Raw genomic sequence first — 72,089 nt, forward strand, 5'->3', positions numbered from 1 at the left:
GCGATATCCTCCTCCGTGACAGAAGAAGCCACCCACCGGCCTGGACGGCTGGATCCGGACATGATTGGGGCTGGTGGAGATTGGAACCCGAGGGTTAGAACTCAAGGTGGCAGGGGTTGAGGAAGAAACAAGCGCAAAAGAAAAAGACGAGACTGGGTCCCTATATAAAGACCCCAAATACTGAGTGTCTCCACCTGGCTCTCGAAACTTACCTATCCCCAAAGAGTTGTGCCCAGGGCACGGTTGGGCTACCCACGCCTGCATTAATGAAAATCCCATGAATAAAGGGGACACGATCTCTGCCTTGACGAGACGTGCCAGTAAAACCGCGCCCCGAGACGTGGGCGACGTGCTAGCCAACGGTTGGAAATAGTAACCGGGCAGGCGTGATACGATGTCATAAACAGTTATCAGCAAATTGGACTCGTGGAATATTGTATTCTCTGCAATTATATGCACGGGTCCGGATATACTTACTATCCGAAGACTATTCTGGAGTTCGGAAGGAGGGAACCCGCCTTGCAATGCCGAAGACAAATCTGCGCGCCGGACTCCTCGTCATTGAAGCCAAGTTTAGGGGCTACTGAGGGAGTCCTGGACTAAGGGGTCCTCGGGCGTCCGGCCTGTTATCCTTTGGGCCGGACTGATGGGCTGTGAAGACATGAAGACCGAAGACTGTACCTGTATCCGGATTGGACTCTACTTGGCGTGGAAGGCAAGCTTGGCAACCGACTATGTAGATTCCCTCTGATGTAACCGACTCCATGTAAACCTAGATCTCTCCGGTGTCTATATAAACCGGAGAGCGTAGTCCGGATAGACAGCTACTCATTACCATAGTCATACAGGCTAGACTTCTAGGGTTTAGCCATTACGATCTCGTGGTAGATCAACTCTTATAATACTCATATTCATCAAGATCAATCAAGCAGGAAGTAGGTTATTACGTCCATAGAGAGGGCCCAAACCTGGGTAAACATCATATCCCCCGTCTCTTGTTACCATCGATTCTAGACGCACAATTCGGGACCCCCTACCCGAGATCCGCCGGTTTTAACACCGACAGTTGCGACGGTGGAAAAGTGTTTTTGTCGATGCTTCTGGTGGTTTGGAAATATATGTGAATATATAGGAGGCAGAACTAGGTTAGGGGAGTCTTGAGGGGCCCACAAGGTAGGGCGGTGTCGGTGTCAAAACCAGCGGATCTCGGGTAGGGGGTCCCGAACTGTGCGTCTAAGGTCAATGGTAAGAGGAGACGGGGGACACAATGTTTACCCAGGTTCGGGCCCTCTCTATGGAGGTAATTGAAGGAAATATGCCCTAGAGGCAATAATAAAGTTATTATTTATTTCCTTATATCATGATAAATGTTTATTATTCATGCTAGAACTGTATTAACCGGAAACATGATACATGCGTGAATACATAGACAAATATAGTGTCACTAGTATGCCTCTACTTGACTAGCTCGTTAATCGAAGATGGTTGAGTTTCCTAGCCATGGACATGAGTTGTCATTTGATTAACGGGATCACATCATTAGGAGAATGATGTGATTGACTTGACCCATTCTGTTAGCTTAGCACTTGATCGTTTACTATGTTGTTATTGCTTTCTTCATGACTTATACATGTTCCTATGACTATGAGATTATGCAACTCCCGTTTACCGGAGGAACACTTTGTGTGCTACCAAACGTCACAATGTAACTGGGTGATTATAAAGGTTCTCTACAGGTGTCTCCGAAGGTACTTGTTGAGTTGGCGTATTTCGAGATTAGGATTTGTCACTCCGATTGTCGGAGAGGTATCTCTGGGCCCTCTCGGTAATGCACATCACTATAAGCCTTGCAAGCAATGTGACTAATGAGTTAGTTGCGGGATGATGCATTACATAACGAGTAAAGAGACTTGCCGGTAATGAGATTGAACTAGGTATTGAGATACCGACGATGACAAAGGAAACAACGTATGTTGTTATGCAGTTTGACCGATAAAGATCTTCGTAGAATATGTGGGAGCCAATATGAGCATCCAGGTTCCGCTATTGGTTATTGACCGGAGACGTGTCTCGGTCATGTCTACATAGTTCTCGAGCCCGTAGGGTCCGCACGCTTAAAGTTTGGTGACGATTGGTATTATGAGTTTTTGTGTTTTGATGTACCGAAGGTAGTTCGGAGTCCTGGATATGATCACGGACATGATGAGGAGTCTCGAAATAGTCGATACATAAAGATCGATATATTGGACCACTATATTCGGACACCGGAAGTGTTCCGAGTGGTTTCGGAGAAAACCGGAGTGCCGGAGGGTTATCGGAACCCCCCGGGAGAAATAATGGGCCTTATGGGCCTTAGTGGAGAGAGAGAGGGCTGGCCTAGGGCAGGCTGCGCGCCCCTCCCTCTCTGGTCCGAATTGGACTAGGAGAGGGGGCGGCGCCCCCCTTTCCTTCTCCCTCTCCCCTTCCTTTCCCCCTCCTAGTAGGAGTATGAAAGAGGGGAGTCCTACTCCTACTAGGAGGACTCCTCCTCCTGGCGCGCCATAGAGGGCCAGCCGGCCTCCCCCTTGCTCCTTTATATACGGGGGCAGGGGGCACCTCTAGACACACAAGTTGATCTATTGATCTATTCCAGCCGTGTGCGGTGCCCCCCTCACCATATTCCACCTCGGTCATATCGTAGCGGTGCTTAGGCAAAGCCCTGCGTCGGTAGCAACATCATCACTGTCATCACGCCGTCGTGCTGACGGAACTCTCCCGTGAAGCTATGCTGGATCGGAGTTTGCGGGACGTCATCGAGCTGAACGTGTGCTGAACTCGGAGGTGCCGTATGTTCGGTACTTGGATCGGTTGGATCGTGAAGACGTACGACTACATCAACCGCGTTGTGCTAACGCTTCCGCTTTTGGTCTACGAAGGTACATGGACAACACTCTCCCCTCTCGTTGCTATGCATCACCATGATCCTGTGTGTACGTAGGAATTTTTTTGAAATTACTACGTTCCCCAATAGTGGTATCAGAGCCAGGTTTTATGCGGAGATGTTATATGCACGAGTAGAACACAAGTGAGTTGTGGGCGATACAATTCATACTGCTTACCAGCATGTCATACTTTGGTTCGGCGGTATTGTTGGATGAAGCGGCCCGGACCGACATTACGCGTACGCTTACGCGAGACTGGTTCTACCGACGTGCTTTGCACACAGGTGGCTGGCGGGTGTCAGTTTCTCCAACTTTAGTTGAACCGAGTGTGGCTACGCCCGGTCCTTCAGAAGGTTAAAACAACACTAACTTGACGAACTATCGTTGTGGTTTTGATGCGTAGGTAAGAACGGTTCTTGCTCAGCCCGTAGCAGCCACGTAAAACTTGCAACAACAAAGTAGAGGACGTCTAACTTGTTTTTGCAGGGCATGTTGTGATGTGATATGGTCAAGGCATGATGGTATATTTTATTGTATGAGATGATCATCTTTTGTAACTGAGTTATCGGCAACTGGCAGGAGCCGTATGGTTGTCGCTTTATTGTATGCAATGCAATCGCCCTGTAATTGCTTTACTTTATCACTAAGCGGTAGCGATAGTCGTAGAAGCAATAGTTGGCGAGATGACAACGATGCTACGATGGAGATCAAGGTGTCGCGCCGGTGACGATGGTGATCATGACGGTGCTTCGGAGATGGAGATCACAAGCACAAGATGATGATGGCCATATCATATCACTTATATTGATTGCATGTGATGTTTATCTTTTATGCATCTTATTTTGCTTTGATTGACGATAGCATTATAAGATGATCTCTCACTAAATTTCAAGATAAAAGTGTTCTCCCTGAGTATGCACCGTTGCCAAAGTTCGTCGTGCCGAGACACCACGTGATGATCGGGTGTGATAAGCTCTACGTTCATCTACAACGGGTGCAAGCCAGTTTTGCACACGCAGAATACTCGGGTTAAACTTGACGAGCCTAGCATATGCAGATATGGCCTCGAAACACTGAGACCGAAAGGTCGAGCGTGAATCATATAGTAGATATGATCAACATAGTGATGTTCACCATTGAAAACTACTCTATCTCACGTCATGATCGGACATGCTTTAGTTGATTTGGATCACGTGATCACTTAGATGATTAGAGGGATGTCTATCTAAGTGGGAATTCTTAAGTAATATGCTTAATTGAACTTAAATTTATCATGAACTTAGTACCAGATAGTATTTTCCTTGTCTATGTTGATTGTAGATAGATGGCCCGTGCTGTTGTTCCGTTAAATTTTAATGCGTTCCTTGAGAAAGCAAAGTTGAAAGATGATGGTAGCAATTACACGGACTGGGTCCGTAACTTGAGGATTATCCTCATTGTTGCACAGAAGAATTACGTCCTGGAAGCACCGCTGGGTGTCAGGCTTGCTGCAGATGCAACTGACGACGTTAAGAATGTCTCGCAGAGCAAAGTTGATGACTACTCGATAGTTCAGTGTGCCATGCTTTACGGCTTAGAATCGGGACTTCAACGACGTTATGAAATTCATGGAGCTTATGAGATGTTCCAGGAGTTGAAGTTAATATTTCAAGCAAATGCCCGGATTGAGAGATATGAAGTCTCCAATAAGTTCTACAACTGTAAGATGGAGGAGAATAGTTCTGTCAGTGAACATATACTCAAAATGTCTGGGTATAACAATCACATGATTCAACTGGGAGTTAATCTTCCGGATGATAGCGTCATTGACAGAATTCTTCAATCACTGCCACCAAGCTACAAGAGCTTCGTGATGAACTATAATATGCAAGGGATGGATAAGACAATTCCCGAGCTCTTCGCAATGCTAAAGGCTGCAGAGGTAGAAATCAAGAAGGAGCATCAAGTGTTGATGGTCAACAAGACCACCAGTTTCAAGAAAAAGGGCAAAGGGAAGAAGAAGGGGAACTTCAAGAAGAACGGCAAACAAGTTGCTGCAAATGAGAAGAAACCCAAATTTGGACCTAAGCCTGAGACTGAGTGCTTCTACTTCAAGCAGACTGTTCACTAGAAGCGGAACTGCCCCAAGTATTCGGCGGATAAGAAGGATGGCAAGGTGAACAAAGGTATATGTGATATACATGTTATTGATGTGTACCTTACTAGAGCTCGCAGTAGCACCTGGGTATTTGATACTGGTTCTGTTGCTAATATTTGCAACTCATAACAGGGACTACGGATTAAGCAAAGACTGGCAAGGACGAGGTGACGGTGCGCGTGGGAAATGGTTCCAAAGTCGATGTGATCGCCGTCGGCACGCTACCTCTACATCTACCTTCGGGATTAGTTTTAGACCTAAATAATCGTTATTTGGTGCCAGCGTTAAGCATGAACATTATATCTGGATCTTGTTTGATGCGAGACGGTTATTCATTTAAATCTGAGAATAATGGTTGTTCTATTTATATGAGTAATATCTTTTATGGTCATGCACCCTTGAAGAGTGGTCTATTTTTGTTAAATCTCGATAGTAGTGATACACATATTCATAATGTTGAAGCCAAAAGATGCAGAGTTGATAATGATAGTGCAACTTATTTGTGGCACTGCCGTTTGGGTCATATTGGTGTAAAGCGCATGAAGAAACTCCATAATGATGGACTTTTGGAATCACTTGATTATGAATCACTTGGTACCTGCGAACCATGCCTGATGGGTAAGATGACTAAAACGTCATTCTCCGGAATAATGGAGCGAGCACCAGATTTGTTGGAAATCATACATACTGATGTATGTGGTCCAATGAATATTGAGGCTCGCGGCGGGTATCGTTATTTTCTCACCTTCACAGATGATTTGAGCAGATATGGGTATATCTACTTAGTGAAACATAAGTCTGAAACATTTGAAAAGTTCAAAGAATTTCAGAGTGAAGTGGAAAATCATCGTAACAAGAAAATTAAGTTTCTACGATCTGATCGTGGAGGAGAATATTTGAGTTACGAGTTTGGTCTACATTTGAAACAATGCGAAATAGTTTCACAACTCACGCCACCCGGAACACCACAACGTAATGGTGTGTCCGAACGTCGTAATCGTACTTTACTAGATATGGTGCGATCTATGATGTCTCTTACTGATTTACCGCTATCGTTTTGGGGTTATGCTTTAGAGACGGCTGCATTCACGTTAAATAGGGCACCATCGAAATAAGTGAGTGGGAGGAAAGTAGAACTAGATGAGGTAACTGTACCTGCTCCCTTATTGGAAAGTAGTCCATCACAGAAACCGATTCCTGTGACACCTACACCAATTAGTGAGGAAGCTAATGATATTGATCATGAAACTTCAGATCAAGTTACTACTGAACCTCGTAGGTCAAGCAGAGTAAGATCGGCACCAGAGTGGTACGGTAATCCTATTCTGGAGGTCATGTTACTTGACCAAGGCGAACCTACAAACTATTAAGAAGCGATGGTGAGCCCAGATTCCGCAAAATGGCTTGAGGCCATGAAATCTGAGATGGGATCCATGTATGAGAACAAAGTGTGGACTTTGGTTGACTTGCCCGATCATCGGCAAGCCATTGAGAATAAATGGATCTTCAACAAGAAGACTGACGCTGATGGTAATGTTACTATCTATAAAGCTTGACTTGTTGCGAAAGGTTTTCGACAAGTTCAAGGGATTGACTACGATGAGACTTTCTCACCCGTAGCGATGCTTAAGTCTCATCTTAGCAATTGCCGCATTTTATGATTATGAAATTTGGCAAATGGATGTCAAAACTGCATTCCTGAATGGATTTCTGGAAGAAGAATTGTATATGATGCAACCAGAAGGTTTTGTCGATCCAAAGGGAGCTAACAAAGTGTGCAAGCTCCAGCGATCCATTTATGGACTGGTGCAAGCCTCTCGGAGTTGGAATAAACGTTTTGATAGTGTGATCAAAGCATATGGTTTTATACAGACATTTGGAGAGACATGTATTTACAAGAAAGTGAGTGGGAGCTCTGTAGCATTTCTAATATTATATGTGGATGACATATTACTGATTGGAAATGATATAGAATTTCTGGATAGCATAAAAGGATACTTGAATAAGAGTTTTTCAATGAAGGACCTCGGTGAAGCTGCTTACATATTGGGCATCAAGATCTATAGAGATAGATCAAGACGCTTGATTGGACTTTCACAAAGCACATACCTTGACAAAGTTTTGAAGAAGTTCAAAATGGATCAGGCAAAGAAAGGGTTATTGCCTGTGTTACAAGGTGTGAAGTTGAGTAAGACTCAATGCCCGACCACTGCAAAAGATAGAGAGAAAATGAAAGATGTTCCCTATGCTTCAGCCATAGGCTCTATCATGTATGCAATGCTGTGTACCAGACCTGATGTGTGCCTTGCTATTAGCTTAGCAGGGAGGTACCAAAGTAATCCAAGAGTGGATCACTGGACAGCGGTCAAGAACATCCTGAAATACCTGAAAAGGACTAAGGATATGTTTCTTGTTTATGGAGGTGACAAAGAGCTAGTCGTAAATGGTTACGTCGATGCAAGCTTTGACACTGATGCGGACGATTCAAATCGCAAACCGGATACGTGTTTACATTGAACGGTGGACCTGTCAGTTGGTGCAGTTCTAAACAAAGCGTCATGGTGGGATCTACGTGTGAAGCGGAGTACATAGCTGCTTCGGAAGCAGCAAGTGAAGGAGTCTGGATGAAGGAGTTCATATCTGATCTAGGTGTCATACCTAGTGCATCGGGTCCAATGAAAATCTTTTGTGACAATACTGGTGCAATTTCCTTGGCAAAGGAATCCAGATTTCACAAGAGGACCAAGCACATCAAGAGACGCTTCAATTCCATCCAGGACCAAGTCCAGGTGGGAGACATAGAGATTTGCAAGATACATACGGATCTGAATGTTGCAGACCCGTTGACTAAGCCTCTTCCACGAGCAAAACATGATCAGCACCAAGGCTCCATGGGTGTTAGAATCATTACTGTGTAATCTAGATTATTGACTCTAGTGCAAGTGGGAGACTGAAGGAAATATGCCCTAGAGGCAATAATAAAGTTATTATTTATTTCCTTATATCATGATAAATGTTTATTATTCATGCTAGAACTGTATTAACCGGAAACATGATACATGTGTGAATACATAGACAAACATAGTGTCACTAGTATGCCTCTACTTGACTAGCTCGTTAATCGAAGATGGTTGAGTTTCCTAGCCATGGACATTAGTTGTCATTTGATTAACGGGGTCACAACATTATGAGAATGATGTGATTGACTTGACCCATTCCATTAGCTTAGCACTTGAACGTTTAGTATGCTGCTATTGCTTTCTTCATGACTTATACATGTTTCTATGACTATGAGATTATGCAACTCCCGTTTACCGGAGGAACACTTTGTGTGCTACCAAATGTCACAACGTAACTGGGTGATTATAAAGGTGCTTTACAGGTGTCTCCGAAGGTACTTGTTGAGTTGGCGTATTTCAAGATTAGGATTTGTCACTCCGATTGTCGCAGAGGTATCTCTGGGCCCTCTCGGTAATGCACATCACTAAAAGCCTTGCAAGCAATGTGACTAATGAGTTAGTTGCGGGATGATTCATTACATAACGAGTAAAGAGACTTGCCAGTAACGAGATTGAACTAGGTATTGAGATACCGACGATCGAATCTCGGGCAAGTAACATACCGATGACAAAGGAAACAACGTATGTTGTTATGCAGTTTGACCGATAAAGATCTTCGTAGAATATGTGGGAGCCAATATGAGAATCCAGGTTCCGCTATTGGTTATTGACCGGAGACGTGTCTCGGTCATGTCTACATAGTTCTCGAGCCCGTAGGGTCCGCACGCTTAAAGTTTGGTGACGATCGGTATTATGAGTTTTTGTGTTTTGATGTACCGAAGGTAGTTCGGAGTCCTGGATATGATCACGGACATGACGAGGAGTCTCGAAATAGTCGATAGATAAAGATCGATATATTGGACGACTATATTCGGACACCGGAAGTGTTCCGAGTGGCGTCGAAGAAAACCGGAGTGCCGGAGGGTTATCGGAACCCCCCCGGGAGAAATAATGGGCCTTATGGGCCTTAGTGGAGAGAGAGAGGGCCGGCCCAGGGCAGGCTGCGCGCCCCTCCCCCTCTGGTCCGAATTGGACTAGGAGAGGGGGGGCGGCGCCCCCCTTTCCTTCTCCCTCTCCCCTTCCTTTCCCCCTCCTAGTAGGAGTAGGAAAGAGGGGAGTCCTACTCCTACTAGGAGGAGGACTCCTCCTCCTGGCGCGCCATAGAGAGCTGGCCGGCCTCCCCCTTGCTCCTTTATATACGGGGGAAGGGGGCACCTCTAGACACACAAGTTGATCTGTTGATCTATTCCAGCCGTGTGCGGTGCCCCCCTCCACATATTCCACCTCGGTCATATCGTAGCGGTGCTTAGGCGAAGCCTTGCGTCGGTAGCAACATCATAACCGTCATCACGCCGTCGTGCTGACGGAACTCTCCCTGTGGCATGCATTGGCATTTCGTCGAGCAGCTAGCGTGCGTGCTCTGGGCGCGCCCAGAGCGCATGTTTTGCACGCGCGCGCACCGAGGCGCCGCGTCGCACTGCCGCCCTCCCCGCGCCCGTTCTGGCCCTTGGCCACCCGCAGCCACACGGCTGCCCCTTCCCTCGCCACAGAGCCGCCCCTGGAGCCCCACAGAGCCGCCGTCAGGTCGGCCACGGCGGCTAGCGGCCGGCCACAGCAGGCTCTGCCATGGACGGCGCCGCCCAAGCCACCCGCGCGCGCCAGCTGCCCCCTGGAACAGCCCGAGCCTATCCTCAAGCCTGTCTGCTAGTGCTCGTCACCGTCACGTCGCCCTGGCCACTACGGAACGGCGACTTGCCGTTGTTCTTATCCACCACCGCGGAACCAGCCTCGTTGCGCTATAAAAGGAGGCTCCCGAACTCCTCCGAGCACTCAGGCGACCCCAGGCCACCCCCATAGCACCCCCTCAGCCAGCAATCGGCGGATGGTAGCCGTCTTCCTCGACTCCGGTCGGTTCGGCCGCCGCCACCTTCCGGTGCCGTTCATCGCAACCAGACCCTCCCCCGTTCATCCAACACCACCACCCGTTTCCCCTCGACCTCACGGAGCCGCCCAGCCTCTCAAACGCGACCAAGAACCACCAGAGCCCAAACCCCCAATCACTCCCGAAACGCCGTCCGCCGCGAAGCTCATCGCCGGTGGCTCCCTCCGTCCCCACCTGCCCAGCGACCACCGGGAGGACCGCCCTGGAACCACGGATCCATCCCCACCCTCGGATGCCATCGAGGAGCACCGTTCACCGGCGAGGATCGCCGGAGCTCCCGCCTCTGCTCGGGCAGGGGAAGAGGAGGGAGAAGCGACTAGTCAAACCTGACCAGTGGGCCCGCTGGACCCACTTTCAGTGACCCAACCCCGCCACCACGCGTTTAAGTGGACGCGTAAACTCCTGAAGTACGTCTCCTCTGCTTCGAAAACGTACTTTCCCCGAAACGTTTTCTTTTTCTGATTTTATTAAAAACAGAACTTTGACTGGCTATATCTTTTGAAATAAAACTCCAAATGAGTTGATTCTTTTTCCTACCTCTCTAAAATTTCATCTAGTTTATTTTAAGATATATTTTAAAAATATTTAGGGCAACTTTTTGTACTGTTTTTGAAATATACGTTATGTGAATTTTTTTTCAAAATAGGAAATGGAGAGAGAAGAAAACTTTCAAAAAGTTTTGGAATGCACACTTCCTCTCCACAACCTGAAGGCAAGCATTCTGAACTCTGGCAAAAATATTTTTGGGTGTTGTGATACGGTTACAACACCACCTTGACTTGGAGCCTACGTTATTTTTTGTGACGATAAAATCATACGCATGAGTGCACCATGGAGATTCTTTGCTATTAGAAATGGATATGCTGGCGATAGTGATCATCCTCGTGAGCTCTTCATGCATACCGGAAGGAAGCCGGGAAAGTCGTGATCTTGGGTAGACACGAGCTTGTCCCCAGCTCCTCGTCGAGACGAGTGTGACCGGTATGGCATGATGAGGTATGATGAGCGGTGATTCTGTGTGTTAGTTGAAATATAATGGTTATGCTAATCATTCAGGGAATACTTGAACCTCCTGAGTCGGCCATAGATCGAGTCTTGTTCCAGTAAACCCCCATACTTGTTTCGTACTACCACTTGTCCCTGCCGCAGGTAGGGCACGGTTCAGTATGTTGTCAACCCCTTCCTAGCACACACCGTACAGAGAGGCCATGGTGGAAGATACCGGATGCATCCGGTAGGCATGCCACCTGGTCCGGGGGCATGGGTGTTTCCGGTTGGGACCGAGAGGGGGGCACCCCTTAGAGCGCGCGATATAAATTTGATCCCATGCTAAGTCGAGGTTGTAGCCTCCCCACTTAGAGTTTTGCTTGACAGGTGTCGTGGGTGATTCCAGACACCGGTAAGTTAAGCCGGTGTGTGCGGGTCAGGTGTGTTTTCAATTAAAAGACCGTAGGCGGAATTAGTCCCGATGGACTAAATAAATCCGTTACTCGTGGGTAAAGAGTACACCCTCTGCAGAGGTTAATTCTATTTGGATAGCCATGTCCATGGGTAAGGACTACAGTCTGAGATGGGTCTAGTGACGGTCTTCGGGGGAGAAACGGCTAAACTAGAACATTGATTTTGACCTGTGACATATGAGGATTATGATTATTATTGTGGACTAACCATTTACATTAATTGAATTATTGAGTATCCCTGGGACGGTTCTACCTCCTGGATACCCACTGCGGTTATTCTCTTATAAGCCCTTTATGAGGTGTCACATAGACGCCCGACTGTGGCATGCTTGCTATTTTCTTTATATTATAAGCCCTTTACGTGGTGTCGCTCAGACGCCCGACTGTGGCATGCTTGTTATTTTTATTATTTATAAGCCCTTTATGTGGTGTCGCATAGACGCCCGACTGAGGCATGATTTATCTTTTATCCTTCCGAGGCGTCGCTTCAGACACTCGATCGGTGCATTCTATTTCTACTCCCGTATTGCATATTCATATTTTACCCGCTTGCGTGCATCATGGATTTCGTATATTTCGTGACAGACGTTATGATCATAGAATATTTCGGAGCATGATTATCCCTTGTTATATTATACCCGTGTTCATAATGTTTGCGAGTACATTCAAACGTACTCACTGGCTTGTCCCTGGCTATTGTCTTGGCCAGATTTCTCGTATGGAGAGAGCATTGCGATGACAGCCCCGGAACCTACGCAATGATGATAGCAGCCTCGCGAAGATAGGAGTTATCCTGGTCAGCTGTTCCTGTGGGAAATGTAGTCCCATAGACGCAGATGAACCACAAACCGCTTCCGCCATCAGCCACTAGAAACCAATTGTTGTACTCATAGGCCACAATGGTCTTGTACTACATATTTTGTGCTTTGCTTGGAATTTCTGGATCAAGTTGCTGCCTCATCAGTTAACAGTAATCCTGGGGCTGGTGAGCACAAGGGCCATTTTCTGGAAAATTAATATCCCGAAAACCCGGTCCTGACAAACTTGGTATCAGAGCCAGGCTGACTATTGGCTAATCCTATCTTAGCCAGGTCAATAAACCTAGGTTAACCAACCCACCAGACCTTAACCCAACCCCGGCCAAGCTTCTCGTGTAAGATAGGCACACAGTGACCCCGACGCTTTTGGCAGTCGGTGCCCAACCTATCAGCCTAGCCTGTCGATCACGCGCCAGTGACCGACACCTAACATGTCTCTTTCGCAAGCGTGCGAAGGAAGACTGCGTCCCCTTTTTCTATAAAAAGGGCACGCTAGCCTCAACACAGCACAACCTCTTTCCCAAACCAAGCCACGATGCCTGGCCCCATTGTTCACAATGAGACCACAGCCACCAACCTTGGAGGTTTTGTGACCGTGCTCGCAAACCTCACCCGCCGTGCCTATGCATTAGAAGAGCCCCCAGAATATGTTGTGTACCAAGGACCCATGAGCGGTGAGAGCCGTCAATTCTGGGCCACTGTACACATCTATGGTAGGGGTCTATCACCAGAACGCCCCTACAGGTTCACCGGAAGGACAACTTCCTTTGAGCCACAAGCCATCCAACTGGCAGCTCGAGAAGCTATAGTTCAACTCCGGCACTTGTCGCCCAGAGTTAACTGTCGCTCATTCTACTACTACCCTAGCCGTGACGGGTATGGTAGGCCGCCCCAGGTTGCCAACGGAGATCACGAGACAGATCCTGCACTATTGCATCTGGTGCGCTATGTAAGTGCACTAGAGGAACTGTTATATCAAATCACCCTTGATCTGATCGCAGCTCGTGGAGAACTGATTCGCCGAGCCCCGGCGAGAGGAGAAGATGAGCCCGACGCCGACAACCCAGTCGTGCTGTTCGGACACCCGATCGAGTCCTTGAGGTCTGCCCCAGCCGTCGACCAAAATACGTTGGTGTCCCCCGAAGTGCTTCGTCGCCTTTTGGGAACACACTCCAACGGTATTGTGGCCAACAACCCCCGCGATGGTCATCATCGCTACCCCGACCCTGCAGCCCCTCAACCTCATCCGGCTAATCCCGACGGTGAAACCCGTGGAGAAGCCTCGACGTCCGCAAGGCAAGCCCGCTTAGATATTAGCGAAGTAGACTAAGTCGCTCGAGTAGTAACGAGCCTTAACATTTCTTCGCCCTGTAATTGTGTGATCCTGTATCACCAAATTAGATGATGTCTGCTTGTGCGCCCCTATTTCTGAATAGTAGCCATGCATAAGTACATCAGTGTACAGTTACATTTTTAAATTCCGGGCGCAGCTACCAAAACCAACCCCGACGACACCCACAGTAATGCGTCACTTTGTGGGATATGTGTATCTGTGGCATTGACCCCAACCCCGTAGAACAGAACCGACAACTAGTTACCCTTCACCACGGTAAATAACCCAGCCCCCAATGCTATATAAAAGGCCACCTTGTGACCTTGCCAAGTACCCCTCACCTTGTGCACAACACGCACAGCCATTTCTTTGCCATGCCGACCCCCTGTTTTTATCTGAGAACTCCAGACGCAACCCCGGGTAGTTTTGTTAGATTATTGTGGGACTTTACCTACAGTACCATGAGTGCTACCCATCCACCTCGAAATATTGGGCAGTGGTGCACATCCCTCCCGCAAACCCAAACCAAGACCCAACGGAAGTCTCCTTTGTGGGGAAATCCATGCCGACTCCGCATATGGCCATTGAAGCTGCTGCGTACGAAGCGCTTGCTCGTCTTCGATTCGCGGTACCCTATGCCAGCGAACGAGGATATTAATATTTTCCGAGTCGTGCAGCACCCGAAGAAGTAGCATCTTTTCCCGGTGGACGGATTGAGAGAGATCCAGTACTGGCCAACCTTGCCCAGTATGTTATCGCTCAGGAGCGTTTGACTCAGCGGATAATGGGTTATCTCCAGAGCCTCGCTGATTTAAATCCTCAGATCGCTATTGGCAGACCACTGAGGCCTGACCAGGAGAGACGCGTTCATCGACTGGTCAACCCGCTTCCCCCGATAGAAGAAGAGTGCGCCCCAGTACCAGAGACGTTTTCTCAGGACCATGTCCTTTTGCCTTTTTTATTGTAGACGTCACCGCTATGTTTATTATCCTAGTATTTATTTATGTGTTGTAACTTGTACGTGGTATCCAAAATTTGTGCGACGGATCAAAAATTTTGGTTTCAATTATGTGAGCAGTTTTACTGCTGTTAATTTTGATTTAACTAATTTTCACTCACGATAAATTTTGTAGTGAGATTTCTTTCCCTGAGTTGCTACAGCATATGCCTCTTCACGACGTAGATTTTTATTCACGCAGCGTCAGACTCACAACCACAACCTCTCGACCTCGTGCGCTAATTACAAATCCTCGTACACATTTTGCACCTAACTGATCACACCCAAGGACACCACAGTCTCAGTAAGAGAGAATTGTGAGTAATCATTCGGGCGCGAGATGCCCCAGCACACCGACAGTAGTTAGCACTCGATGCCGCACCTAATCCTCGTGATCGCCGCCACCGCGAAGGGCTAACACTCGAGCGGCAGCATCACGACGATCATCCAGGATCATCGCGCACAGGAGCACGGAGAACCCCAGCAACGTCGCCAAACCTCCACACACCAGGACCACGTACCAGTCCGGCATCACCTCCACCATTCGAGCCTCGTCTCGAGCTCCTGCAAATAGCAATGGAGGAGAAGGAAGGAGAAGTAGAAGCGAGGCCAGGTGTGAGGAAGAAGAAAGGAGCACCGCGATCATTTTATAGCTTGAGATCGGTGTACGGTGGGCGAGGTCCACCAGCGCCGCTCGTCGCTCGATCGCCGGTGTTCGGAGGCGAATCCGCGAGCAGTGCCGATAGAGCACTGGCCCGCGAGGTGAGTGCACGCTGCACCGGCAGCTAGCACGCCGCGCACTACTGCAGTACGGCCTAGATGCCCTACGCGCTAGGCATCGCCGGTGGAGGAAGCGCGGGAAAGCCCGCGAGAGAGAGCAAGAAGAGAGAGCCCGAGGTAGAAGAAGAGGCCGACAGTGGGCCCCGGGTCCACCTATCAGCCAGAGAGAGCACTGTGCTCTCGAGTACGACCAGCGTATTTTAGTAATTTAGATTTTATTCTAAATTACTGTATCCATGTAGAAATATCTCGTCTTCCCCAACCATGGATTTTTCCACGCAACGCCAGTTTACCACACTGTGGTTTTACACCACTTATTACCCTCTCACTGTAGCCACATTTTATTGCATAGTAGAATGATTTCTTTTGGTAAGAGCGATGTTTGTTCAAAACAGTTTATAACAAATCTCGAGGACGAGATTTTTTCTTAAGGGGGGTAGTGTTGTGACACCCCAAAATTTTGACCTTGTTTTATTAATTAAAATTTTGCCAGGAAATTAAACTTTTCCATCTGTCTGGATTTACCTTTTGATATTGTGGGTTTTTACCTCAAGTGGAAACTTTCCAAAAGTATTATTGGATTTGTATACTCTCTCTATAAAACAATTCTTTATCAGTGGATTTAATTGCATAATTGCTTTTCCTGAGCTTTATTCTTTTAAAATGATTTTTCATGAATTTGGAGTCTCTGTTGCACTGCAACCATTTGATTAATGAATTTAAAATTTTCACCAAAAATTTGGGGATGTCATGTGATGTTTTCACATCACTTTTATGCAGAAACATCTTTTGGCCATTGGAGATTTTGAGCTCTGCACCAAATTTTCAAATCTGGTCCAGTAGGTATTTTTGCACCACAAACAATTTAAATATTCCTTTAAAAACTCTTCCAAGTGTTTGGAGATTTTAGTAGATGCATATAATTCAACTTCATGCAAAAACCCAGTGATGTTCTTTGAAAAATTTGAGTGAATCAACCTCATTTTCATTCTGGTCCAGCTTAGTGATTTGTACTGCAACCCTAAATTAGCTTGCTCTAGTGCCCATGAGCTTTTTCCTGCTTGTAGTCCTCCCTACAAAACCCTTAAGCCCAGGAGAGTGGACCCATTGGAGGATTTTAAGTGCATGCAATAAGGCCTTTTTCTTGCTGCCCAAAACTGAAGTTTTGCAAAGCTGGCACTAGCAAGTTTCTGGTTTTGTCCAAATGATCTTGCCATCATCACCTACATCTAGGGAGACCCTGATCTGGAGTTTTTGGCCACTCCAAGAGTTGCCTAGATGCACTTAGCAATCTGTTGAGCACCTTGTGTGCATGGTCAGTTTTGGCATGATTTTTGCCTTTGCACTGTGACCTTGCACCTCTGGACAAAATAGCATGTCCACTAAGCTCCTAGAAGACTCTAACCTAAACCTGCTACTTGCCAGCCTCACCCAAGCCCTGTGGCATGCATTGGCATTTCGTCGAGCAGCTAGCGTGCGTGCTCTGGGCGCGCCCAGAGCACACGTTTTGCACGCGCGCGCACCGAGCCGCCGCGTCGCACAGCCGCCCTCCCCGCGCCCGTTCTGGCCCTTGGCCACCCGCAGCCACACGGCCGCCCCTTCCCTCGCCACAGAGCCGCCCCTGGAGCCCCACAGAGCCGCCGTCAGGTCGGCCACGGCGGCTAGCGGCCGGCCACAGCAGGCTCTGCCATGGACGGCGCCGCCCAAGCCACCCGCGCGCGCCAGCTGCCCCCTGGAACAGCCCGAGCCTATCCTCAAGCCCGTCTGCTAGTGCTCGTCGCCGCCACGTCGCCCTGGCCACTACGGAATGGCGACTCACCGTCGTTCTTATCCACCACCGCGGAACCAGCCTCGTTGCGCTATAAAAGGAGGCCCCCAAACTCCTTCGAGCACTCAGGCGACCCCAGGCCACCCCCATAGCACCCCCTCAGCCAGCAATCGGCGGATGGTAGCCGTCTTCCTCGACTCCGGTCGGTTCGGCCGCCGCCACCTTCCGGTGCCGTTCATCGCAACCAGACCCTCCCCCGTTCATCCAACACCACCACCCGTTTCCCCTCGACCTCACGGAGCCGCCCAGCCTCTCAAACGCGACCAAGAACCACCAGAGCCCAAACCCCCAATCACTCCCGAAATGCCGTCCGCCGCGAAGCTCATCGCCGGTGGCTCCCTCCGTCCCCACCTGCCCAGCGACCACCGGGAGGACCGCCCTGGAACCACGGATCCATCCCCACCCTCGGATGCCATCGAGGAGCACCGTTCACCGGCGAGGATCGCCGGAGCTCCCGCCTCTGCTCGGGCAGGGGAAGAGGAGGGAGAAGCGACTAGTCAAACCTGACCAGTGGGCCCGCTGGACCCACTTTCAGTGACCCAACCCCGCCACCACGCGTTTAAGTGGACGCGTAAACTCCTGAAGTACGTCTCCTCTGCTTCGAAAACGTACTCCCCGAAACGTTTTCTTTTTCTGATTTTATTAAAAACAGAACTTTGACTGGCTATATCTTTTGAAATAAAACTCCAAATGAGTTGATTCTTTTTCCTACCTCTCCCAAATTTCATCTAGTTTATTTTATGATTTATTTCAAAAATATTTAGGGCAACTTTTTGTACTGTTTTTGAAATATACGTTATGTGAATTTTTTTTCAAAATAGGAAATGGAGAGAGAAGAAAACTTTCAAAAAGTTTTGGAATGCACACTTCCTCTCCACAACCTGAAGGCAAGCATTCTGAACTCTGGCAAAAATATTTTTGGGTGTTGTGATACGGTTACAACACCACCTTGACTAGGAGCCTACGTTATTTTTTGTGACGATAAAATCATACGGATGAGTGCACCATGGAGATTCTTTGCTATTAGAAATGGATATGCTGGCGATTGTGATCATCCTCGTGAGCTGTTCATGCATACCGGAAGGAAGCCGGGAAAGTCGTGATCTTGGGTAGCCACGAGCTTGTCGCTAGCTCCTCGTCGAGACGAGTGTGACCGGTATGGCATGATGAGGTATGATGAGCGGTGATTCTGTGTGTTAGTTGAAATATAATGTTTATGCTAATCATTCAGGGAATACTTGAACCTCCTGAGTCGGCCATAGATCGAGTCTTGTTCCAGTAAACCCCCATACTTGTTTCGTACTACCACTTGTCCCTGCCGCAGGTAGGGCACGGTTCAGTAAGTTGTCAACCCCTTCCTAGCACACACCGTACAGAGAGGCCATGGTGGAAGATACCGGATGCATCCGGTAGGCATGCCACCTGGTCCGGGGGCATGGGTGTTTCCGGTTGGGACCGAGAGGGGGGCACCCCTTAGAGCGCGCGATATAAATTTGATCCCATGCTAAGTCGAGGTTGTAGCCTCCCCACTTAGAGTTTTGCTTGACAGGTGTCGTGGGTGATTCCAGACACCGGTAAGTTAAGCTGGTGTGTGCGGGTTAGGTGTGTTTTCAATTAAAAGACCGTAGGCGGAATTAGTCCCGATGGACTAAATAAATCCGTTACTCGTGGGTAAAGAGTACACCCTTTGCAGAGGTTAATTCTATTCGGATAGCCATGTCCATGGGTAAGGACTACAGTCTGAGATGGGTCTAGTGACGGTCTTCGGGGGAGAAACGGCTAAACCAGAACATTGATTTTGACCTGTGACATATGAGGATTATGATTATTATTGTGGACTAACCATTTACATTAATTGAATTATTGAGTATCCCTGGGACGGTTCTACCTCCTGGATACCCACTGCGGTTATTCTCTTATAAGCCCTTTATGAGGTGTCGCATAGACGCCCGACTGTGGCATGCTTGCTATTTTCTTTATATTATAAGCCCTTTACGTGGTGTCGCTCAGACGCCTGACTGTGGCATGCTTGTTATTTTTATTATTTATAAGCCCTTTATGTGGTGTCGCATAGACGCCCCACTGAGGCATGATTTATCTTTTATCCTTCCTAGGCGTCGCTTTAGACACTCGATCGGTGCATTCTATTTCTACTCCCGTATTGCATATTCATATTTTACCCGCTTGCGTGCATCATGGATTTCGTATATTTCGTGACAGACGTTATGATCATAGAATATTTCGGAGCATGATTATCCCTTGTTATATTATACCCGTGTTCATAATGTTTGCGAGTACATTCAAACGTACTCACTGGCTTGTCCCTGGCTATTGTCTTGGCCAGATTTCTCGTATGGAGAGAGCATTGCGATGACAGCCCCGGAACCTATGCAATGATGATAGCAGCCTCGCGAAGATAGGAGTTATCCTGGTCAGCTGTTCCTGTGGGAAATGGAGTCCCATAGACGCAGATGAACCACAAACCGCTTCCGCCATCAACCACTAGAAACCAATTGTTGTACTCATAGGCCACAATGGTCTTGTACTACATATTTTGTGCTTTGCTTGGAATTTCTGGATCAAGTTGGTGCCTCATCAGTTAACAGTAATCCTGGGGCTGGTGAGCACAAGGGCCATTTTCTGGAAAATTAATATCCCGAAAACCCGGTCCTGACAACAACACTCTCCCCTCTCGTTACTATGCATCACCATGATCCTGCGTGTACGTAGGAATTTTTTTGAAATTACTACGTTCCCCAACAGTAATACCCTACTTCCTGCTTGATTGATCTTGATGAATATGAGTATTACAAGAGTTGATCTACCGCGAGATCAGAATGGCTAGAACCCTAGAGGTCTAACCAGTATGACTATAATTGTATATCTCCTCTACGGACTAAGCCCTCCAGTTTATATAGACACCGGAGGGGACTAGGGTTACACAAAGTCGGTTACAGAGAAGGGAATCTTCATATTTGGTCGCCAAGCTTGCCCTCCACGCCAAGGAGAGTCCCATCCGGACACAGGAGAAAGTCTTCGGTCTTTGTATCTTCACAGCCCATTAGTCCGGCCCATATCCAACAGGCCGGATGCCCGAGGACCCCTCAGTCCAAGACTCCCTCAGTAGCCCCTGAACTAGGCTTCAATGACGAGGTGTCCAGCGCGCAGATTGTCTTCGGCATTGCAAGGCGGGTTCCCTTTCCCGAATACTCCAAGATAGTCTTCGGACGCAATGAACGTGTCCGGATCTGCAACACAAGTACCACACACAACCGCAGAGAGTATAATATTTCACGAGTCCAATCTGCTGACAACTTTTTGTAATCATGACATCACGCTTGTCCGGTCATTATTTCGAACCGTCTCTTGTCCCGCCGTTCCACGTTTCGAGGCGTGGTTTTTATTGGCACGTCTTGTCGAAGCAGAGATCGTGTCCCCTTATTGCGGGATTCTCATCAATACGAGCGTGGGTAACCCAACCGTCCCATTGGGATGATTCCTTAGGAATAGGCAGGTTTTCAGGATTAGGCGGAGGCGTCCGATACCCGTCGCCTTTATAAAGGACCCAAGGGCCGTCTCTTTTTACGCCAAACCTCTCCTCAGCCTTTCCAACCTTGAGTTCTAGCACCCAAGGTTCGACTTCATTGCTTCAAGCTTCCCAATCATGTCCGGACCCAGCCCACAGGGCCGATGAGTGGCTTCCTCTGTTACAGAGGAGGACATTGCGAAGCTCCGGGCAGCCAGATACCTGACAGCGGAGATCCCCCACAGGCTTCCTGCTCAAGGACAGGTTATTCCGACTCCCAGATTCGGCGAGAGGGTCGTATTCATCTCTCACTTCCTTCGAGGGCTAGGATTCGCTCTTCACCCCTTCGTCCGGGGCTCATGTTTTATTAAGGACTAGATTTTCACGATCTAGCCCCAGATTCTTTCCTCCACGTCTCGGCGTTTATCATCACGTGCGAGGCCTTCCTCTGAATCCCCCCACACTTCAGCTTATGGCTCAAGACCTTTAGTGTGAAGCCGAAGGTAGTCGACGGGAAACAGGCGGAGTGCGGCGGTGCTGTAGTAAGCAAGCTTACCAACACTCTCTGGCCAAAAGGCTCTTTCACCGAAACTTCCAACCAATGGCAGCGGGAGTGGTTTTACGTCACATAACCCCGCGGTACCAAGTGGGCAGCTATACCTGCGTTCCGTTCTGGCCCTCCGTTACAGCTTGCATCATGGATTAATAAGGGGCTGGACTGGGGATCAGTTGATGACGTGCAGACTCTACAGAGTCGCATCCGAACCCTCCTTGAGAAGGACATCGATCTTGTCAACGTGATTCAAGTAGTGCTAGTCCGCCGAGCCCTGCAGCGTAGGCCTCTCCGTATGTGGGAGTTTAATCCAGAAGGACCACGGACCCTCCAACACTTCTTCGGCACTACGCACAAAGGAATGTGGAAATTGTTTTTCGGGAAACGCAAATAGTGGCCGGACACCACCGAGGACATCGGCCTCGACTACAACCATCCGGATACCTCGGTAAGCGCTTGACTTCCGAACACTTTGTAGTTAGTATGCCGTAATATGTTACTGAGCAAACTATCTTCTTCCAGGGCTGGATAAAGAAAGCAGAGCGAATTAGGTGTTCGGCCCCCCTTCCCGAAGACTCAGCGGATCCCGTGCTAACAAGGATGCTGGCCCCGGCACCGCACCAGGTGCCTGTGAAGGAGGACAAGGCGGAGAGCGGGAGACCAAAGGTGGCCTCCATCCTGAAGGTATATCGGACATTGTGTCTGAGGGAATCAAGATTCCATCATCCGATGACAAAAGTGAAGGAGGAGTCAACGTCTCTTCTCCCCATGGAAAGAAAAGGGCCGCCTCCGAAGGTTGGGCGGAAAAGGCTCCTAAGCGAGGCAAGATGCCTCTGTTGGGTGTCTCGTGCTTGGAGGACGACGTCATCGCGTAGTCCCACAGAGAGGACAAACCTGTGGGCAAATCGTAAGTGAAAAAGGGTGTTTTAAACGTATCCCGTTCCTTTCCAGCGACCGAGGTAACATCTAGACTATATGTTTTTTTGCAGCTCCGCACACAGTCTTCTTCAACAATCCTCTTCCTCGGGGGATCTTCTCCCAGAGATGATGGAAAGCGAGACACCTCCACCGGTCTCCTCGCCCAATAGGGCGGACGACTTTGAGGTGTCGTCGCGGAGGGTCTCTCCTGATCAACAAGTGGTCTGAGGGACGAGGAAGACACTACCCGAAGGTGATACTTCGGTAGCCCAGGGTCCGGGGGCCAACAATGAAGGCCCCGAACTGTCCGACCTACAGCCGGAGACAACTCCAGGGACGAATAAACGGATCCCTTCAAAGGGAGGCCGTACTCCTATAGCAGCTTCCGGAGATCCAGAAGCGCCGGATATGTTGACGAACATGCTGCGACAGGCGTCCGTCTCAGAGGAACATCGTACCTTGATGGGCATGGTGGTTGAAAAGATCCTGTTCGCGAGAAGCGGATTGAATGAAGCCTTCACGAGCCTGCTAAAAGGCTTCGAGGTTTGTACTGTAGTATTTTCGATTGTGTTTTATTCACAAAATGCGCCCGTGTATAGATAGTATCCTCTGAGACTCTGATTGGCTTTCCGAGGGAGGCGATCAGAGGATCAAAAAGATATGCCCAGGAAATAATCTACTTGATTGGAACACAGGCTGTGTCCTCCCTAGCTACTTCCCGGACTACAAAGGTTGTGGATCTGCAACAGAAGATTGATGAGGCGGATAATGACATCACGCTTATCAACAGGCGGCTTGACGAGGCACAAGGTATGTTTCTGGGGCAGTCATAATATGCACGTGCTTATAATATAAGCATGACGCTAGGAATTGTATGATGAAATATACATGTCTGCAGATGGTGCTGCCTCAGTCGAGATCGTTCGGGCTGAGCTAGCCCGGGCCAAGGAGCAGGCCCGGATTAGTAATGCGGCTGCCGAAAAGGCATCGGCTGAATTAAAGGCCGAACAGGCTACTCAGCGCCAGTATGAGGAGAGAATATCCATGACGGCGCTTGAGCTAAAGGATGCTGCTAGCCGCTGTGAATTTCTCGAGAAGGATAATAAAGCCAAAGCGGCTGATCTTCACAAGGCCTTGCGAGAGGCGAAAGAAGCGCGGTCCGAGTCTAGAGCGGCCCGGGAGGAGATCCGGCAAGCGGGGGGATCGCGGCTGGTAAGCCCTTTTTATTGCAAACTAAGTTTGGCGATCCGAATTATGCCCCGCTGAATCAAGTGTGGAGTTCTCCAGACGCATTGTTGGACTTGTCGAAGAGTGTCTCCACTATGACGCAGGTTTTTCAAGTGCGAGATGGACGTGCAACAGAAAAGCTGTTCTGGTCGCAGTTTAGCATGCCAAAGCGTCCACTGCTGCTGAACGAACAGATGGCTCAGTGGGTAGAGCTCCACAAGATGTCCGGATCTGCGGTTTGGTACAACGACTTGATGATGCGGTGCCGCGTATCGACGCCGTGAAGCGGTCGTCGTGCATTGAAGGTGCACGGATGGCTTTTGCCCGTGTCAAGACATACTGGGCAAAGATGAAGGCCACCGACGTTGCAGCGAAGGGTCCACCCAAGGGCAAGGACCACCACGCACCGGAGCATTATTTCGAGGATGTCTTAGAGGGTGCCCGCTTGATAGAGGGTCAGTTCTCTAAAGACGTGATATTCGAGTGAAAATGTATTGAAATTGTAAAAGACAATATTATGAAATAATAAAGCTATTTTTGATTTTAGAGTTGCTTAAAAGCTTTGATTCCTCCTGTGCGTCCGTTTTTGTATAATCTGAAAGTTTTCCAGTCGTCGGCTTCAGCCCCCTCGTAGAAAGTACGGGGGTGTTCGGAAAAGCAATTGATCACTCTTAACCCAACGTCTTGGTCTATAAAGGAGGTGTCAATGCGGTGAACTAGGCAATCGGACTATAGGGCATTAACACTTTCACTTAGCCATAGGAGTTTTATGGTGGATCTACGATATAGACCCTGTTATGTACGCGGTTATCCAATGCGGTGTGTTACATGTATGACATTAAAGAAGGTCCTTCGTGTAATACGGGGGAATCGCGAATGTCGGTGTACAAAAGTAGGGGCACTCCTTTTTTACCCCTTTACTTGTGCACGGACAGTCGGAGCCGCGCCCACGGCCACACTAAGCAGGGCAGAGGAGGGAAGCCGAAGGCACAAGGCGATCAGAGGCAACGCCAAGACCCAGAGAATACAAAAGAGTAAGAGGGCGAGGTGGACTCCCCCGGCAAGGCCCTTGCCGGGGCAACTTGCCCGATGCCAGCTGAGCAGGCCACCCTTGAGCCCGCGGGTTCCAACACCACCAACCAACTCTATTGGAACCAAGGCTCGGGAGGCGCGCCTGTGGTGGCATGCAGATCTTCGTCAAGATCATAAACACGCAAGATCAGATGAGGATTAGAAGACGACGACCCTCGGCGAGATCCTAGCAGAGGAAATCCACGAGACCCCCGGCAAGACGCTTGCCGGGGAAGACAAAGATGCCACGGCAAGACCCTTGCCGGGGCCCCGACAAGGCCCTTGCCGAAGACACCTACGGGGCCGCGGCCAGGCCCGCATCTGCCAAGGCTCCACCGCCGTCCCCATACAGCTGCCAGCTCAACCAGCTGAGCAGGCACCTGTGTGGCGACGAGCGGCCTCCACGACCGACTCAGCAAGCACCTGCGTGGTGGCATGCAGGTCTTCGTGAAGGCTCCACCACCGTGCCAGCCCAGCAGCCAGCCAACGTGGCGCCATGACACCTCGTCAGCTCGAACGCGTGTCGAAGCCAGGCGAGGCGGCGACAGCTGGGACGTGCTTCCTTGCCGTCCCCGATAAAGCGAGAGGGGCACGTCGGCTGCGCATTAAATGCATTTGTCCGACAAGGCCAGAGGATAGACTCATCGACTGTACACCTTTCCATCTCCTGTGTGCCACTGTGGCAACCCCTTTTGCCTATAAAAGGAGGCACGAGGTGACCAGGAGAGGGATTCTGACCTTTTGGGCAAGTTGCACCCCGTAGCTAGCTCAAGAACACAAGAACACTCAAATACATCCACCAAAGCAGGACTAGGGTATTATGCATCTCCGCGGCCCGAACCTGGGTAAACGATCCTTGTGCTTCTTGTCAGACCCGCTCTTTGCACAACCCCGCGCCCGCCAAACGTAGAAGGAATCCCAGTGATTCCATAGGTGTCGATTTCCCCGACATCTTTGGCGCGCCAGGTAGGGGGCACAGTTATGAAAATCCAGTCTAGCAGTTAGCCTAGCAGTTCTTCATCGTCATGGCTCCCAAGAAGAAGGCGGTCACGGCGATCGGTTCATCGGGAGCCGGACGGCCCCTACCGGTGCGGGCGAGCAGCGGGCCGGTCGCGGACAGAACCCCAGGCGCAACCCGCGAGCACCAACATCGCTCTGGCAGTCAGAGCCTGGCGAGCGGCGTCATTCGTGCGCAAGACAAAGGGCCGCACGCCGCCAGATCCAGAGACGGAGCTGGGCCCCCCGCAGGCGGCGCGGAGCCCTCCGGGGGCATCGCCGTGCCACCCATTGGCGGCGCGGCGACCTCCAAGATGCCTACGCCGGCGCCCACAACGTGCTCTTCCCAGGGTGTGTGCGACGAGCAGCGTCACCACGCCGGTGACCCCGGGCACCGCCGTGAGAAGAGTCTTGTGCATCATTTGCTGGACGAAGGAGGCCAGCATGCCCGCCGAAGTGTTGGCAAAAATGGCATACAGCCGCCGGGCCGTGATAGAGCTCCTTCTAACGTGGTTAGAAGTTGGAGCACGCCACGGTCCACGCAGCTTTCGCCGCCACCCACGCCAGCAGAAGCTTTGGCGTGCGCGTAACTGCTCCTCGACTTCCCTCCTGCTGCGGAAAAGCTCGACGAGTGGAGAGCCACTATCCGGAGCCTCGTCGGCGTCGCCTACAAAGACGAGCTATGGCCAGCGGGGCCCTCAGGCCGGTGCTCCGTCGAACCACCGCACGCCAGCGGTGGAGAGGCCGGAGGTGCTGCGGCCATAGTGCACTCTCCTCCTCCACGCCAGCCATCGCGGGTGTCGATCCGTCGTGATGACGCTTGTGATAACATTTCCATAGCGTCGTCCGACCCACGGACCCACCACGACCAGCGCCAAGTTCTTCGGGAGAGAGCCCATGAAGACGCTCGAACCACCATCGAGCGCCGGCGCGATACACACCACCAGTCGGATAGGCGGGAGGGGCCCGCTATGGACCACCCAGCACGGGGAGGCTCCGGCAGCCTACCTTACGAGGTGGGTTGCCCATCCTTTACCCGTGAGCTGCGGCAGTTCCAGTGGCCGTCCCACCGCACATTCAAGCCCGACGTCGGTGAGAAGTATAACGGCAAGACCCACCCATCGGAGTTCCTCAGCATCTACACCACCGCGATGCAAGCCGCTGGAGCCCGCGACGACAAGGTGCTTGCCAATTACTTCCACTACAAAAAAATACACTTCCGTGATGATACGTGTTTGTCATAGTAGGTCACGTTTTCTGTCATGCATGTACATCCATGACGATTTTATGACAGAATCAAGATAGTCATACCTGTGCTGTCATAGAAGTGTTCCATGACATTACCAAAATTATCATCACGGAAGTGTCCACTTCCATGACGATAAATCGCGCGTCACAGAAGTGCTTTCGTCAAGGGTGACCGACACGTGGCATCCACCGTAACGGAACGCCGTTAAGCTATCAGGTCGGGTTTTGGATCCGATAACCTGTTAACAGCCCCGACCAATGGGGATTTTCCATGTGTAAAATCATCATTGGCTGGAGGAAACACGTGTCGGCTCATCGCTGGGACAGATGTCATCCACTCATTGGACAGAAGGCGCATATGATACGTCGACACGTGGCACGGCCCAACAGAGGCCCATTCCTGTGAAAAGGCCGGCCCGTTTGACTTGGTCAAAAGGTGGCGGGCCGGCCCATGGAAAGCCTGTTAACGGCCTGTTCGCATATAGCCCATTTACAGCCCGCTAACCCAAGGCCCGTTACGCCCTATTCGAATTAGGCCCAGTAGCGTCATTTGGGCCATCCAATATGATTCTAGCCCATTTTCACTTCTGGCCCATGACGTCTTTTGGCCCATATGAGGCCATATGTAACTCTTGGCCTATTAACGGCCCGTGGTGAAACTGGCCCGTAATGAACAGTGTATCACTTTACACCCATTAACGGCCCGTGGTGAAACTGGCCCGTAAAGAACAGTGTATCACTTTATACCCATTAACGGCCCGTTATTCCGTTGGGCCGTTTCCAGCCCATGTTATCTTTCGGCCTTCTCAGAGCCCATTTATTCTTGGGCTATTTTCCAGCATTCGTTTACTTACGGTCCGTTACTGTCATTTTCTTCTTGTGGGCCAAATTCAGCCCGTGGTTACAGTCGGCCCGTTTGTGGTCCGTTAATACGTTGGGCCGTTTTCATAGCGTCATCAAATACGGTCTATTAACGATGGCCCATTATGGTCGGCCCATGAACGGACGATTCCAACTCTAGCCCGTTTACGGCCAGAATGCGGTCTGGTTGGCCCATGTTTGGCCAATCGATCATACGGCCCGTATAAGGCCCATTGATGATACGGCCCGTATAAGGCCCATTGATGATACGGCCCGTAGAAGGCCCATTGTTTCTACGGCCCGTAGAAGGCCCACTGTTTCTACGGCCTGTAGAAGGCCCACTGTTTATATGGCCCGTAGAAGGCCCACTGTTTCTACGGCCCGTAGGAGGCCCAGTGTCACTACAGTAAATATTAGCCCATGGTTATTGTGGCCTAGTTTTAAAAAATAGGTTATTGCAGCCACTAGCAAACCACAGAAAAAGAACTGCACTGACTACAAGCAAACAAATAAACAAGACAACAAGGAAATAAATAAGCAAGCAACTTACACTAGGCTATCACGGCTATTACACATATTACATCCACTGGGCATCAAAGTTCGCCACCAGTGCAAATATAGGGAACACAGCAGCATATAAACGCCGCAGCAAAACAAGTCCAGAACTGAAACCACTTCAGAAGAGCTCAAGAAACAATATCCTGGGTACCCATAATGCTGGCAAGATGCTTAGCAAGCTTATTAACTTTCTCTTGTTTGGCGCTTAAGTCCTCCAACGCTTGCTATTGCACCAGAAAGTATGCATCTGAATTCTGCAGGGACTTCCTCAGTCCTTCGGCTTCCTGTCGCATAACATCTGATCGATGTCTTTCAACTTGAAGTTGAGACTCAAGAAGCCGAACTGATTCAGGCAACGAGTTCGAAGAGCTGGTGCCAGCAGTGGTAGCCAGTAACTCGAACACTACATCAAGACAGGACTTTGGGGTTGTCTCAGTGTCTTCAATATAGTTTTTATCAGCTTTCTTGGAGACCAACAGGGATGTCTCACTATCTTGAACCTTATCTGCATTACTTCCTTTACCATTGCATAATAGGGTACTCTTCTCCAATATTTTATCCACGTTCTAAAAGAGAAACAAACAAACACATCTCAGGTTTACAATGTAGTATATGAAACTCAATTTGGTAAACCAGTTCAGTAGTAAGGTGGACAGGATAACAACATGAAACAAACATATATATATATGTAGTATGGTCACTGTATGGTCTATATCATTCTAGTTTATGTTGCCAAATCAAGATAGATACAGTTCGAATCATATCTATTTAAGACAAAGCAGCATAGACAGAATATAAGTGTGGGAAACTACACAGCAATAACAACACTTGTAATGTGCATGGCATGAGAACATAACTGTTTATTCAATTGTAACTGAAATCAACATAGAGCAAGTTACAACAGCAAACAGCCAAACACGTTGAAGAAACAGGTTTAAAACATACCTGTTGCGCCATTGGAGTTTCAATTGCATCCTTCAAATTTTAAATTAGTTGGTATCAGTAAATACAGTGATGCAAGAGCAAAGTAGTATGAACCATAGCTACGGAACCTGACCTGAGAACGATTCTTCTTCTGCTTTAAGCGTTGACTTCGGGTTCGGAGTGGTGGTCCTCGTGATTTGGGCACTGCAGTTGCCTTACTAACTGCTCGTGTTTGGGTGCTTTGTGGTGGAGACGGTGCTGTGTCAACGGGAACTGGGTGTCTATCTGCTGGGGTTGGGGTTAGAAGGGGTGTAGCTGGTTCTCTGTCCAACTAGGTAGGGGTACAATCTGCATGAGTGTGGGTTGTGTGTGGTGGGGCTGGTTCTTGGGCAAGTACAACCGTGGTTCTATCTGCATCGACAGGTAGCACGATCTTTTCTGAAGACCGTGTTTTTACTCCCACAGATACTGGCATCACTCCCTCCAATCGAAATGGCTGATAAACAAGAAAAGTAATTGAATGTACAGACATTGTAAGATAGACAGGTGCAATGGATAATAGGGAAGAAAACAGGGCATGGAATAATTCACATTTATGTTGTCTAAGCAAACAGAATAGCATGACATAATTTCACATATATGATGGCTAATTAAACAGGATAACATGACACAATTTCACATATATGATGGCTAACTAAACAGGATAGAATGACATACTTCAAAATATGATGACTATGTAAACAGGATGACATGATATAACTATACGATGTGTCTATTAAAGTGGTTGGCATGCCATAAATCACAAACATGCCGTCGATGGAAACATGATGGCATGATATAATTCACGGATAGAATGACATAATTTAAAATATGATGACTATGTAAACAGGATGAGATGATATAACTATATTATGTCTTTAGAAAATGGGTTGGCATGCCATAATTCAGATACATGCTGTCTATGTAAACATCATGGCATGGCATAATTCAAATATATGATTTATATACTAAGGAAGTGAGCAGAGGGCAATCGCATATATGATGTGTCAACTAAGGAGATGGCATTCAATATTGTGTATATGATGTAAAAACTAAGCATTGCAATACGACATATGCATTATGTGAGTAATATAACCCTGCCAAGATTGAGCATACACCTCAGGGGGATAATAGGACTGGTCATCTGCCTCTGAATCCTCCTCTGAAGAGCTATCTGTAACCAGCAAGATATCTGCTTCAGCAGGTAGCATTGTCTGCTCTGAAGACCTTGCTTTCACTCCAGATTTCTCCATCACCAATTCAAATGGCTGATGCACAGGAAGAGCAGTTGAATATACAAACATTGTCGCAAAAGCAATGAGAAAAACAAAAAAAGGACGACATGATATAATTCACATATATGACGCTTGCCTAAATAGCATGGCATTGCATAATTAACATACATAATGCCTTGCAACAACATAACATTGCATAATTCACATATATAATGTCTTGCAACAAGATGGCATTGCATAATTCACATATATGGTAATTAGACACTAAACAGGTGGCATTCACACAAAGCATGTCTAAACGAAGCAAATGACGTAGCAATGCAAGATACCATACGCACGATATGAGCAACATAACCCTGCCAAGTTAGGGCATGCACCTCGGGGGGGGGGGGGAATATGACTGGTCATCTGTCTCTGAATCCTCCTCTGAGGAGCTATCTATAACCAGCAAGACATGCGCTCCGTCAGATAGCATTGTCTGCTCTGAAGACCTTGTTTCCACTCCAGATTTTTCCATGACCGTGCCGAATGGCTGATGCACAGGAAGAGTAATTGAATGTACTAAAATTGTTGACAAATTTAACATGTGATAAAAAATGATGGCATGATATAATTCACATATAAGATGACTGGCTAACCAGGGTGGCATTGCAAAATTCACATATATGATGCCTGGCTAGACAAGATGGCATTGCATGATTCACATATACGATAAAGAAACTAAACAGATGGCATTGACACAAAGCATGTCTAAACTAAGCAGATGACATCTTTAGTCTATACAGTAAGCAATGCAAGGCACCATATGCATGATATTACCAACATCAACATGCCAAGTTAGAGCGAAGACCTCATGGGGTAAATAGGAGTGGTCTTCTCCTTTTGAATCCCCCTCAGAACAATTATCTTCCTCTTGATTACGATCCGAACTGGGTGGAGGGGGGCTGCCTTTGTGCCCACCATGGAACGACGTCTGCATGAAATTTTATTGCCACGCAAGGCTCGTCTCTTTTGCTCTACATGATCAGTTCCACTGTGTACAATAACTGGCATGCATAGGAATAAAACATAGTGAGATTATGTAAGGAGTGCATGCACAAATCCAGAGTGATGGTAGCAAACTGTGGATAGACCCAAAACCAATGATAGCAGGCAGATAATAGCTTTAGTTAAAAAATACAGATAATGCCTCCTTTAATGTTTGGTTGCACCCAACATGAAACTCATAGTAGACACCGGAGATTAACCAGATAGTAGACAGATAGTACTGATTGCTGCCCCAATATGTACCCCACAACCATTTAAAAACTCAAGTTTCAGCATTAGTTTGGACCTGACTCGGAGTATAATAGGTGAACACGACGATAATGTAGCATGTCATCATATTAAGCGATGCATAACGTAAGCAGACACGGAAGAGTGCGACCTCTCTTGCGGACCCGTGTAGTCCTCAAGGTCATCTGCTCAGTTGATGATGGTAATGCAGTTGCCATGGCTGCCGGCGGCGGGGAAAAAGATCTGAGGCGGCGAAAGACAGTCTGGAGAGCGGATCCCTGCTGTGGTGAACCCTTCCGTCGTTGGAGCAGCTGAGCTGGGGTGGAACGCGGCGCCGCAGGAGCAGGACAAACCACACAAGGTTTTCTTTGACACATATCTGTAACAGAAGTAATTGAGTAAGGGATTGTTTGAATTGGAGGATTCTAACAATGCAGGGATAGGAAATAGACAGGAATAGGATAGGAATGCACGTGCAAAACAGAGAATTTAAAAACACAGGATTTCTGCCAATCTGGGTGTTTGATTCACAACAATTGGAAGATCACAGGATGCAAAAAAGCATGGTGAGATTAAGTCAAACCACAAGAAAATGTACGGTTATAATGCTATTATGCTACTATCTCTTAGTCTTGTGCTTGATGAATAGGAATATGAAAAGGAGAAGTGGAAATTAGAATTCCTACGGTTTTTCTTTCAAGGAGACACTAAAGGAACAAATCCTACAGTTTTCCTTTGCTGCATTCCTTTGCACCAAATTCATGAAAACTAGTACCATAGGAAACTTTCCAATTCCGATGTTTTTCATTCACTTTTCCTTTCAAGCACTGGCGATTCTAGTAGGCAGGCTTTAGCAAGGAAAATCCTACACTAAAAAAATGTTTTTGTGCTACTTCTATTATACTTTGGACCCAGGCCACTGCCATACTAGCTCAACTCCCAGGCCCATCGACAAATGCACAACTCAAACGCGCAGAGATAAATAATGATGGCGTTCAAGAGAGTCCATCACGGATAGCTAAGTTGCCTGGTACCTCACTGCTTGTCATATAGTAGGATAAAATAATCGTATTTCCCGTTACTACGAGTGCTCAGTGGAAAATATATATAACATGTAGAGAAAAAAAGAGATGCAACAAGTGTACAACCTCTTTGGCGAAGCCATGTCGATCTCAGCGTGATTGGGTTGGCCGGTGAGGATGCTCCGGCTGACTTGGCTGTCGGAGGAGGGGAAGAAGATCTTAGGCATCTGGAGATGGAGCCCGAGGTACTGCTCCGCTATGATGGAGGGTTTCGTCGTTGGAGCAGCTCCGGTGAGTTGTACGACGCCGAGGCTGAAGCAGGACAATAGAGACAACGAACAACGTTAACCTGAGTGGAATTCTAATAGCATCTCCAATACATGACGTAAAATACATAACCACAAAGTGCTAGATGTAAAATACATCAACCGCTCATCTCTGAACTCAACTGTCGAAACTGAATTTAACTGTCGAAACTGAACTTAACTGTCGAAACTGAACTTAACTGTCGAAACTGAATTTTGCTGTCGAAACTGAACGCAATAGCAAGGTGAGGCTACATGTCGGTCGACTGACTTTTTCATCTCTGGTCAGTCGATTTTGCAGCCGTTGGATACGAAATCAAGGGCCTGCGGTTCATCTTCAACCTCCACCCCCCTGAGCCGCCAGCCACCACCGGCCATACAGCAGCCCCCCACCGCCCGCGGCCGGCGGTGCGCCGCCCCGCCCGCCCCGAAAACACTCCCCACCGCCGGTCCGCCATCGGCCCGGCCATCCCTCTAGGCCCCCCCGTGCCGAGCTTTTTCTCCGGCGATCCCCACGCCACCGCCCCGCCACCGCCGGCGACCACCGCCCCCATCCTGAACCCTAAGATAGATAGAGGGGTACCTCTCCGGCGAGCCCCCTCCCCGCTGTGGCTGGTTCTTCCTTCACCCCGGCGAGCCCCCCCACCCCCTGAAAACCGATTGACCCAAAAGTCGATTCAGTCGACTGAAGTGTAGCTAAATCGGAGCAGCATCGCAAGCAAGAGCAAGAGCGAGAGCAGCAGCGCGAGCAAGAGCAATAGCAAGAGCAGACCAGGCAGGGGACCGAGAGCAAGAGCAGAGCAGCAGCGAGAGCGAGAGCTAAAGCAGCAGTAGCTCCTACTGATGTGGACGTCGCCGCCGAGGGAGCGACACAGTCGAGGAGGAAGTGGCCGGCGACGCCGCCGTGGATGGAGCCGCGCCGTGTCGGCTCGGGACCGAGCGCCGGCAGCACCGTGAGATCGAATCAAGAAGAAAATGCGACGATTAGTGTACAACCTCTTTGGTGGCGCCGATTAGGCCGCAGCTTCATCCAAGGAAACGGTGATGATGATGCTCTTCCGGTGGTGCAGGTGAAGACGGCGGTGTGGGAATGGAGGTGGCGCGAAAGACGAGGGGAACATCGGGGGAGCTCCTTGGAGGTGGAGGACGGGGTGGCTGAACCGGCGGGACGATGAGATCGACGACAGATCCTCATCCGGTACGGTGGATGAGGGACGTCGAGGTGTTGCTGTGGACGACGTCGTCGGGGAAGAGGCTCCGGCTGGGTGGTGGACGGAGCAGGGTGTGGGGTTTCGTCGCGGGTTTTCGCGGCCTCGGTGTACGAATGGGTGGGTGGATGGGATGGCAGTGCGGAACCATGGCTTAGAGACGCGCTTGTCCGAAATGTGGGGTAAGTTACGAAAGTACCCCCACCGATTTGAGGCGGTTCTTTTGGTTCAGGGGTACCACGGGCATTTTGCGTGTCGGGATTTCACAGGAGGTGGGAGTTTTCGCGCGCGTTGTAATTTCGGAATAGCAAGGCGCGGGTTGAGATGGAGGGAGTTGTCGGAGCACAACAAGAGAAAGATATATCTTAAATATTTCGGGCTAACAAGGCGCGGGTTGAAGAGGCGGGAGTTTCGCAGCACGATAGACAGAGACGCTAGCTTGAATTTTCGGCATAACAAGGCGCGGCTTGAAATTTCGGAAGAACAAGCTTAACGTGTACAAAAAAAGACAATTTGCACCTCAACACGCACAACACACACACAAACACCATTTATACTAGAGTAAGGTACACGTGCATTGCACGCATGACATTTGGCAACCAAATTATGAATAATACCACATTATAGCATGCAAGCGTTGAGTCATATATGCATGATGTAGATGTTTGTTTAATTCTTATAGTTCATTTCATTCAAAATCATCTAGTTTTTATAAGAAAGCTAATCTATTTTAAGATTCATGGAATTGTGCGTCGTAAGACATAAAGTAAAAACAAATAATGGCAAATCATGTAGAAAAACATTTGGGCAATTCTGATACGGAAGATTCTAGAACAAATAAGAAGTGCTTGTGTTTTGATGTTTGTGCATTATGCATAAGTTCAACCATGGAGTCTTCTAGATTATACATGTGGCGAAATCTGGTGGAATCTAGATGATATCCAACGGCCAGTAGTGCTCAAATTTGCCATCTTTGGACCGTCGGATTCGCCTCATCCAACGACCATCTTTCAAAGTTAAAGTTACCCGCACACAATATAAAAAATATAAATAATAATATATATATAGGGGTATAGATATAGATATGTGATGCGAAAGCCGCCCATCATCTCCAATTAGAATTGTGTGTCCATGCACAGAGGCGACGTGGCCAAATGATGTCTGCCATCGGTATCTCAAATTCAAATCAGTCTGACCTTGTTCAATGTGTATACATTACAACATGCTCGTTTCCAAACCACACCGCGCAGATCTCCGTTATATTCATGCATGCATGGGTTTCAAACATCAGGATCTCTTATTCAAATATTTGAATTCAACTTTACATTGATTATGACCTCACCTATTCTTTTACACCCACACAGTAGTCTTCTCTTTATAATTGTACCACTAACTTTCTCTCATGCATGCATGCACACACACTACCAGTCGGCATTATCCATCGCACGCATGCAATCTTTTTCTTCAGGTCGGTCTCCCATGAAGGCACACACCCACACACATCCCCCTCTCCATCATATCGGGCATTCTTTATCTCTCACGCGTGCATGCGCAACGATTGATGTTCCTCTATGTATGTGTGTATATAGCTAGGTCTTTCATAGTTTTCCACACAAACCGATCAATCGATATATCCAGTGAGGTCTCACCCTCTTTCCCACGTCCACATCGATCAATCTATACCTCTCTATATAGGATTAACATATATAGCTAATACACCCACATTAATTATATATCCAACGTCCCCCTCTCATTATCCATGCCTTCCGCTTCATCTCTCAGACGCGTGCACAATGGCGAAGACAGGGGCAGTAAGGGCCCTGCCCCCTCCCCCCTAACATCACTATATATCGAGGCTAATATGAATGTGATCATTAGACAATTGCTGCTAAAAATGGTTTAAGTTCATGAATTAACCCTCCTCGTAAAGGATTGGCAATGCTTGGCCCCCTAGCTCATTTATTTTTCATGGCTCCGCCACTGCGCGCAACAGCGCACGTGTTCGCCCCCTCTCTCTAAATATCGATCTCGCACTTGTGCATTCCTTCATAGTCTCCCTCCACTCGGCCGCTCGCACCATCTTCTAGCCCCCCACAGGATTTTGCCACATGTACAATCTAGCAGACTCCATGGTTGAACTTAAGCATAATGCACAAACCTCAAAACAACAGTGGTTCTCTTTTGTTCTAGAATCTTCCGTATCATAACTGCCCAAACTTTTTTTCTAGTTGAATTGCCATTATTTGTTTTTACTTTATGCTTTACAACGCACAATTCCATGAATCATAAAATAGATTAAGGGCTTCTTTGATTCAAAGGATTCTCAAAGGAATTTTGGAGGATTCTAATCATTAGGAATTTTTCCTATCTTGGTTGTTTGATTCGTAGGATTGTAAACCATAGGAATTTTTCCATATGATTCATTTGCACTAGATTTCATAGGAAACATCCCATCCACACAAACCTCTTTGAAAGAATTCTGCTTTTTTTCTATGCACAATCAAACACTCGTACAATCCTGTAGGATTCAAGACGACATTCCACTATAATCCCATGTTTTTCCTATTCCCGCATTCTTAGCTTTTTTATAAAAACTAATTGATTTTGAATGAGATGAACTATAAGAATTACACGAAGGGCAACATCAGGCATATATGACTCAGAGCTTACATGCTATAGTGTGGTATTTATTCATAATTTGGTTGCAAAATCTGATGCGTGCAATGCACATGTACCTTACTAGTACTTCGAGTATGTGCAAAACACGTAAATTAGAATACCAATGGCACGCTACACAGTGTCTCTCTTACAGTTCATGAAGTCACGTGGCACATGTGGAGGCGTTGTCGCGACCTCCTTGCGTGGATTGATCACAGTGACGTGCTGCTGGTTCCAGAAGAATGTACTCGTCCTTCCTGAGCCATACTGGCGGTACATGCACGAAGCGAAGATGTGCACGCACGCCATGCACGCACTCATTCCCTCGCACGCACACGCGGGTACACGGGCGGACGCAATTTTGTACCAAGATCCACCCCATGTGATAATTTGACGCGTGTAAAGTCATTCACTTCATTGATGGTCAATTAATACAGCGCATGCAAATTGAGTGGACGTGAGGGCGAAAGAAAGACATTATTACTCCACTGCGCGCATGCAAGTAGTTAAATCGTGGGTTGCTAGTAGTACTTCCATTGGTCTTCTTCATATTTTGTGCCAATTTTTGACAGTAACATAATATTTACGCATTTGAGCAGTGTAGTACTTGAAATTTATGTTCCGCTAAACTCATCGGGAGCCGTTTCGGGCCTCGAAACCAAAACCATCAATTAATCTTTACCTTGTTCCCATCACATTCGGAAGCCTGCTCACACCTACTAGTACGTACCAAACCTGAACGTGTTCCCACTATGTAGGTATTAGTACTAGTGCTAGTACTTAGGTTATAAAAAGGGGAACTACCTAACCGAAAATTACTCTACCTTTCCTCCTCATAAGTGCTTCTTCTTCGTCCGCCGTTGCCATGGCCGGTGAGCAGAGCTCTAGGTCGAGAACTACTCGTAACAAGGGAGCGGCAACCAAGGCTGCGGAAAAAAAAGAGAGGGCTCGCCGCCACGCAGAGACCTCGAAAGATCTCTCACGGGCAGGCGATGGCTCCCAGGAGCGCCCTAGCCGCGGAGGCGAACATGCCGAGCCGGCGGAGTTGGAGTCGTTATCCCTCGACGGCATGCCCGATCAGCTCAATAAGCAGAAGGAGTTCATCCAAGGCTTGATGGAGTTGCTGAAGGAGAGCCTCGACGACATGCCCGCTGAGCTCAATCAGCAGGGGGAGTTGACCGCCGGCTTGGTGATGCTGCTGAAGAAGAGCATTGCCTCGGAGAAGAAGGCGACTGGCGAAATCCCGCGACTTCAGGAGGACAAGACGAAGCTCTGCCATGAGATCGACCTGTTGAAGGAGAAGAAAGCCGGCTGGAAGAAGCTGCATGAGAATAGTAGTTCCTCGATGAAGATGCTGCAGGCCCTCGTCATGGAACGGCAGGAGGAGTTGGCGAAGCTCCGCATCAAGCACCCGACTGCTGTCAAGGTACGTAATGCGGCCGTGGAACAGATGATCAAGGCTCGCGTCGAGAAATCCCGCGTCATGGACATAATGAAGAAGATGGCAGACGAGACGCGCAAGGAGATGGAGGTCGTGGAGGCGATGAAGAAGCAGTTACGACTCCGCGGCGAATTAGATCATTTGGGGTGATAATCTTCCTTCTTCTTTTGCTCCTGTGTTTCATCTTTTGCTTCGGGTGTTTCGCCGCACGTGTCACGTTCTCTGCGAGGCATGAATAGAACAATGGTTTTTTGAGGGAATGAATAGAACAATGCTAACAATGAGATGACTAGCAAATTAGATCATTTTTAGCGCCATATGGCACTGGGCTGCCGTGTTTCGTGCTCCTCCGTCGCAGTACTACTCCAGTGGAAAACTTGAGTATACCGCATGGTTCTTTGCTCCTCCTCGATCAGGTCGTCGGCGCATTTATATGAGCAGTCAAATCACAAGGCCCTGCCTTCCAGCAGTAATGAGCCGTCAAATCACAAAGGCCCTCGCCTCTCGTGAAACCGACCAAGCTAGACTGCCCCGCCCTCTAGCCTTTTAAAAAATGTATACTTTTGTACAACAGTAGTATTGATGGATTGCGCCATGGAGCAAAACTTGAAATTAAAAAAAGGTGGTACATATAGAGAGCGCTCGTCGCCAAATTATGCATATGGTACTATTAAAAAGGCTAGTCACAATAATGGTGTCCAGCACAACCCACCCCTCAAATAAAACTAAGAGGGTGCTTGGATACGTTTTAGTCCCATGACTAAAAGTAGTGGGACTAAAACATACTAGCCTCACCCATGCTTGGATACAAATACTAAAAAGGCTAAAATCAAGTTAATGAGCATTTATTATCCTCCAAAACCTCCAATCCAGAACTCGCCTGTGTTAAAGGAGAGGAGTTAAATGAGTAGAGAGAGGACTAATCCACATTTTAGTAGGGGTACCCCTGACTAAAAAAATTTAGTCTCAAGACTAGTTTTAGCCCCTCTTTAGTCAGGGGTGCTTGGAACTTTAGCCTCTTAAAGAGACTATTTTTAGTCAGACTAAAATAAGTCCCTTGGATCCAAGCACCCTCTAAGCATCCTGGAATTCTTTGACAAAACTAAGCACCCTGAAATTCTTTGACAACTAAACTGCTGGCTATATGATGTTGGCCATATATATTGTACGTATATAATGTGAAGAAACGAGTGGTAGTACTATACCAACTAAAATATGAAATGTAAGAAATACTAGTATGTACGTACTGAAGAGTTAAAGTAACGAGAAGAAACATAACATAGTTCTACTGGGGGCTCAGCACAACACACCCCTCAAATTAAATTAAGCACACCTGAAATTAAACTTTGCAACTATTCCGGTAGACACTGCATTAGAACCACCATGAGCAACGACACTGCCACCTTACTCGGAGTCCTCGTCTACGTCCTCGACTTCGTCCTTGTCCCTCTTCCTCTTGGCCGATACTTCTTTGCTTGAACCGCACACTTGGCTGTTGCTCTTCATCCAACCCTTGTAGATATTGAAGCAAAGGTAGCCATCCATTGCAGCGTAGTGGATGTGGTCTATATCTAGTACATTTCGCTGCCATGCATGACGATGAAACATGTATGGAGGTTTCTCCAGTTTACCGTACGAAGGATGAACCATGGCTCCTGCCAGGGTCAGCATTGAAGGCTGACGAGAGGACACCAGCCGATTCTTCTGGAGGTCGAAGGTGTTGCCTACAACGAGGCCTATCCGACGCAGGACTTGTTTGTTGTTACCAAAGTCTACAGTAACAAATTTGACTAGGTTGCTCTCGAGGAAGTCCTTAAAATCCTGGCACTCAACGTCGGCATGGCATATGTGGTAGACCAAGCATAAGTCATGCACGCAAACCTGGATGACGGCGGGCTTCTTCCTCTCTTCGTCCTTTAGATCCTTCTCTCGTCCCAGGACTGTGGTGTACTCAACATCTAGCCCAGCGACCCACTCATCATCTGAGTCTTCGAACATGCGTCTGAAGCGAGAAAGGCATCCTTTCACCATCGCGAAAGAACGGGTGTAGATGACGTCGAACTCATCGCCGCTGATGGTTCTAACCTTGTACTCACCGCCGATCGTGGATATTTGGGATGCCATGGATTTGGGAGGAGGGTTAGGATTAGTGGAACTGCCGTAATGTGAATGGACGGGATGACTAGGAGTGAACCGCTGTAGTATTGAAGGACGTGCGGGGACGAGTAGGAGCGAACTGCCAGCGTGCGAATGACAGGGTAGTGGCTTTCCATTCTCCCATGATACGGGCTTCCGAGAGCCCTTGGATCTAAGATCGAACAGTTGCATGGCGTGATTCTAGACCTATGGGTGAATATCCTATCTTGGAGGGTTATTCTGCAAATTTTCAGCAACTTAGCATGCGACCGTTTGATCTCAGATCCAAGGGCTGCCAGCAGCCCGTATCATGGCCGCGCCTACCACGACCGTCGCGTCGCTCGCGCGGTCGCGCCCTTGGAGATTTAACACAGTGCGTTAGGCTATCTGATGTTGGCATGTCATACATAGTCATCACTTAGTCACTCATACTACAACAAGGTTGGCTATAAGGTTGGCTATAAGTGTATTTTTTACTCCTCTCTATCTCTTTCTTCGTACTCCCTCCGTCCCATAATATAAGAATGTTTTTGACACTAGTGTAGTGCCAAAAACTTTCTTATATTATGGGACACAGGGAGTACTAGTATTTATTGCATTTGCCAAGGAGTGACCTCTTCCAATGAAATGGTGTTGCTAAGTTTGCTTCATTTAATTAGCTATAGACTCAAAATTGTCTTTTCACATAGGTACACGCGCTTAGCACCGTTTCTTCCTTGGGTCACCAAACTAGTCTCTCTCTTCTTGATTAACTTGCCACATCAGACTTTATGCCTATGTGGCAAGCTTAAGCACCTGTAGGAGCAAGTAAAAGTAAGTACAATAGTGCGCTTTACATGGCATTTTTGCATATGTGGAGGAAAGAGAGGCAAGGAAAAAGTGGAGATGTGGGCTCTCATGCAAGAGCCAGCCTCTACTACATGGTGGAGCATTGGGAGAGGCACCTGTATGGAGGTGGTCAGGAATCGAGAGACTCACGCCGGTCGTAGTGCTGCAGTTAAAATGATAATGGCAAGTCAAATCACGGGGCCCCACCTGTCCAGCAGTAACTCGCTGTCAAATCACACAACCCTACGTTTGCAGCAGCCTAATCCCTCGTCTTCTCGCGTCTCTGTCGAACCGACTAGGCGGAACTGCCTCGCCGCCTACCGCGCAGGAAAAGCCCCGCCCTCGACTTTTAAATAGTATACAGTATACTAATTTTGTATCCATGGATTGCGCCCGCGCCATGGAGCAAAGCGTCTAGAAAACGGCGGTACACATGTACGGAGTATACAGCACGCCCGTCGCGTTCGCGTCGCACCCCATACGGTCGGTCGGTCTGGCACGCTGCTCTCCGAATGGAATGCGCGTCATATTGCGTTTGCACACACATGTGGGACGGCAATTGAGAATCAACCATAGGCACACTCCCCGGCCCCGCAAGTCGGGTGACTTAATAGAAGATGGAGACGAGCGATAGTACTAGAGAAGTGTTGTACTACGTTGGTGCCTGGACGATCCCTGCAAGACACGAAAGATCAGTTCGTCCATGCATGTGACCAGACTCCAGCAGACATGCCTGGATTGGCTATCATCTACATATCGTGCAGGCTCTGTTGTACATGGCTGTAGTTGTGGTGAGAAATCTAAAAAAAGGTTTCTAGTCATCTCGCAAAATTAGGTGTCATGTGCTTCGGATCACTGCGAGGGTTAAACAACGACAACTGAGTTGGGCTAGTCATTGGGGGCACATGCACGAATAATGACTACTCGGCTGCCATCTAGGTCAAGCCGGCTATGTTAATTAGGACATCTATCGACGGACCCCTTTTCTACGAGTTTATCTTTAATTTGAGCTTTGTTCCTCGTCTAGTTTGTCCGTCGGGATTCATGTTGTCTCCTTTGGGCAGTGAGGTTATGATTTCTTGCCATGTGGCATTTTTTCGTGTTATATGTTATAATCCGGCGCTTCAGATCAAAATGATGACAACTGCGCCTCCGGGCCACGTGCGTGAAGACTTCTCGACAGTCATTGACGAGGTCAAGCCGGCTTCGGTCCACTATATAGGCAGGAGCCTCCGCGCTTTCTTGCTAGTGTTGCTCTCTTCATACTGTCTCGGCCTCTCCAGATCTAAACACAACAGCGGTGGCCACACTCTCTCTCTCTACTCACCGCTGGTCACAGATCCAGCCGGATCCTCTCCGCCGGGGAAGGTGAGAAGGTGCAACATTCACGCGGTCGTCCTCGGCGACGGCTCTTACCCATTGCTAGGCGCGTCCCGATCAGCCTGCCTTGCCGTTTTCTCCCAAGCACCGCTGGCGAGGGAGGGCCTCCGACCCCTTCTTCCTCGCTGCCGTAGTGTGGGCAGATCCGGCCTCCCGCCGCCCACCTAGCGACATCCCGGTTACCATCAGGTATAACTTCCTTCGAAACCGGCCTTGCTCGACTTACCGAGCTCCTGACGTCACTGCATTTGTATCTTTTACTATTTCTCAGGCTGTTCGAAAACCACCTAATTTTTTTACGTTTAAGAGGTAAAACTAGTTCATGCACTCGAATCTAGTACTACTTGGTTCAAACAAGGAAGAAATGGGGTGGGGTGGGGGAGGATTTGTTACCTTAATCTAGGACTTGGTCGAAAGAGGAAATAATGGGGGCGAAAAGTAGCAGAGACTGGCTATCCAACTGGTCTCTAGGTCTAATAGGGAAATAAAGGGAAACGCAGTACAAACTCAATATAAACCCGATCTATTGGTTGAAAAAGGAAAGAAAGTGGGGACTGGGGGACAAGTCAACAGAGTAAGTCCAGCACTAGATTTGCTAGCCTCACACAGTATAAGGTGGCTATACCGAACAAAAATGGGACCAACCCAGATATCCTGTTCTGATGTTTGTTGCCCCGAGCCACTCTTATGTAATGCCACTGGTAAAATGTAGCAGTCGCACTGTTAAAAGTAAGGACACGTTAAACCAATGTTGTTTTCAATGTAATGCCTCCAGTAATATGAATCAATGGCACTTCTTTACATGTCCTGCTAAAATTTCCCATTAAGATAAGTTGGTTCTTTTCGTTAGAAATGCAACTGTCCTGGTCCGCCTACTCTCCCGTGCCCAAAGTAATGTCGTATTTAACGGTTCTCATAGTTAATCCTAATGCCCACACTAATATCTAGCAATGCCAGTGCTTTAGAAATTGCTACTGTCCTTGTAGGATTGCCATTCAGATAAGGAACATGCTTCTTTTCATTTGATGCATGTTTCATCACTTGTTAGTCATCCCCCTATCCACCTTTTTTGTGCAAACAGAGATATACATTTCACGCTCGATCTTAGTTGAACTGCACAAATGATATCCAAATTATAGTTGAGCATTCCTGGAGCTTCACAACCAACCTTGATGTTGCTCAATTTTATTGCAACTAATGAAGAAGAAGCTCTGTGGGTTTCGTTTTCTGATGGAAATGGAACTGGGGCTGGAGCCCTTTTCTTAAATTTTTTTGAAGAAGAAGCTGCTAGCTCACGGGACATTGCTTCATTTTAGGTGAACTGCACCAAAAGGTCCCATGAATTGAATCATCCATGTTGGTGACTGAAAGAGCCAGCTTCAGCATCCCAGTCTAAGCACCCCCGGCCTCCATCCTTGCGACGCACGGTACACCTCGTTTGCCACCTGCTCGACCCTAGTGTCACTGATAAAATGAAGTAATAATACAGTTAAAATAGAGCGAGTGTCATCTCTATCATTTCATTTCCAATGTAGATAAAGAAAGTGCTTCTCTTTGTTAATGTATGTTTCATCAACTAATCCCATTGTTAATGTTTAAGCGTTTCTGCAAACTGGGTGCTTAATTTTAGTTGATATGTACAAAAATAGAGATTTGAATGTCTCAAGGCGCCTCCTTGTACTACCGCTATACACTGATGTTCATCACTGGCAGAAGGTGCATCTGGGAGACTTGGGACGATGTCCAGTATGAGGCGTACCGTATGAGGCGTCGCAGGGCCCATCTCGCCCTCGCAGCATGGCATACTATGATACTATCGCAATATTTTCTTCTATTTATTTTGTGTGTTTCATCAACTAGTGCCACTATAATGTAATCACGCTTTTTCATTATCTGTGCAAACAGGGTTATTCAGCTGCATTTTGGTGGAACTGCACAAATGTACGTATGGAACCGGCATATATGCAGAGTGCGAGGTGTGCCAAGTAAAAATTACCGACACCAACCATGCTGCATGCACGCATTGGCATCCACCACCACGAGTGGGATGTGTGGCGGTCTCTGTGGATGGATCTTTCTCGGCAGCAAATCATCTAACCAAATACTAGTCGCTTATATTGGCAGTTTTCTAGGGAGTACTCTTTTCTGAAAGAAGCACCAATCTATTTTTCTTTATTTGTACACTTTGTCACAACTTTGACCCAAAGGTCCAGAGCTATTTTAGGGTGATTGGCGTAGTACTCAGAGACTGATTGTAAGCATGATTTTCATTAGCTGTCACACTGATTGTAAGCATGAGCAGGTGGAAGATTAGGTTAGTGCGAAGCTTACCTTAAACCCTACCGCCGCTGTTGAAATGAGGCGAGCGTCGAGGGAACCGTGGAGAACGGCGGGGAAGCGACGTCGCGCCATCCGGCCTCCTCTTGCGGTGGGAGAATGAATACTCCTGTGGCTTCGGCTGGCTCTGCACCCTCACGAACGTTACACCATACTCGATCGATTCGTTATCCTCTTGGTGCTCGACCTTTGACCTGTACACCCACCACCTCCGCCTCACTGTCGCCTCAGGCGAATCTGTCTGCTCCATCGCCCAGAGGAGATACTCGATGAACTCGAAGGACTGCGGCGTGACTGCCGCCGAGGAGTACATGTACATCGCCGCCCTCATTGCCACCGTCTCGCTCCTTCGCATACATTGCCACATGGCCCTCACCGTCCTTGAAATCTCCCACTCATTGTCAAACCAACTAAGGATCTCCTTCAACCTGGCTAACTTTGCCTGGTCGCCGCCGGCGATCTGCCTGATTTGTTGCTGCATCCTCTCCATAGAGTTGCTCCTCTGGGCCATGGAGCAAACAGATTCACCGAATCTGATCATGAGGGAGCGGTGGTGGGAGTATCGATCCTAGATGGAGCATCCACCAGAGATTGAAGGATCGATCATCTACAGGGTGCCGTTTGTGAGGGTGTCCTGCCAGAGCGAGCCGGTGGAGTCTTCGTCGACCGAACCCAACTGCAAGAGGAGAAAAGTAGTTGGCCCGACGACGCTTCCCCGCCATCGTCTCCCTCGCCGTTCACATCGTCTCACAGGGCGGCTGTCTGCCGCCGAGAAATAGGAGGGGGCTGCCCCCCCAGCCCAATAGTCGGGCAGGTTGTGAATTGTCAGGAGGAGCTTAGGGTTGTCAGTATTTGCAGGTTGTGAATTGTGTTGTGTATTTTGAGAGTACTTTCAGATATGAATGTCTTTTGAATTTCAGATTTGCAGTATTGAGCATATGAAGTATTTTATGAATTCCAGAGATCTATTTTTAGCACTTAAAAAATGTAGTTTCATAGGAGTATAAAGTGCAGACAATGTGATTCTCAGAGAAGAAACTGCAAGTTTTAGTTTCAGATAAGAAACTGCAAGTTCAGTTTCAGATAAGAAACTGCAACTTTCAGAGGCAAAGCATTTATATTAACACGGCCTTTTCAAATAGGGTTAACATCATGTGGGAAGTTTTATTCATGGTCGAAAATGGAACTACCAGCCAGTTAACATCATACTGATCAACATTCATGCATAGCACATCTTCATATGATGCACAGTCAAAATGCCCACACAATGTCGAGTGTGCGAAACACAGAGAAAACGAGGGACGAAGTTTTGGCAAGTGTTGGACGTGGTTTTGGGCTGCCCCGTCTAAGCTTTCATTTTTAACATGCGCAGCCCACGACCTCGGATGGGACGTCCATAGGCCTGTTTGTATTTTCTTAGGGCCGTCATGTATCGACCGGCCTATGGACCTCCCATCCGAGGTTTTATTTTTGGCAGCCCAATTTATGTATTTTTTTGGAAGAAAACGCAGAGGTCTGTTCTATTTTTCTATATAAGAATAGGAACGCCAGGTCCAACTTATGTTTCCCTTCTAACTATATTATATATATTTAAATTATTTTATATGTTATTATATATTATTTTTATTGTCATCATATATTTAACAGATACTTACATATGTAAGAAAACAATATCCCACATCTTATTAACTTATAAAAATAATTTCTTAACAAATAAAATCCTGGATTGTTTTGGCACGAAAATCCTAGTGATTGTGTATAAAAGCTTGGTAAGATTTAAGGACAAATGTAATAATATCACTTATTATTTAAATATATTTATAACAAAATGCTCAGCCCCTTTTTATTTTTTGATAACATTGCTGGCCCAACCCAACATTATAATTAGAATCAGCCCAGCAAAATCGTGTATTTCGAGAAAGTGCAAATGGCCTGTAATTTTTTAGGAAATAAAATAAATGGGCCGCATGGACGCTACATTATTTGTTCACCCAGCCCAGCTAATGGCTGTAATTCAAAAAAGATCAAATTGACTGTAAATTCTACCGCGCAAAAAAAAGACTGTAAATTCTGAAAAAATGGGTTGAATACGTGCCACATTTTTGGAGGCTGAAATGTGGGCCAATAGGTCGAAGCCAACGCAAGTCGTTGTCAATTTAGTCAACACATGATTCTGACATGTTAGTCGTTGGATTTACATCCAACGACCGACATCCATCTTCAATATCTCGTCTTCTTCCTCCAGCACCGCCGGGACCACCTCCCGCCTCCTGCTGCTAGCAGCTCTGCTTAGCACGCTTCGCTATGAAGCGCTACTCCACCGTTGGCCAGGCCATCCCTCCACCCCTCCACACCTCCTGTTCTTCTCCACCGACTGCCGAACCACACCGCACTAGAACCAGTTAACCCTCGTACACCTCTCCGTCTGCGACTCTACTCCCGCGTCTTCCCATCTCCGGCTCGTTGCTGTCCGGGGCCTCGCCGTCGTCCACCACCTTGGATGCGCTCGGCGCGGCGTGGTCAACGTGGTCAACGAACGACACCATCGGAAGTAGACTGTGCGTGGAGAGGCTGACAGCTGGGTCCACGGCCGCACACAAGGAAATGCCTCTTTATTACGCGTAAAATAATGATTCCTCCACCTGACATCTGGGACCCAGCGGAAGGGCCTCTGTATTTCGCGAAAATAACGTGCCCCCCGCTGACATGTCGGACCCACCAGCTATCTTCGCACGCAAGGAAGTGCCTCCTTATTACGCACAAAAAAATGAATACTCCCCTGCCAGCTGGAACCCAGCATAGTGGGAGGCTGACTTGTGGGCCTACCAAGTTGACGGGGACGGAGGGCTTTGTCAACTTAGTAAATATGAACGATTCTAGCTCCTGTTACCATACGATGTTCATCCAATGGCCGTAGTGCTTCTTCAACCTCTGGTTTTCTTGCTCCAGCTGCCCAAACCAACGCCGGTCGTGCCGCGTGCTCCTGCCTCCCATGGCCGGCTGTGATGCCGCGGAGGCCTCACCGCCCCCTACTACTCCCACCGCTGGCCAGGCCATCCCTCTACTCACCCACACCCCCTGTTATTCTGCGGCGACAGCAGCCTCACACCGCAGCCGAACCAGTGAACCCTCGTACTCCTCTTCGCGTGGGCATCCACTGCTGCGTCTTCCCCGGCTCCGAGTCGTCCCCTTCCTAGTCCTCGCCGTCGTCCACCGCCATGGTGCTCTCGGTGCGGCGTGGTTAACGTGGTCAAGGAATGACTTCCATCAGACATGGTCTGTACGTGGAGAGGCTGACAGCTGGGTCCATGGCCGCAGCAAGGAAGTGCCTCCTTATTACGCGCAAAATAATGATTCCTCCACCTGACAGCGGGGACCCACCAGACGGGCCACCGTATTTCATGAAAAAAATGTTTCCCCCTGACTGCTGGGACCCACCAGCTACATCTTCGCACACAAGGAAGTGCGTCCGGGCAAAAAAAACGATTCGCCCCCTAACTGGGGGGGCCCACCAGCTACATCTTCGCACGCAAGGAAGTGCGTCCGGGCAAAAAAACGATTCGCCCCCCTGATTGCTGGGATCCACCAGCTACATCTTCGCACACAAGGAAGTGCCTGACAGTCGGGACCCACCTGGTCGAAGCGTACGTAGCGTTGTCATTCTGGTCGCGAACGTGTACGTACATATATACTGGTGGATGTAGAGGCGCGCACGTGTCGTAGTAGAGGCGCGTACGTGTCGTAGTAGAGGCGCGCACGTAGCATGTACACGTACGTACAGCGGCCAGGGTGCAAGAAAGAAAATACGGCCACGTATGTGTACATACGGGCGGGGTCTCGAACGCCTACTCGCGCATACGTACGGCCAGGGCTCGTGTACATGGCTGGGTCAGAACGGAGAAACAACATCGTCGTCGTGTTCATGGGGAGGCAACGGAATGCGTCGTGTTCATGGGGAGGCAACGAAATGCGTCGTGTTCATGGGGAGGCAACGGAATGCGTCGTGTTCATCGGGAGGCAACGGAACGCGTGGGAGCCAACCGGCTGGGTCGGAACGGAATGCGTGGTCATGTTCATCGGGAGGGCTTGGACGGAACATGCGGTGGAAACGAGGCCTGGCGTACCGCAAAACGGAAAAAACAAACCTCCTACGTTCGGAACGGGGTCCTGTTGATCGGGAGGGGTGTGGCGTACCGCAAAACGGAGGAAACGGACCTCCTACGGTCGAAACAAGGGTCCTGTTGATCAGGAGGGGTGTGGCGTACCGCAAAACGAAGGAAATGAACCTCCTACGGTCGAAACGGGGGTCCTGTTGATCGGGAGGGGTGTGGCGTACCGCACAACGGAGGAAACGGACCTCCTACGTTCCGAACGGGGGTCCTGTTGATCAGGAGGGGTGTGGCGTACCGCAAAACGGACGAAACGGACCTCCTACGGTCGAAACGGGGGTCCTATTGATCGGGAGGGGTGTGGAGTACCGCAAAACGGACGAAATGGACCTCCTACGGTCGAAACGGGGGTCCTGTTGATCGGGAGGGGTGTGGCGTACCGCAAAACGGACGAAACGGACCTCCTACGGTCGAAATGGGGGTCCTGTTCATCGGGAGGGGTGTGGCGTACCGCAAAACGGGACTCCACGGGATACTGTTCATCTCCACCGTCGACCTCCTCCAGCCTCCACGGGCTCTTGTTCATGCAGCCTCCACCGCGCGCTACTCCACCGACTACTGTTCAACCACCCCTCCACGGGCATCCCTCCACCGTCTACTGTGCATCCAGCCCTCCACACCACGGGGTCCTGTTCAACCACCCCTCCACGGGCACCCCTCCACCGTCTATTGTTCATCGAGCCCTGCACCACACCACGGGGTCCTGTTCATCCAGAGGCAATGCCATCGCTCACTGTTCATCCAACCCCCCCAATCCCCCCTGCAACGCTCACTGTTCAACCAATCGATCGGCTTCAGTTAGCAGCAGTAGAGAAGGAATCGCTCGATCGGGTTCAGTAATGCGTAGCCTGCAGTGCAATCGCTCGGGTTCAGTTAGAGCCAACGCCTCGCACACACGCGCGTACGTGTACGAGAGAAACGCGCATCGCTCGGCCCCCGACCTCCCACCGTAACCGGGAACTCCCCAAAATTTTCCTTGCCCTCGCTTCTACCACAGTTTTTTCCGTCATGGACGGCCCAAAGAATGTCATGCAGCTGCATCTCCGGCCCGCCCAAGACGAAAAGCCCATTTCCTGTCATTATTTTTTTGTCATAGAAGTAGGAGCCCACCACATCTATGATGATACCGGGTTTTGTCACAATTATCGTCATAGAAGTGTCATATGTATGACAGAAAAAAAATTTGTTCGGCCCAAAATGTCACGGATGTGTCTTTTTTTGTAGTGTTCCCATTGGCCCTGAAACCCAATGTCATGTCTTGGTTGATGCACTTGCCGGCGGATTCCATTTCTTCCTAGTCGGATCTATGTCACGATTTCGTTGGTGCCTTCACTGGAGGCCACCAAGCTCATGGCCAGGCGAGTGATTTGCACATCATCCCCCAGAAGGAAGGTGAAAACCTGCGCAAGTACATACAGAGGTTCAGCCGAGTGCAATACAACATCCCGGATGTTCATCCTGCCGCCGTGATCAACGCATTCCATCAGAATGTGCGTAACCGCAAGATGCATGAAGAGCTGGCGATGAACAAGGTCAAGGATGTGGCCGAACTTTACGTTCTGGCCGATAGATGCGCTCGGGATGAAGAGGGGACGAAGTACCCCGGCGAAGATGCCGACACGGAAACTGACTCTACCGACGAAGACACCGCCGCCCCGACGAAGAAGGGTCGGCGTCGCAACAGGAAATGCAAGGGCAAGGCCGTGCTTGCCATCGAGGGATCCGACGACACCGGTGCTGCCAAGAAGGCCAAGGCAGACGACCCCGGCAAGGAGATTGCCGTGTGCGCCGCTTGCCGGGCCTTGGCGGCTGCCGACAAGCCAGGAGGCTCCGACAAGCAGTACTGCAAGATACACCGCACCAAGGGCCACGACCTCCAGAACTGCCGACAAGTCGAGCTGCTTGCCGAGAAGCAAAAGGCCGATTATGAGAGGCGGGACAAGGAGAAGGGTCAGGATGGTGCCGAAGGACCCGGCAAGAAGCGTGGCGGCCAAGGAGGCCGCCGCGGCAAGGATAACCAACAAGAGAGGCCCGCTCGGGGCCGCGACAAGAAGCAGGAAGATGACGATCACGACAAGGACGATGAGCCCGACGAGCATGAGTTTCAGAAGGCTACAGAGGCCATGTGCGTTGATGGGTGCCTCGCTGCATACTTCCCACCGCCAGCTCCAGCAGTGGGCGCGTGAGATCACAGTAGCAGAGCCATCGTTCGACGCTCAGAAGCCGCTGAAGTGGTCCAGCACGCCCATCATCTTTGACACCGAGGACTACCCTAATCGCACAACTGCGGTCGGGTGTGTGCCGTTGTTGGTCTCGCCAACGATACACAACCTCAAGGTGAACAAGATGCTGGTTGACGGTGGGGCTGGTCTGAACTTGATCTCACCCGTTGTGATCAAAAGGCTGCAAATTCCTGATGGAGACCTCGAGGAGACGGGCACGTTTCAAGGGGTCAACCCGGGAAGGAGCCAGCCGAAGGGGAAGGTCACGTTGCCTGTGACGTTTGGGGGCGAGTTGAACTACAGGATAGGGAGGATTGTCTTCGACGTAGCCGAGATCCCCTTGCCCTACAACGGGATCCTCGGCCGCCCGGCAGTAGCCAAGTTCATGGCGGCGTCGCACTACGCCTACAACACGCTAAAGATGCCTGGGCCGATGACCATCATCACTATCCCCTGCGATAAGAAGGATGCACTGATCTGCGCCGACCTACTATACCGGGAAGCAGTTGCTACAACTGCCGCCAAGGCACTTGCTCCTACCGCTGAAGCCCCGGGAGGGAAGAACAAGACCGGCAAGACCTCTCGCGCCCACTCCAGCAAGCGCACCTCTTAGGGGTGTTGTGCTACCGTCGAGGACGTGCCAGAGAGCTCCACCAGCAAGAGCAAGAAATCCAGAGCTGCACCGCCAGAGACCAAGAAGGTGTCCGTCAAGGAGGATGGCGTGGGAGGGGCTTTCACCATAGGCTCCACCCTCGACAGCAAATAGGAAAGCACGCTCATCACTTTCCAGCGGGTGAATGTCGATGTGTTGGCATGGCAAGCATCCGACATCCCCGGCGTTCCCAGGGAAGTGATTGAGCACCATCTTGCTGTCTGTCCCCATGCGCGACGCGTCAAGCAGAAGGTCAGGAAGCAAGCTTTGGAACGGCAGGAGTTCATCACAGAGGAGATCAGGAAGTTGGAAGCGGTAGGCTTGGTGAGAGGAGTGCTCCACCCGACGTGGTTGGCCAATCCGGTGGTGGTGTGCAAGGCAAACGGGAAGTGGAGGTTGTGTATTGACTACACAGATATCAATAAGGCTTGTCCTAAGGACCCTTCCCGTTGCCGCGCATTGACCAGATTGTTGACTCCACGGCCGGGTGTGATCTGTTATCATTCCTCGATGCCTACTCGTGCTACCACCAGATCTTCATGACAAGAGAAGACGGAGAGAAGATAGCATTCATCACCCCATGTGGTACGTATTGCTTTTTACGGATGCCTTTCGGGTTGAAGAGTGCTGGCTCAACGTTCGCAAGGGCGGTCCAAATTGGTTTTGAGCCCTAGCTGCATAGAAATATGGAAGCTTATATGGATGACATAGTGGTCAAAACCAAGGACAAGGCAACTCTTGTACAAGACTTAGAAGAGACGTTTGCCAACCTGCGCAAGATCAACCTCAAGTTGAACCCTGAGAAGTGTGTCTTCGGCGTTCCGTCCGGCAAACTTCTCGGGTTTTTTGTGTGATAGCGTGGGATCGAGGCAAACCCAGACAAGATCAAGGCTATCGAGCAAATTGAGGCACCCAAGCGGATCAAGGATGTGCGTCGGCTCACTGGCTGCATTCCCGCCATGAGCAGATTCATCTCCAAGTCTGCCGAGCGCGCCCTTCCCTTTTTAAAAATCTTGAAAAGGCGGGCCCAATGGTGTGGACCCGAGAGGCCAAAGAAGCGCTGCAGGATTTGAAGAAATACCTCTCCTCTACACCAATACTAGTTGCGCCTAAACCACAAGAGCCGTTGCTGCTGTATCTGGCAGCGACGAATCAAGTGGTCAGTGTCGTGCTAGTGGCCCAGAGGGAGGTCGATGAAGAGGCAGCGGCAACGGCCGGGATGGCGGATGGCGAGCCAGAGCTCCCCCCGGCAGGGCCTGGCACCGGCAAGGCAAGGCCCCCGGCAGAGTCTGACGCCATCGGGACAGGATCCGTGCAACCAAATGAAGTGGTGCAGAAGAAGAAGGTGATACAACACCTGGTTTACTTTGTCAGCTCCCTCTTGCAGGGGGCTAGGTCAAGGTACTCCGGTGTGCAGAAATTGCTCTTCGGCCTCCTTATGGCCTCGAGGAAGCTGCGTCATTACTTCCAAGCACACCAAATCACCATTGTTACCCGCCTCCCGTTGCAACAAATACTGCATAACCCAGATGCAACTGGGAGGATCGTGGAGTGGGCCTTGGAGCTGTCGAGCTTTGGTTTGAAGTTTGAAAGTACTTCGACGATCCAGAGCAGAGTCCTGGCGGAGTTCATTGCGGAATGGACCTCAACGCCTGACGAAGAGATCCAGGAGACCACTCTCCCCGGCAAGGAAGCAAGTCAGGACTGGATCATGTACTTTGACGCGGCCTTCTCGCTGCAAGGCGCCAGTGCTGGTGTGCTGCTTGTTGCGCCTACCGGGGAGCACCTCAAGTATGTAATCCAGATGCACTTTCCCAGGGAGATGTCCACAAACAATACTGCTGAATATGAGGGGTTGCTTGCCGGTCTCAGGATCGCGGCAGACCTCGGGATTAAGAAGCTCATCCTCATGGGTGATTCACAGCTTATCGTCAGGCAAGTCAACAAAGATTATCAGCGCCCGTTGATGGAGGCCTACGTAGATGAGGTGAGGAAGCTGGAAGAGCGCCTTGACAGTATACAAGCAGAGCATGTTCGCCGAGCGGAGAGCGACACCGCCGATTACCTGTCCAAGCACGCTTCCTTCAACCTACCTGTGGAACCAGGTACTTTTGTGCTTCGGTTAACTCAACCATCCGTCGAACCATCAACAGAGTAGAACAAGCGGAGGAAATCAGGCCCCCGGCAAGTACTTTCTCGCCGAGCCCCCTGGGGCCGCCGGCAAGGGTGTTGCCGTGGGTATTGAGCCTGCCAAGGGGCAACTGACTCCATCAGGGCGTCAAGCCCTGGCCGTAGAGACGACCGCTCCCATTGCAGAGGAAATGTCTTTGGTCCTTGCCGTCGAGCCCTAGGCTCCGGCATGGGCACAGCATACCGTCGGATTCCTCCAAACAGGGGAGCTTCCTGAAGAGCAGGAAGAAGTGGAGAAAGTAGCCAGTCGGTCTGCTATGTATCAGTTCGTTGATGACGTCCTGTATAGAAGAAGACCGAACGGTGTGAAGTTGAAATGCATTCCCCGGGAGGAGGGACTGGAGCTGTTGACAGAGATATACGGAGGCATATGTGGCTCCCACATAGGGTCGAGGGCCCTTGCCGGCAAGGCATTCCGGCAAGGGTTCTTCTGGCCCACTGCCCTCTAGGATGCAACGGCACTAGTAACCAAGTGTGAAGCGTGTCAGTTCCATTCAAAGAAGCTTCATCAACCAGCTCAAGCCCTTCAAACAATTCCTCTCTCCTGGCCATTCTCGGTTTGGGGGCTCGACATACTGGGCCCTTTCCCCTGCGCTGTCGGGGGCTTTGAGTACTTGTACGTTGCAATCGACAAGTTCACGAAGTGGCCGGAGGTGGAAGCAGTGAGGAAGGTGACAGCACAGTCAGCCGTCAAGTTCTTCAAGGGGCTAGTATGCCGTTTTGGTGTGCCAAATAGAGTCATCACCGACAACGGCACGCAGATCACAAGCCACACCTTCATGCAATACATCCAAGACCTCGGCAGCAAGGTCTGTTTCGCTTCCGTGGCACACCCACGGAGCAACCACCAAGCGGAGAGGGCAAATGCTGAAGTATTGCGAGGCTTGAGGACCAAGACTTTTGACAAGCTGCACCAGAGCGGAAGGCGCTGGATTGATGAGTTGCCGGCGGTTCTTTGGTCGATCAGAATGACACCAAATCGAGCCACCAGCCAGACACCCTTTGCCCTGGTATACGGGGCAGAAGCAGTTCTCCCCACGGAACTCACATACGGGTCACCTCGAGTGCTCACTTACGATGAGCTTGAGCAAGAGCAATTGCGGCAAGATGACGCAATGCTCCTTGAGGAAGATCGTCTTCGGGCATCTGTGAGAGCAGCGTGCTACCAGCAAGCCTTGCGCCGCTACCATAGCCACAAGGTTCATGCCCGAAGCTTTGAGGAAGGCGACCTTGTTCTTCGGCGCGTTCAATCGGCCAAGAATTCCAACAAGTTGACGCCAAAGTGGGAAGGCCCTTATCAGGTAATATGAGTCACCAGGCCCGGCGCAGTCCGCCTGGAGACCGAGGATGCTATTCCAGTGAGCAACCCTGGAACATTGAACATCTTCACAAGTTTTACCCATAAGGCGCGGTTGCCGGGCCCCCCGGCAAACCACCATTTGTACAAGCCTTGCCGGCAAGGCATGTAACCCTCTGTACAAAGCCAGGCGCAGACCCTGAGCATAAATAAACGAAGCGCTGGTGCCCTAAGTTTTAGCATGCATGCAAGGTTAAGTCTCTCCCTCGGTTAGGGTTGATAGTTCTTAGCGGCGACTAACCCCTAGCATAGAGGTCGAGTGTGCATTTCTCTGTTCCTTTCCGTCCTCGTTGGTTTGCAGGAACATCGACGTTTCTGCTGAGCTGTTTGGAAGAAAGAGAACGAGCCGGCGCTCCGGCCTCGGCAAGCCAAGGTTGCCGGAAGCTGCAGATACAAGAATCCAACCGCGGCAAGCCAAAGCTTCTGGGGGCTGCAGATTCAGATAAGTCTTTCATCCTCTGTTGTGCATTTTCGTATGAAGTTGGGGCGTATGAAACCTCATTTTGCTCCTAGACCACCGTGCTCCCCCTTTTTCCTGTACCCAAGTCCCTGGGTCGAAACCGGGTCGTAGTCACGGTGGCGAGGAAATAAACGAGGGGCCTAACTCTACTTCGCCCCTGCCCCCACCAAGAGCGTGAGAATGGTCGGCTGGAATAAGGGGACGACAAGGCCTGTTGCCGGGCGACAATGTTTATCTTAAAAATAACAAGGATTCGTTCCTTGGCGTGGACCTCGCCCACGCACAAAGAACCCGGCAAGCACCCCCTTTTCATTAAAAACGTCCCATACAGTTACAGTTCATACGGGATGAAAAACATGAGCAAGCGGATTACAAATTTTAAATCTAACAAGTGCCCGCAGGCTTACAAACTAAAAAGAGATAAGATGCCCGTAATCCCTTTCTTGTCCCTCTCCTCAGAAGGCGGAACAAGATAGCGGGAAGGCAAAAAGAGCGCCTAAGCGAGGTACGAAGGGCGGAAGGCACCAAGAGAACGTTGAAAGCACAAGTGCTCCATGGGTGATTTTGGTAATTAATGTCAACATATCTCTTGTTGGACTAATGCTTCTATCTAGTATGTTTCAGATGAGTTCAACAATGGAGTGGCATGGACTAGAGGATGTGGAACCCTTTCAAGATGCTGAAGACAAAGGATTGGCTCAAGCTCAAAGCTCAAGACTCTACATTTTCTATTTTAGTGGTCCAAGATCACATTGAGTCCATAGGAAAGCCAATACTATTAAGAGGGGATGAGGTGTTGCTTAATGGCTTGCTTGCTCAAAGTGCTTAGTGATATGCTCCAAGGCCCTCAACCACTTTCTCATATCCATATATGTCCCAAACCTAAAAGTCAAACCCGGACCCACCGATTCTTTCTATCCGGCGCCATCGAGTTATCTTGACATAGCCACTGCCAGAAACCCTAATCAAATCGGTCTCACCGATAGGGATCTCGGTCTCACCGAGATGGGATTGCAAACTCTCTGTTGCCTATTGCAATAATTTTGGTCTCACCGAAATTTGCAATCGGTCACACTGAGATTGCAATGCAAACTCTCTGTCACCCCTTCGTAACGTTTTGGTCTAACCGAGATGAGCGAATCAGTCCCACTGAGTTTGCCTGACCAACTCTCTGTTTGACTTTTACCAAAATCGGTCCCACCGAGTTTGTGTAATCGGTCACACCGAGATTACGTTATGCCCTAACCCTAATGATATCGGTCCCACCGAGTTGACATGTCGGTCCCACCGAAACACCTAATGGTCACATTATGAACCAAATCGGTCTGACCGAGTTCTCTGAATCGGTCTCACCGAGTTTGGTGATTTGTGTGTAACGGTTAGATTTTGTGTGGAGGCTATATATACCCCTCCACCCACTCTTCTTTCGTGGAGAGAGCCATCAGAACATGCCTACACTTCCAATACATATTTTCTGAGAGAGAACCACCTACACTTGTGTTGAGGTCAAGATATTCCATTCCAACCACATAAATCTTGATCGCTAGCCTTCCCCAAGTTGCTTTCCACTCAAATCTTCTTTATACCAAATCCAATCCTATGAGAGAGAGTTGAGTGTTGGGGAGACTATCATTTGAAGCACAAGAGCAAGGAGTTCATCATCAACACACCATTTGTTACTTCTTGGAGAGTGGTGTCTCCTAGATTTGCTAGCTGTCACTTGGGAGCCTCCGACAAGATTGTGGAGTTGAACCAAGGAGTTTCTAAGGGCAAGGAGATCGCCTACTTCGTGAAGATCTACACTAGTGAGGCAAGTCCTTCGTGGGCGACGGCCATGGTGGGATAGACAAGGTTGCTTCTTCGTGGACCCTTCGTGGGTGGAGCCCTCCGTGGACTCGCGCAACCGTTACCCTTCATGGGTTGAAGTTTCCATCAACGTGGATGTACGATAGCACCACCTATCGGAAGCACGGATAAAAAATCTCCGTGTCTCCAAATAGCGTTTGCACACTCCAATCCCTTCTCTTTACATTCTAGCAACTTGCATGCTTTACTTTCCGCTGCTCATATACTCTTGTATGCTTTCATGCTTGCTAGATATGTATTGTGAATGTTTAACCTTGTGCCAAAAACTCCATATTAACTTAAGAGAAATTAAAAACTGCAACTTTTCTTGATTAGAGTCTATTCACCCCCCCTCTAGACACCTCTTCTCGATCCTTTCAATTGGTATCAGAGCTTTGGTCTCCATTGCCTTGGTTTAAACACCTTTTGAGGAAGATGGATGTGTCTACTTTGGGGAGTCTTAGACGTAGAGTGCCTATTCTTGATGGAGAATATTTTCATGAGTGGAAAAATGAAATGCTTGAGATTTTCAATGAATATCACTTGAACAAGTACATTACTAGCCCTTGTGCACCTCATATTGATCCTTTGCATCCCACACCCGAAGAGGATCTTGACATGATTCACAATCTTAGAACTATCAATCTTATCATAAGAGGTTTACCCCAAAATTTGATTGCTAGCTTGCCTACTCTTGATTGTGCCTATACTATATGGAGATTTCTTGAGGAACGATTTCCAAATTATTCCTTTAAAAATTTAGACGAAATTCTCCATAAGTCTATTGCCTTGAGTAAGATGAATTCTAGTGATCCTAGCTTTGGTGATTGTTTATTTGAGCTTACCAATCTCATGCGTGCCATAGGAGATGTTGGGATCATTAGCAATATCATTTCCGAAGCTATTAGAATTCATAAATATAACCATAGAAATGATCATTTATCTAATGAATTACCCTCTCTAGGAGTTGATCAATCACAAGATGATGTTGAACATGGATACTATGATGAGGATGATGATAGTGACTATGATCTTGATGATGCAATGAGACACTTTGGTCTTATGGCAAATCTTCGCGGCTACATGGCTGGAGGAAAGGAATGGGTCCTTGATAGTGGATGTACTGATCATATGACCGGAAATAAAGATATGTTCCGTGAGCTTGCTGAAAACGACGGCCCTCGAAAGTATGCCACTTTTGGTGATAACTCAAAGGGTAAGGTGGTTGGCCTAGGTAAGGTGGCCATCTCACATGATAGCTCCATACAAAATGTCATGCTCGTTGAATCTCTTGGGTACAATTTACTTTCAGTATCTAGACTTGCTGATCTCGGTTTCAATGTCCTATTTGCTGAGGTAGATTGCCAAGTGTTTCGTAGAGACAATCGTAAAATGGTCTTTACCGGTATACGTAGAGGTGATCTTTACATTGTTGATTTCACTAAAAAGGCTCAACCTAGAACTTGCTTAATTGCTAAATCTTCTAAAGGCTGGTTGTGGCATAGAAGACTAGGTCATGTGGGCATGCAAAATCTTGATAAGCTTATTAAAGGTGATCATATCCTTGGAGTAAAAGATGTCATATTTGACAAGGAGACTTTGTAGTGCTTGTCAGGCAGGGAAACAGGTTGGAGGAAGTCATCGCGCGAAGAACATCATGACCATGAGAAGACCACTCGAGCTCCTTCACATGGATCTCTTTGGTCCAAATGCCTACAAGAGCTCGGTGGTAACTCATTTGATCTAGTCATAGTTGATGATTTTTCATCATTTACGTGGGTGTTCTTTCTTGATGACAAATCGCAGGTCCAAAAGATCTTCAAAAACTTCGCTAGGAAGGCCCAAAATCAATTTGACGTGAAGATCAAAAAGGTTCGGAGCGACAACGGAACGGAGTTCAAGAACGCAAATGTGGATACCTTTCTTGACGAAGACGGGATTTCACACGAGTTCTCGGCTATCTACACACCTCAACAAAATGGAGTTGTTGAGAGGAAGAACCGGACTCTTATTGAGATGGCAAGAACGATGCTTGATGAGTACAAGACTCCAAAACACTTTTGGGCAGAAGCGGTTGAGACAGCTTGTCATGCAACAAATCGATTGTATCTTCACAAGCTACTCGGCAAGACAGCATACGAGCTCCTTGTCGGAGTAAATGGCCACGGCTAGCCTGACCGACTGCCCCTGTCTCTTCCAAAAAAATTATCATGCCTTTGGGCCTTCAAGCACTCCAAGCATTGGACCACCTTCCCTGGCCGGCTACCTCTGAAGCCGACTCACGGAAGGCGGCCCAGTCACAGCAACCCCCCCCCCAGGATAACCACGGGGTGGCTGACTCCAGGAAGCCGGCCGTAAAGGATGCTGACTTCAAGAAGCCGGCCAAGACCGCAACCACCAAAGCTACGCCACATAACGGTGACAAGACGGGTGTGGCCACAGTGCGGCCCACTACCCCCGAAGCCCGAGGCAGGCATGGCCACAAGACGCCGTACGGGAGGACCATCCCCCGTCCGGCTCGGCACTGTAGCCATGCTAGCCTCGACGTCACCCATGGCAGACGCAGGTACGGCCCACGGGCGGCGGGCCCCTTCAGCCAGAGAGAGGCGCGGAGGCGGCCCGGCTTCCCCCAGTCGGCCAAGGGCGTAGCTGGCCCGCAGAAGTCGGCTACCCCCTCCCTGGAAGCGTGCGCCACATTAAGGAGACAAGACGAGGTAAGGCTACAGTGAGGGCCCTCGAGGCGGCCCACTGTAGCCACGATTACCTCAACGAAGCCCTCGTCATCAGGGGTGAGGCTACAGTAAGCAGCCGCCGACAAGATCCTAGGCGGTGGGGCCGGCCTGTCGACCAAGAGGCCGGCAGCCGGCGGGACCCACTAGTCGGCGGGCCCCAACAGCCGGCGGAGAAGCCGGCGAGCGTAGACACTGACGGCCGGGACCAGAGCCCAGCCGGATTACAATTGTACCCCCGGGGGGCAGGCCTATATAAACCCCCCGGGGCACCCATGCAAAGGGTTGGCTTCTGAGCATAACACACACACACCATAGAGAGAGAGAGAAGTAAGAGCTAGCCTTGTTCTTCTTCCCCCTTGAACCCAACAGCTCTAGCAGCAATTGTAGCTACTTTTCCTGATCTAGTGATCATGCGGAGACCCCGCAGAGCAGGACTAGGGGTGTTATCTCCCCGGAGAGCCCCGAACCTGGGTAAGATCCTCCGGCGTGCATGTCTTCGCCTCATCCCGTTTCCAGGCACCGGCGACGTCTTATTGGCACCCACAATGATAAGCCACCCGTTGGCATATGTCGCACCTACCACCCGACATTTGGCACCCACCGTGGGGCCAGGTGCACCGTCGTCCGGAGACCTGTTCTGGACGGGAACCCTCTTCCTCCCCCGCGAGCGCAGCCAGCCTGCTGCGCCCGATGGCGTTTGCCTCGACGCGCTGCAAGGCGTCGACGACGCCTGCGCAGCGAGCTGCCTCGCTGATTTGCTCGGCGAGACTCGCATCTCCGACAAGCCTGCGTCCGACGCAGGCACGGACTACCCCGATAGCCGCCTCGTCAGCCTCCTTGACCAGCTTCACGTCTCCAGCGAGCCTGCTACAGATGTGGAGTCGGTCGGCTCCACCGACCCGATGCTCGTCGACTCCGACACGGCATCGCTCGACGCCTACCCCTCCGACATCGTGGTCTTCGACGATCCCCTCCCTCGAGCTGACAGCGGCAGCAGCGCCGTCAACGAAGTGTTGGTCATCAGCCACGTCGCCAACTCAGGCGAGAATGCCCACGACGCCCTGCAAGCGGCGATGCACGACCTCTCCGTCCCCATCCCGGCCGACGCTGACGCCGAGACCCTGGAGGCACGCCGCCTCGCCCTCATCGCGGAAGGCCAGAAGATAGCCTCCATGAGACACCTCACCGAGGCCCACCAGCGCGAAGTCGACCGCGCTGCCTTCGGCACGCCGCCGCCTAGCGGCCCGAGCCGAGCCGGCTTCGTCCAGAAGCGCGGCGCGGCCGTCGCCAGCATGCTGGGGGCAGATCGCCCCGTCTACGCCACCCCGCTCGAGAATTTGTGAGCCGCTCAGGCGGCCGCAGAAGAGCTCAATGGGCTGGGAGCCGATGTGCTCCCCTACATGACAAGACGGATCCAGCAGCTGATCGACGCGGCTGCAGAACGGCACGAAGCCGGCGCCCATGCTGATAGTCATCCCCCGCGCCGGGAGCACGCCGCGACGTCCCGCTCGCCGACTGCGAGCGGCGCCCGCCAGAAGAAAGACAAGGAGCCGGCTGCTAGCCGCAGCCGGACTCGCATCACCATCGAGCGCGACGCGGAAGGCCGCCCACGAGCGGTGGAGCACCAAGGAAATCTGCCTCCTCCCCCGCCTCGAAGAGAGAGACGTCTCACCCCGCCACCTATCACGCACCCGACTCTTGGCGACCGACTCGGCCGCCGAGAAGGACTCGGCGAGAACGACGCCCGCCACCGGATCGACCGCCTTGCTCGACCCTTGGCGTTAGAACAAGAAGGCGATGTCGGCCCGCCATGTTTTGGCCCCCGCATCCGCGACGAGCCCTTCCCCAAAGGGTTCTCGCTCCCCAGAGACACGCCCAAGTACAACGGCTCAGTGAAGCCGGAAGATTGGCTCATCGACTACTCCACGGCCGTCAGCATAGCCAACGGCAACCGGCGCGTCGCCGTGAAGTACGTCCCCCTCATGCTGCAAGGCACGGGGCGCACATGGCTCAACAGCCTCAAGCCCTACAGCATCAACAGTTGGCTGGACTTCACGGAAGTCTTCGTCCGCAACTTCACCAGCACCTACAAGCGGCCTCCCAAGCCTCGCCAGCTCTCCCTCTGCGTCCAAGGACCCAACGAGTCGACCCACGACTACCTCACGCGGTGGGCCGAGCTCCGCAACTCCTGCGAGGGGGTGCACGAGGTTCAAGCCATCGAGTATTTCACCACCGGGTGCCGAGAGGGCACCCTCCTCAAGCACCGACTCCTCTGCGACGAGCCGGCTACCCTCGACGAGTTGCTGGTCATCGCGGACAAGTACACCACGGCCGACTCCTCGATGAAGACCGAGCTTCGAGTAGACGCCTCGGGGAAGGTGATTGCTCCGGCTCCCAAGACGCCAGCTGGCGACCCTAATCGGCGCCCCTACCAGAACGATCACAAGCGCAAGGCCCCCATGCCGACTTCCGCCAGTCGGCAGGTGGCCACCGTTGAAGATGAGCAGCCCGAAGAACGGCCCGCTCCCAAGAAGAAGGGCGGCAGGCCGGCTTGGCAGCCGGCTTTCTCTATGAGCAAGCTCTTGACGCCCCCTGCAAGTTCCACAGCGGCGCGAAGCCGTCTAACCACACGACCCGAAAATGCCACTGGCTCACGCGAATCACCAAGGGCGAGGGGATGTTGCCGCCTCCGCCTCCCGGTCCGCCGCCTCCAGCCCCCCAGCAGCCGGCGGCTTGGCCGGCAGTCGGCGCCATCCAAGACGAATTCCCTGAAGAGCACGCCGCCTACGTCGTCTTCACCAGTCAAGCCGACGACAAGCGCAGTCGGCGCCGACAGCATCAAGAAGTTAATGCAGTCGCCTCTAGCGCCCCCGAGTTCATGCACTGGTCAGAGAAGCCAATCAGCTGGAGCTAGGCCGACCACCCAGAGGTGATGCCCTCTCCTGGCTCCTATGCAATGGTCTTGGATGTCACCCTCGCGACGGAGAGGCGAGCTGCCCGATTCTCCCGCGTCCTGATAGATGGCGGAAGCAGTATCAACATACTGTACCGCGATACCATGGAGAAGCTGAACATCAAAGCGAAGCAGCTTATGCCGAGCCGCACCATCTTCCATGGTATCATCCCCGGCTTGTCTTGCTCCCCAATCGGCAAGATCAAAATGGATGTTCTCTTCGGAGACAAAGATCATTTTCGCCGAGAAGCAATTTGGTTCGAGGTAGTGGATTTGGAGAGCCCCTCTCATGCTCTGCTTGGCCGACCTGCTCTGGCCAAGTTCATGGCTATGCCCCACTACGCCTACCTGAAGATGAAGATGCCGAGCTCGAAGGGGATCATCACGGTAGCCGGCGACTACAAGAAGTCCATCGAGTGTGCCATGGCCAGCAGCCGGCTGGCCGAGTCCCTCGTGGTGGCAGAGGAGAAGAAGATGCTGGAGCGGGTTGTGGCCATGGCCGGCAAACAGCCGGCCCTGTCCCCAACCCCAAAGATTGTGATGCGCAGGGCTCCTTCCAGCCTGCCAAAGAGACGAAGAAGATACCGCTGGACCCGGAGAACCCGGAGAGGTTCGCTGTCATTGGGGCGAACTTGGACAGTAAATAGGAAGGCGAGCTCGTCGACTTCCTCCGTGAGAATCGAGACATTTTTGCATGGTCCCCAAAGGACATGCCGGGTGTCCCGAAGGATTTCGCCGAGCACAAATTGCATGTCCGCGCCGACGCGAAGCCGGTCAAGCATCCCCTCCGCCGACTGTCAGAAGAGAAGCGAAGAATCGTGGGAGAATAGATAGCCCGGCTCCTTGCCACTGGCTTTTATCATGGAAGTGTTCTTTCCAGAGTGGCTTGCCAACCCAGTTCTGGTTCTGAAGAAGAATAACAAGTGGCGTATGTGTATAGACTACACCAGCCTGAACAAGGCCTGCCCAAAGGATCCGTTTGCTCTGCCACAGATTGACCAAGTGATAGACTCCACAGCCGGATGCGAGCTGTTGAGTTTTTTGGATGCCTACTCAGGGTACCATCAGATCAAGTTGGACCCAGCTGACCGCCTGAAGACTGCCTTCATCACACCCTTTGGAGCTTTCTGCTACCGGACTATGACATTCGGCTTGAGGAATGCCGGTGCCACTTTTCAGCGTTGCATGCAGAAATGCCTCTTGAAACAACTCGGCAGAAATGCCCACGTCTATGTAGACGACATTGTGGTGAAGACAGAGAAGCGCGGCACCTTGCTGGAAGACCTGAAAGAAACATTCGCCAACTTGCGTCGATTCCAAATCAAGCTCAACCCCGAGAAGTGCGTGTTCGGAGTACCAGCCGGCCAGCTGCTAGGCTTCCTGGTCTCCAAACGCGGCATCGAGTGCAACCCCGTCAAGATCAAGGCCATCGAGAGGATGGAGATTCCCACCAAACTGCGAGATGTGCAGAAATTCACCGGCTGCTTGGCCTCCCTGAATCATCTTATCAGCCGACTAGGAGAGAAGGCTCTCCCCCTGTACCGACTCATGAAGAAGTCCACTCACTTCGAGTGGAATGACCAAGCCGACCAAGCCTTCCATGAGTTGAAGAAAATGCTGACCACTCCGCCTGTCCTGGCAGCGCCGACTGAAAAGGAGCCCATGCTCCTCTACATCGCTGCGACTAGCCGAGTAGTCAGTACTGTTGTTGTGGTCCAGCGCCCGGAAGAAGGCCGAGCCCAGCTAGTACAAAGGCCGGTGTACTTCCTAAGCGAAGTGCTATCCAGCTCAAAGCAGAACTACCCGCACTAACAGAAGATGCGCTATGGGGTATACTTCGCCGCCAAGAAACTGAAGCCCTACTTCCAAGAGCACCCCATCATGGTCGTGTGCACCGCCCCGCTCGCCGAGATCATAGGCAGCCGGGATGCATCCGGCCGGGTGGCTAAATGGGCCATCGCACTGGCGCCCTACACGATCTTCTACCAACCCCGCACCGCCATCAAGTCCCAAGCATTGGCCAACTTCCTCGTCGACTGGGCCGAGACCCAGTACCTACCGCCGGCTCCCGACTCTACCCATTGGCGGATGCACTTCGATGGGTCCAAGATGCGCACCGGCTTGGGAGCCGGCATCGTCCTCACCTCTCCCAAAGGCGACAAGCTCAAGTACACGCTGCAGATCCACTTCGCCGCCTCCAACAACGTGGCCGAGTACGAGGTGCTCGTACATGGGTTCCGGCTAGCCAAAGAGCTCGCCATACGCCGGATCCTGTGTTACGGCGACTCAGACTTGGTAGTCCAGCAGTCGTCTGGCGACTGGGACGCCAAGGATGCGAACATGGCGAGCTATCGATTCCTCGTCCAGCAGATCAGCGGATACTTCGAAGGGTGCGAGTTCCTTCACGTGCCAACGGCCAACAACGACCAAGCAGATGCCCTAGCACGGATCGGCTCCACCCGACAAGCCATACCGACTGGCGTCTCCCTCCAGCGCCTCCTCAAGCCGTCCATCAAGCCGTCTCCAGAGTCGGACTCTATCTTCGTACCGCCTGCGCCAGATGCAGCCGGATCTGACTGGAGAAACCCCGCAGGCGGCACGGGGACTTCGACAACTGGCCCGGGGACTGCCGTAGTCGCACCCGGCCCGGGGACTTCAGAACCCGGCCCGGGGACTGCAGTAGTCGGCCCGGGGATTGCAACGACACAAGAAGCGATGGCCGACTCCAATTCCACGCCACCCAACCCACCCACCCGAGTCATGGTGGCTACACTAACAGAAGAAGAAGTCACAGCTCCGTCATGGGCCCAGCCCATCCTCAAGTTCCTGGTCATTAGAGAGCTGCTGGCTGATGAGATCTCAGCAAGACTAGTGCAACGACGAGCCGCAGCATATGCAATAATCAACAGAGAGCTTGTGAAGCGCAGCGTCACTGGAGTCTTCCAGCGTTGTGTCGAGCCAGAAAAAGGAGTGGCAATCCTCAAGGATATCACCAAGGCGAATGCGGCCACCACGCAGCCTCAAGATCACTTGTGGCCAAGGCTTTCCGCCATGGTTTCTTCTGGCCGACTGCCTTGGAGGATGCTAAAGAAATAGTCAAGAGCTGCAAAGGATGCCAAGTTCTTAGTTCCAAGCAACACCTGCCAGCTTCTGCACTCAAGACCATTCCCCTCACCTGGCCTTTTGCCGTCTGGGGACTGGACATGGTGGGCCCTTTCAAGACAGCCCGCGGCGGCTTGACGCATCTACTTGTCGCTGTGGACAAGTTCACAAAGTGGATTGAAGCAAAGCCGATTAAGAAGCTGAACGGGCCGACTGCCGTGACATTCATCACTGACATCACTACTCGGTACGGCGTGCCGCATAGCAACATCACCGACAACGGCACGAACTTCGCCAAAGGAGCACTGGCACGTTTCTGCGCGATGCAGGGCATCCGACTGGACTTAGCGTCCGTTGCCCACCCGCAGTCAAATGGCCAGGTCGAGCGAGCAAATGGACTCATCCTCTCCGGCATCAAGCCCCGACTGGTTGTACCACTGGAGCGATCGGCCGGCTGCTGGCTCGATGAGTTGCCGGCTGTCCTCTGGAGTCTGCGCACTACACCCAACAAGTCAACCGGCTTTACTCCATTTTTCCTCGTGTATGGTGCCGAGGCTGTCATCCCAACAGACATCGAGTTCGACTCGCCTCGAATCACCATGTACACGGAGGAGGAGGCCAAGGAAGCAAGAGAAGACGGCGTCAACCTACTGGAAGAAGGCCGGCTGTTAGCACTCAGCCGGTCCACCATCTACCAGCAAGGGCTGCGCCGCTACCACAACCATAAGGTCAAGCCAAGATCCTTCCAAGAGGGCGACCTTGTGCTCCGGCTGATCCAGCGAACAGCCGGCCAGCACAGGCTCTCGGCCCCTTGGGAAGGCCCCTTCGTCATCAGCAAGGCACTAGGCAACGACTCCTACTACCTAATCGACGCGCAAAAACCAAGAGCACGCAAGAGAGACGACTCCGGCAAGGAGTCGGAGCGACCATGGAACGCAAACCTCCTGAGAAGATTTTACAGTTGAAAGCAGTATGTATCATGCTACCCTTTTGTATTAAGTACAAACCAACAGGCCCCCCGAACAGTACTCGAGGACTGCCTTTGTTTATCTATGAATGACAAGTGTCATATCCATGAATGTATTATTACATTTGATTTCTTGTTGGGCACCGGGTTCGACTAGTCGGCCCGGGGACTGGCCGCCTTGAGCTATATTAAAAGTTCTACCTGAAGTCAGAAAAGTAGTGTGCCGGCTCCCGAGTCCTCTCTTGCTGAAAGTCGCAGCTCGAAGAACCGACTGTCCGACTAGCAAGAGGCAAGGCAGAAAGGATGCCCACACGAAAAACGGCTAAGGACCAACGAACTTATATAGCAAAAAGACGGCCTCCAACCACGCTTGCCGGCTGTCAGAACAGCCGGCTGGCCGGCTCCCTAAACACTTAGCTTTAGTCCAGCAAAGCTAGAGTACTTCCCCCCCCAATTGGCCAAGCACTCCTCCAGCTACAGAGTGCAGAGCAACTGTCTGACTGGGGAGGCGGCAACCAAGGGAGGGCAGCAAAGGAAACAGTAGAAGGATAAAAAGCAAAGTACGAGGAAAAGCCAAATGCATGCATAAGTTATATATACATATAAAGCCCCCAACAGGCCGGCAATCAACATGGTTCGAATACACCCCCAGTGGGTGGAATTGTGCAGACTTAACAGAGTATTGTTCCAAAAGTAATAGGACAGGAAAACAAAAGATGGCAGACTAGACTAGGGCGCGGTGCGGGAGCCGAGCTGGTCGGTGGAGACGGCCTCGCCGGCTGAAGGAGTGGCCGCCTAGCGGGTCTCGTCTTGGTCACCACCAGTGGCAGGCGACGCACTCGCGCGCGACGTGGTGCTGGAGGCGCGGTCAGGCTGAGGCTGGTCGGCTGCTCCACCAGCCGGCTAGGCGTCTTCACCCTCCTCCTCCTCTTCGCCCTCGTCGCTGGAGTCGATCTCCTCCGCCGAGTCTTCACCGTCTGCCGGGTTCAGCCCGAACCACTCCTCCGGCTGGGCGACACCGTTGTCGTCTACCTCGGGGGCGAAGACGCTGGTGTCGGTGTAGTCGACGATCGCCGAAGCCCGCCGAATGATAGCCGGCCGCGCCGGCTCCAGCTCCGTGTCGGCTTGCTGCCGCCAGGTAGCCAGCTGATCCAGGCTCAGGCCGGGATACCAGGCCTTGACGAACTCCAGCGCCCGCCTGGCGCCGGACCGAGCAGCCGAGGCCTTCCAGGCTTCGAAGCGGCCAACTGCCACCTCCAGTATGTCGGCGGTCCAACTGGGGGTGCGAGGAACCACTTGGCCGGGCCAGAGGGCGGCCAACACTTGCGCCCCGGCACGCTGAAGCCGGTGGAGCAGTCGGTGAGCCGGCTGGATGCGGGCCTGGATCGCCAAGAGCTGCTCCTCCAGCGAACGGCCGACGGTTGGCGAAATCTCGAAGCCAGCCTGCCTTCGCGCTTGGCGGCGGGCCTCGATGATCTGGTTGGCGGCGGTAGAATAGCCAGGGAAATATTCTGTGCAAGAAAGAATATGAAAAGAAGAAAAGAACACCAAGTCAGAAAACGAGCCAAAAGCGGCAGACGGCAAGAAAGGACGAAGAAGTAGGCGGCTTACCGTCAACCTGATCTTCGATCTGACCATAGCCAGAGATCAGAGTTTGCCTTGCTTCAGCCCAGCCAGCCGCCTCCGTCTCGTACTCGGCCTGGAGGGCGGCTTCGCGGTCCTGCACCGCCTTCAGAGCCGCCTTGTGGCCTTCCTCCTGGTCGGCCAACTTCTTGGCCAGGCGGTCGCGTTCCTGCACCAAGGCGGCGAGCTCGGCATCCTTGGCACAAAGGGCAGTCTGAGACTCTCCCAGCTGTGCCCTCAGATCGGTGTTGGCCGCTGCAGAGACGGCAGAAAAAGAAAGAACAATAAGAGGAAGTCGTCTAAGAAGATCCGACCCGACTGCTCAGCAGTCGGCCAGAATCTCAGGGACTACACCCAGTGGGTGCGCTGACGCGCCCCCACATGAGATAAAGAACAAAGCACGTACCCCGGCTCTCAGTAAGGTCGGCGGTCTTCTGGGTCAGCTCCCGAGCCTGGGAGTTGAAGGCGGCCGCACGAAGATTGTGGTAGTCCTGCAAGATAGACAGAAGATCGAAGTAAGAACAAGAATAGCAAAGCCAAATCCACTAAGAAGTTCCAAGCCGCCTGCTCAGCAGCCGACTCGGAACTCGGGGACTACACCCAGTGGGTGCGCTGACGCGCCCCCATGGAAGAAATCAAGATCAAGAAGAAGCAAGATGGGAAGACTAACCCGGATGCCCACCCGCGTCGCAAGGAACTCGTCGGTGAACTGCCTCAGCGCCGTAGCCTGGGCCTGGAGCCGGGTCCGGACGTCCTGCGCGGCCACGTTCATCACGGCCGTCCCTCCGCCTGGCGTCCACCCCGAGGTAGCACTGGCCACCTCCACATCCTGGGCCGACGAGCTGGAGCCCACGACCGGCTGCGGCTCCGACGCGGCCTTCTGTGGCTCTGACACAGCCTTCCCCGCGCGCCGGCTCGGCGGCATCCGGACCACCAGCTCAGTCCTCGTGGCCGGCTCGCCCCCCGCCGACTGCGCAGGCGGCAGATCAGGCCGGCCGCCTTGAGCCGCCCCAGTAGGCGGGGTCGGCACCGGTGCCCTCTCTAGGACGATGACATCGTCGTCCCTCTCCAGCCCTGGCTGGTCGCCGCCGGCTCCTTCTGGCGAGGGCTCCAGGGCCCCAGGCGCTGCGACGCACAGCGGGGTGACCATCAAGGCCTCCTCTGCCGCCGCCGCAGCTGCAGCCTCCGCTTGGGCCTTGGCTGCGGCGTCGGCGAGCGCCTTCGCGGCCTCCTCCTCCTGCGCCGCCTGGGCGGCGGCCGCCTTCCGTGCCTCCGCCTCTCGCGCCTCCCGCTCCTCCCGCGCCTCCCGCGCGTTCCATTCTGTCGCTTCCTGAAGGTCGGCACGGGGGTCCACGCGGCGAGTGGTGCTCCCAGACCCCTTCGGCGACTCGACAACGGAGGCGGCAGCCGCCCGCTCAAGCGACAACAGAGCTCTGGTCGTTTGGAGAAAAAGACAAGGGTTCAGGAACCACCAGAGAAAAGAAAGAAAAAAGAGTATACAAAAGAATTCGAACTTACGCCGACACAGTCTGTGGTTGCTTCACCGTCTTGCGGAAGCGAGCCGCCTTCGCGGCCGCCTCCTCCCGCCTGGTTGCTGCCGCCCCACCCCTGGGTTTCTTCGTCCGACTGCCGAACAAACCCTGGGCGGCGTGACGCTTTTGCCCTCCGCCCCGAGCAGGCGGTGCAGCGGAGGAACCCGCGCCACGTCCAGACGCCGGCCGGCGGCGCGGGACGACTTCGGCCTCATCGTCGTCCGGCTAGTCGTCGAAGGTGACTCGATGCCCGGAGCCGCCTGCTTGGCCACCACCGGCTCGGTGTTGTCGTCCATAGCGGCCGCCCCCAAGTCGGGGTCCTCCAGGTCGTGCTGCATACGGTCGGGGACGAATCGGCGCTCCGCATCCGACCTGCTGGCAGGCCGAAGGAGAGGACTCTGTCGAAGACAAGCCGACTAGTCAGAGTCGACCAAAGGAACTCGGCGACAAAGCTAAGAGAAAAAAAAGAGACGAGGAGAGCATACCGTGGGCGGTGGATTGGCTCGGCTATATGGCTCCTTGCCGAACTGCCACTCTTCAGAGAGTTTGCAGTTCGGGAGGTAGTTCACCATATAGGCAACCTCCTCGTGTGGCATGTCCTTGGTGCACATCCGGCTCGGATCGAGCTGGCCGCTCATCTGACAAATCAGATGAGGACGGCTCTGGAGCGGAAGTACCCGGCGCGTGACGAAGGCGGCCAGCAGGTCGGGCCCCGTCAAGCCCTCCGACTGGGTCATCACTCGCACTCGGGCAACGGCTGCGGACCCAGCCGGTGTCAGAGTCACGGCCCGGTAGGACCACTGGGGCCGCCTGCCCGCCGGTGGGCCGGCTACGTAAGCCGGCAGGTTGACGTAGTCGCCCTGCGGGGCGATGCTTCTGACGTAGAAATACGAGTTTTGCCATAGCTTCACCGACTGGATCAGCGTGATGATGGGGAAGGGGTTGTCGGCAGCCACCCTCCGGACCGCGATGAAGGCGCCAGTCTGAGCCGGCACGCCCTGCGAGCGCGTGCCCAGCTTGGACTGGAAGAACTCCCCCAGAGCTCGAGGGTGGGGAGGACGCCGAGGTAGCCTTCGCACAGGGTGACGAAGGCAGACAGCAGCACCACCACGTTCGGGGTGAGGTGGTGCGGCTGGAGCTGGTAGAACTCGAGCCAAGAGCGGAAGAAGGCGCTCACGTGCAGGCCGATTCCGCGCAAGAAATGCGAGCGGAAGACCACCCGCTCACCCTCCCGCGGCTCCGGCGTAAGCTCCTTCGCTGGTGC

The sequence above is a fragment of the Aegilops tauschii genome, chromosome 5, assembly GCF_002575655.3.
Source record: "Aegilops tauschii subsp. strangulata cultivar AL8/78 chromosome 5, Aet v6.0, whole genome shotgun sequence".
NCBI lineage: Eukaryota > Viridiplantae > Streptophyta > Magnoliopsida > Poales > Poaceae > Aegilops > Aegilops tauschii.